The sequence below is a fragment of the Gallinula chloropus genome, assembly GCF_964237585.1.
Source record: "Gallinula chloropus genome assembly, chromosome: 4".
Classification (NCBI taxonomy): Eukaryota; Metazoa; Chordata; class Aves; order Gruiformes; family Rallidae; genus Gallinula; species Gallinula chloropus.
The window spans coordinates 36256516-36323769 of NC_140088.1; the positions used below are offsets into that span (position 1 = coordinate 36256516).

The 67254-nt window shown below is 44.3% G+C and overlaps 2 protein-coding genes across 3 annotated transcripts; one reads left to right on the plus strand and one right to left on the minus strand.

The window, feature by feature from the left end:
• Positions 1-6888: 6888 nt before the first annotated feature.
• LOC311191053 (astacin-like metalloendopeptidase) lies at positions 6889-22182 on the minus strand (the record flags this gene model as incomplete). Its single annotated transcript, XM_084263149.1, has 14 exons — positions 6889-7237; positions 7443-7515; positions 13584-13809; positions 14217-14332; positions 15258-15385; positions 15762-15846; positions 15970-16148; positions 16778-16895; positions 17498-17632; positions 18008-18079; positions 18995-19019; positions 19699-19715; positions 21868-21892; positions 22114-22182. 14 exons carry the CDS (start codon positions 22180-22182, stop codon positions 6889-6891), a joined length of 1617 nt encoding a protein of 538 aa, XP_084119275.1.
• Positions 22183-40726: 18544 nt separating this feature from the next.
• Positions 40727-55648, plus strand: SYT13 (synaptotagmin 13; the record flags this gene model as incomplete). Of its 2 annotated transcripts, none has more annotated exons than XM_084263110.1 (6): positions 40727-40909; positions 45947-46169; positions 48055-48195; positions 49780-50093; positions 54885-55014; positions 55344-55648. In XM_084263110.1, 6 exons carry the CDS (start codon positions 40727-40729, stop codon positions 55646-55648), a joined length of 1296 nt encoding a protein of 431 aa, XP_084119236.1. The 2 variants fall into 2 exon arrangements, with proteins under 2 accessions (XP_084119236.1, XP_084119237.1); XM_084263111.1 differs by having other exon boundaries at positions 48061-48195.
• Between the last annotated feature and the right edge of the window lie 11606 nt (positions 55649-67254).

Consider the following 67254-nt stretch of genomic DNA (forward strand, 5'->3'; position numbering starts at 1 on the left):
TTAATAAGGTTCCCCCTTAGTCTTCTTTTCTCCAGGCTGAACAGCCCCAGTTCACTCAGTCTTTCCTCATAGGGGAGATGCTCCAGACCTTAATCATCTTTGTAGCCCTTCTCCGGACTCTTTCCTGGAGATCCCTGTCCTTTTTATACCAGGGAGCCCAGAACTGGACACAATACTCCAGGTGGGGCCTGACCAGGGCAGAGTAGAGGGGAAGGATCACCTCCTTCGACCTGGTGGCCACACTCCTCCTGATGCACCCCAGGATCCCATTGGCTCTCTTAGCCACCAGGGCACACTGCTGGCTCATGGCCAACCTGTCATCTACCAGGACCCCCAGGTTCTTCGCCACAGAGCTCTTCTCCAGCAGATCTCCCCCAGCCTGTACTGATTCAAGCAATTATTCCTTCCCAGGTGCAAGACTTTACACTTGCTTTTGTTGAACCTCATTTGGATTCTCCCTGCCCAGCTTTCCAGCCTGTCCTGGTCTCGCTGGATGGCAGTGCAGTGATCCTGTGTGTCAGCCACTCCTCCCAGCTTTGTATCATCGGGTACTTGCTGAGGGTGGATGCTATTCCCTCATCAAGGTCGTCAATGAAGATATTAAACAGGACTGGACCCAACACCGAGCCCTAGGAAACACTACTAGTCACAGGTCTCCAGTCAGACTCTGCTGATCATCAAGTCCAACCATTCCCATCCTATGATAAACCATATCCCTAAGTACCTCATCTACCCTTTTTTTAAACACATCCAGGGAAGGTGACTCAACCCCCTCCCTGGGCAGCCTGTTCCAGGCCCTGACAACTCTTTCAGTAATTTTTTTTTTTCTAATATCTAATCTGACCCTGCCCTGGCACAGCTTCTTGCCATTTCCCCTTGTCCTATCTCCTGTTACTCAGCTGAAGAGACCATTGCCCACCTCTCTACAACCTCCCTTCAGGTAGTTGTAGGTGATGATAAGGTCTCCCCTCAGCCTCCTCTTCTCCGGACTAAACACCCCCTTCACTGACTTTGTGATTCAGTCAACATGCCAATATTCTGCTTTCCAATATGCCAATATTTCTGCTACTTTTTTGAATTTTCTCCCATAAATTGGCTCTTATGTGAGAAAATTCTCATAGGCTAGGCTTTTGGACTAGGAGGAAGGGAAAACATTTCTTCAGTTTTACCCAAGTTGAGTTTGAAATAGCTGCTCTTCCTCCCACAACTGATCCTCTCCAGACACTGTGGAATCCTTGCAGATGAACTGCTTCTCCCTCTGCAAAAGGAAGAGGTGAATCTCATCAGCAAAAGGCTGGCATATTCCTACATGTCCAGGAGAAGAATACACAATTTCTGTACTCACAGAGAGAAATTACTCCTGCAGTGATGGAATGAATAAATAAGCCAATCTGAAGAAGGGAAATCACACATTTGTGTGGTGAGGAAAAAAGCTTGGCAACATGCCCTGCTCTCCTGTAGATATGTGAGATTCATAAACAGCTCTTTCATCAAAATGACATAATCCTCCCGAATGACAAGAAGAGACAGCTAATATGTCAATTGAGAATGTCAGAGGAAGAAGAGATTTTGATCAAGGATAAAAACATGCATTTAACTACTCTACAACAGTGCTGATTATACTCTCTGACACTTTGACTGCCAAAATTTCCGATGTCAAGTAATCAATAACTCCAAATCATATTATACAGGAAGAAAATCCATTTTCAGTTCCTGGTCACTATCCTGTGTCCTGAGATGTTTTAGCCCTTCCTCAGCTCCCAAACTCTTTTTACCTCCCTAGTATGTTTTCACTACATGTTCCATTTAAAGTACAACCATCAGGTTCTTTCCCTCTTTCAACATGCTGCTCCCTCCCTTACACCCACAGAATTGCAAAATGGTTGAGGTTGGAAGGAACCTCTAGGGATCATCTGGTCCAATCCCCCTGCTCAAGCAAGGTCACCTACAGCTGGTCTCCCAGCACCAAGTCCAGACAGTTTTTTAACACATCCAAGGATAATGACTCCACAATGCTTTGAGCAACCTGTGCCAGCAGTCAGTCATCCTCATAGAAGATGAGTTATTGAGTAAGGCCTGAGTAACCACAAATTCTTTCTTCTGCCTTCTCTAGTGATTCTTTCACCACTGCTACGACAACTTCAAGACACTCCTTATATCAGATTCCCACACTAAAGAGGTGGGTTTCTGAATTGCACAGCAGCAGACTGAACTAGCAATGCTGGTCAGCAATGAGGAACTGAATCACCTAGGAAGCCACACCTTCAGTAGAAACCTTCCCTGGTATTCTGTATTACCCACCAAGCAAAAACATGTTTTCAAGCACTAGCAACCTGTAGATTTAACTGAAGCTTATTTTTAAAATATGAAAAAATATTTTTTTAGGTAATACAGCTTCTGCCCATGGTGAATATTTACAGAATCTGATTTGCCCTCATGCAGCTACCTTTGACTTGATTATCTGAAAGCACTTTACGAACAGCTACTTATGCCACTGCACCTTGTAATGAAGGAAATGTAGAATTTACAGCCAGGGAACAAAAAGGCACAGTCAGGCTAGAGACAAATGCCTAAATATCACAACTTGAATTTGCATTTATTGTAGTAAGTAAACTGTAACTGATTTTAAAGGAACCAGAAGACAATCTAGGTCTTTAAAAAAAGTATCTCTATTAAACCTTATAAATACATATGTTCTTAATTTTAAGCAATGCATTCCTAGGCTGAAGAGAAGTTGACTGTCATCTTTAGAAAGTATATGGGAAAAAATCTTACATCTTTGGGAACCTTTCATCAAAGTATCCCAAAGGACTTCACTTGATAAAGAGATTTCACAAGAATGAAGATATCTGTACTGTACTGTGACAAATCCTTCCTAGCCTGTAGGAACTTTTCAAAATAGTCTAGAACATGAAATAAGAATAGGACTGTACTCAAGTGCTGAAACTTCTGGGAAAATCTAGGTCAGCAAAATGCACTTACTAGAGCTGAGTAAGCAATGGGAAAAACATCCACTAATATTCATTAGATTTAAAAAAAAAAAAACAAAAAAACCAACCACAAACCCAAGCCTTACTTTAACTTACAAAAATAAATTTAAAGGTGAAATATTAAATAGTTCCAAAATATATGTTTGAATGTGATTATTCACATTTTATATTCTAAATGGGAAATGTGTGGGTAAGCTGCAGAAGTCACAATTACAATGTAGAAACTGTACTACTTAGGAACTGAATTAATGCTATAATTTAAATCATGAATATCCACAACAAACTGTTCATAAAATATTCACACATATAAATATTCACATCAAATAAATTTACAAGCTCAGGCATTAAAGTTATGTGAGAATTTTCTGAGCATTTTGTGAACACAAAGAAAGAAAATAATGTACTGAATAAATTATGCATTAGGAACTACCTCCCATTTTGTGATTACTGACTAGATTAGCAAAAGTAACAAAAAGTTTCATGGAATTGTGTATCAACAGCTTGTATAACTGTACAATTGATTTAAACAGAAATGTGCAGACTTTAAAATTGCTGTACCTTTCAAGTATCTCTTATTTTTACACAGTTGACTAGGATCTGTTTCCAGCACATGTGGACAACCCCATCCTAAATACTATTCTAGGGGGAGGAGAGTTGTATATTCTGCAAGGAAGGGGCTGGTTTTTCTGTTTCAAAAACCACTTGAACACTGTTATCACTATTGAAATAGATTTTCTCACAGGATAGTTGGAGTAAGGTTCTTTATTGTGTGAAATCTAGGCGTAGGGCACTCTAACAGACATCGACAGAAACAGAACCAGGTACGAACTTCAGACCTAAGCAAACTAAAAATAAATTTAGTTGTGCAAAGATATTTACTGGTAGCTATATTTTAACATGCAGAGTATATTATAGAAAATTTTGGAGCAATACTGATGAGTTTAAACAGCTTGTTACCACTCTTTCCTTTACATGATATTTTATAAACATTTCCCCTCACACCAAACAACGCTATGCACCCATTACCCAAGGGTATTACCAAGGTACCAACGTGGTGTTATTGTGCACATACACAACACACACATATGTTAGAAAGAAACATTACCAACAGTGAACTGCTGGTAATGAACTGGAGTGTTCCCCATCTGTGTATTGCTTAGCTACAGAAAACAACTCCAGATATCTGTTTAAATTCGCACATATGTTGGCTAAAAGTAATGTCTTAATCTGGAATTAAGTCAAAAAGGAGCACAATTCTTATTATACCAAACACAGTATTGCATCTGTCAAAATATCTTGCCAACTACTGTGAAAAGCAGCAGGATTAAAAACAGATCAAATTTTAAGAGCTACTTCGTTTGGGGGTTGGATGTATCGATGATTTTACTGATGGAGGAAACTAGAAATAGGTTTCATGCAGAAAGCAGTATTTTAAGCCCTCTTGCACATCTGCATTCCTACAAACAGCTATTTGAGTTCTAAGAGCTTAAAAGGATTATATTTGGAAGTTTAAATATAACCATGGGACCCATTATTTCTCACTCATTTCTCTCATTATTTGCACTTTTTGAGCACTGAGTTTATTTCTGATTCTAATAATATAACTCAAGCCTAGCCTGTAACACCTTACATGAATCAAGTCTTGGGGTCTCATACAGCTTTGCACGTTCACATAAACAGCTTCTCCTTTTACTCATTGCATTCAAAACTCAGTGTTGAATGTGGATTTCCACAAGCCAAGTCCAGTAGTGTTCCAGCTTCAGCTGAGATAGAGCTAATTTTCTTCACAGTAGCTAGTATGAGGCTGTGTTTAGGATCTGTGCTGAAAACAGTGTTGATAAAATAGACATGATGTTGTTACATAGAGATATTTTTGTTATTGCTGAGCAGTGCTTACACAGAGTCACGGCTTTTTCTGCTGCTCACACTGTCCTGCCAGCAGGATGGCTGGGGGTGCACAAGAAGCTGGGAGAGGACACAGCCAGGACAGCTGACCCCACCTGGCCAAAGGGATATTTCATACCATATTACACCATGCTCAGTATATAAAACTGGGGGAAGAGAAAGGAAGGGGGAAGCAGCATTTGGAGCAATGGCATTTGTCTTCCCAAGTAACTGTTACATGTGATGGAGCCCTGCTTTTCCTGGAGATCTCCAAACACCTGCCTGACAATAGGAAGCACCACGAAGCTTCTCACTCACTCCTTTTCTCCCAAAGGGATGGGGAGGACAATGGGAAAAAAAATGCCAAACTTGTGGGTTGAGATTAAGACAATCTAATGGGACAACAAACGAAGATAATAACCACCACAATAATAATACCACAAGTGATGCACAAATGCAATTGCTCGCCATATGTAAAAGGACAATAAAACAATTTGATGCCCGGTCTGTTTCTGAGCAGCAAATCCATCTCCCAGATAGCTTCCCTGGCTGTATCTGAAACATGAAGTTTTATAGTAGTGAATATCCCTTTGACCAGCCTGGGTCAGTGTCCTGGCTGTGCTTTCCCAGCTTTTTGTGCACCAGGCAGGGTGTGAGAAGCTGAGAAGTCCTTGATTTAGTGTAGACACTGCAACTACCTGGCAACAACTAAAAACATCAGTGTGTTGAGCTGCTAGGAAGAAACTTGACCCTATCTCAGTTGAATCCAGGACAAAGGAGCAATTTACAAATGTGATAAATCACAGCTAAATATGTTAGGAAATCTCATGAGCAGCATTTGACAAGTGGATCTGTACAAGCTAGGGAAGGCAAAGTATAAGACAGTGATGAACCAATGCACTTTGGAAGATGAGGGCTTTGAGACAGTCTCACACTATTTTCTGCTAGAACATTATTTCTGAATTTCCATAAGGTGATCGTGCATCTTCCTAAAATGCATCAGATTCCTAACTCCTTTTGGCTAAACTCAATATAGAAGCTTCTCCAAGATTGCCATATACAGGAACAATTCAGTATATTGCAAATGGAAGCTTAAAAGTCAACAGGAAGTAATTACAAGCATGAATTTCCCTCTGTGCATTTTCTCTCCCATTATTTTCCTTTTGATTTAAATAGATTATGTACAGGCATGTGTAACTGTACAGAAAAAAATAACAATTGTTTGTAGCAATAACAAACAATAAACATGGGAGCGAAAACCAGCCTTAAGCATCATCCCAGATTCTACAGCCTCAAGTAAACACACTTAGCAGTTAAACGTGAAAGAGTGCAGTTAGAACTCACGGGCACACACTTGTTGGCAGTATCTTCATCCTGTATAACCTTGGGCAAGACAGATGCCCAAGTGGAAAACCACAAGATTTTCCAGTAGCGGAGTTGGACATTTCCTGCAAGACAGGAGGTGCAGTGTTTCTATGGCACTACCCAGGATAGGCATCTCGGGGCTAGGATTTCCAAAATGGCTTTAAAACTTCTAACTTGATACTGCTTTTGTTCCTACCTCTTTGACTATGAAAACACAGGTTACAACTGACATGCTTGGAGAGCAGCAGTACGCATTAGGCAACCCAGCTGAGAGGGGCTTTGCAACCGGTCAATAGCCTTTGCCTTTGCAACTTTCACTCAAATATGTTTTGGTTTTTTTTTTTAATTCATCGCTTTACCTTGAAACTTCGACGCCACAAACTTGCAAGGGCCCCCCCTCGCCCGCCCTCCTGCCCCCGCGGCGGCCACCCCCGCCTCCTGCCGACATGGCGCCGGGAGATCCTTTAACGGACCGCGGGCAGCAGGGGTCGAGGCACGGGAAGAGGCAGCCGGGTCAGCGGCGGTTCCGCCTGCCTGCTCCCGGGGTTCGGCCCGCGGTTCGGGTGCGTGTGAGGGGCGCTGCCTGAGGTGGGCGGCGGCACTGCCTGTGAAGCCGTGGCGGGAGCGCAGGGCCTCGGCGTGTGAGGGACTAACCGCGGGACAGCGACAGCTGAACCCCGTCTGCGCTGTCTGGGCTGGGAGGCCGGAGCGCGGGGCGCTTTTCTGGGGCGGGTGGTGTTTGCTCCCTGCGGTGTCGCCGGCGGACATCCGTGGGAAGGAGAGCTGAGGCGAAGTTTGGAGCAATGGGCACGGGAGATGTGAAGAAGGAAGGAAAAGGTGAGCGTGAAACCGGCCGGAAGATACGGGAGGAGAAAGCAGCTGCTGGGCACTTTGCCGCAGGACGCTCGGTGAGAAAAGCAGGCGGCGGCAGCGGGAAGTGCTGCTCGTGAGGAACAGAAACCCGCGGAGGGACAAGTAGCATCCAGCGCTCCGCCAGGCTGGGTAGACGTGGGAAAAGGTGATGGTGAGAATTCTTAGATCCACCCTAAAACCCAGCTAAGTGGGGGATGGCTTTTTGCATGAGTGGCTGTCCAGCATGGAATTCTTGTTTGCTTACCGACTGGCATGCCTGTAGATGGTCAGTTTTTACTTCGGTCTTTTTAGGCAAATAGCTAGCTATTTATATACAGTGTTACTTTATACAGTTCTATTAAGGTGACATCTTGAATAGATGCCTTAGCCCACATTCCTCCTATCATCATATCCTTGTGCCCCTCTAAAAAGACAGAACAATGATTCCAGGTTTTTTCCACTGGTCTGCTAGCATCCAGGTATCCACATTTTCGAGTTAATAAAAAAGAATAAACACCTCTCCAGAACAATCTCTTCTCTGCACAATGACTGTTTCATATTCACAGCTTTTTGAGAACCCATTTGAAGAAAAATGGTTCTTTTAATTGTCATCAGGCATTTCATTGCAATTGCCTTTTCAGTTTTGGACCACAATTAAGATGCTGCATAGTTACAGTACCTGGACTAAATAGTAAATGTAATATACAATAAATATAGTGGAATTAGGTCAGTATCTTTTAAATGTATGATTTTCCACATGCTTACTCCAGGAGTTTATGAATACAGATGAAGTTTACCCTAATATAATACTTCTCTGCTATAACGCATGGATTGCTTGAGGATTAAAGCATTCACTGGCCACAGTTGCCAATGTTTCCAGATGCTAAGCACACAGGCAAAGCTTCCTTACCACATGAGAATTCAGGAACAATAGTCAAAAATTGTGACTAATTTGTGATCTGCAATATGTTATGCCAAACTAAAGGGGTTTGCCTCATGTGATCAAAGCTGAAGAGAATAGGAATAAAATGTTTGGGATTTCTTTAGCTATAAACAAAGAAAATATGATAAAATGGGAGGGGGAAGCTATTCTTTTTATATCTGTTTTTCCCATTAGTGCCAAATAAAAATGTTTTATTTTAAGTTCAGTTGTCTCTCTCTCTTGTGTCCGTCACTTCTTAAAAAGACAGGTACTCATTAAAGATACAGAGTCCCATTGTTGTTTAATGAACTTCTGAATGTGCTGTAACTATTTTCCTAGACTCTTCTAGTAGAGGATGATACCATTTGCTTTAAGGCTAGAACGAGATACAGAGTAGTTGCTTGGAATGACTGTGTGCTCTAGAACTGGAGGAGGAAGGTTGTGCTTGTTTGCACATTCTTTTTTCTTTTGAGCATTGAAAGTAGTGTAACAGACTAAAAGTTACCACCTTTCTATAATGCAAGGGGGAAAAAATTACCTTCCCTATAAAATAATAATGTCAAAGTTATTGGTAAAAAAAAATTCCTTCTCAACACATGAAGCCTGTGTGACAATGGAAGAAGTTCCTATCCATGACCAAGCTAAAATCCTTTCAGGTGTATCACCAGCACATGCATCAAATTGGACAATAACCTTGAATAAAAATGTAGGACTGATTTTCATTTTTGCTATGAAATCTGAATTGTTCCAGTTGTATATTCAGTGGTCCATAGCAGAGCTATTTACAGAACTCCTTCATCCCTTGGGCAGTTAGGTAGATTTAGTGTTTGTCCTTCTCTAGTTCAGTGAGGGCTAAAAGGATTATTGAAGGGTTAGCAGAGAGCTACAACACAAAACTTCTTTTTAATAGAAGTATCGATGCTAAGATATAGGGCCTTGCACTACATTTCAGTACAGCAGTATCTCCCCCTTCAAGCACAATGTCTGAACACAAGTGGCCGCTGGTTAAAGACTGACTTTCCACAAGGTAACACTTTCCACAGAAACTAGTCGCCTGGGGAGGGAGGGGAGAAGCTTAACCTTACAATCATTTAGTGAATGGACAGTAAAATTGCAAGTTGTGCAGCTGATGCTTCTCTGCTGCTGTTGCAGATAGGGCTTGGCCCACCCGTCGCTAGGGAGGGGCAAGGGAAATCTGCCTCTCTGTTTTGGGGAGTCCTACCTGTGCTCAAGGCCTGATCTCAGCACAGCTCTGTGTCCTGGGGCCAGCCTGTCAAGGGGACACAGAGCTGAAATAAGCATGGGAATTACAGCCAGGTGCCTTCCCATAGAAGAGAAGTATTCAAACAACCTGTTTGCCATGGCTGGAAGGGTAGGTCTGTTTTCCTGCTGGGGTGACAGGAAAAATGAATGGTTCGTTTAGTAGCTGCAAACTTGCTGGCGTATGAGTGCAGGATCTGCCACTGACAAGCTGCCTCTGCTGTTGCCTGAATGGAATATAGAGCCTGTCATGTCATAAACAGTGCATTCCTCCATGATCCTTCTGGGTGCAGTGTCATGGGAATGGTGTCCCTTGTTATCAATACAGGCTGTTCTTGTAACCCTTGTTCTGCTGCTTCTCCCAGTGCTTTCTCACACATGTATATTTCCTGCCAATCTTCATATTTCTGTTAAGAATCTCTCCACAAGGACTGGCCTGGCTAGATTGCTATGGATGCAGTTTGGGGGAAGAGCTGGTGTCCCAAAAAAGATGTTCTGCCGCATCCCTGGGAGGCTTTGTATATGTGAAGGTTTCCATATGGCCAAAGTGGGTTTGATCGAGCACCAGAAGCAGAAATCACAGCTTCTCTCCTCTGTGGCAGCACCCCAAAAATGGAAACCTGCAGGGAAACCTCTCAGTATGCCTGGTGCTCTGTCCTGCTGAAATAGCTTCCAGACTAGGACTGCTTGAGGGAGATGCCTATTACTGTCCCAGAAGAGACTGAGTACACTCATGGATATGGGTCTAGGACAATCCCAGCTGTGATTTATGATGCTGCTTTCCCTGCTTCATGAAGTACTCCCTTGTCCAGCAGGCTGGGTGGGATCAGTGACTGTCCTGTGCTGCTCCTAACATCCTGAGCTGAAGCTATCTGTGGAGAATTGCCCTGGGGCAAGTGAAGGGTCACATACCCAGGGTGAACCTTGGCTCAGTCTTTGTGACTAGCTGTACCCCTGCTCTGTGCAACAGGGATCAGACCACCCCACATGCAGCTGGGCTCTGCTGGCTGCTTCTTGGCAAGGAAGTAGCTCCTCTTCCAGTGGAATTAGAAGGGGGAACAGCAGGGTCTTATCATCTACTGGGTTTCTTTTTTCTTAACACAGATTACTTTAATTTCCCATTAAAAGAAAACTTCTGATTATTTTAGCAATACACAGATGATCACGGCTTTATTAAATTCTCAGTCATTGCCAACAGTATTTCAGAGCTCTTTTCCAGAAAGCTCATCTACTGAAACCATTATCCCTCCTTCAAGTGTAAGAACTGAAATCACCTGAAACTGCCTTTTCATTGCTCTGTGGAACACCTTAATCCCACTTGAAATTCCTCTCAAAAAATAAATATCTAGAACATTGGTGCTCACCAATCCACCTACAAGCTTTTGGGTTTGTAGTGTTATTTCCTCCATTTTATTATGTAGGGGCTCAGAAATCACAACTGTCAAATATTTTTCCCTGTAACTGCATTTTTAACAATATCTCAGAAGGGCAACTCCTTTTGTGATAACCCCACTTGACTGCTGTGAGTAACTAGAACAACAGATCAGAAGTTGAACCCATATTGCAGTGTCTGAAGAACTGAAGAAATGTCTCTTCTAAAGCAGACTCAAAATCACTATGCTCAGAGACATTTGCACAGCCACTGTGCATACAGAGGGAATCTTCAACTGAATTAAAGTTTCTCTATCATCAAGTTAAGTTAGCATCAAGACCGATTCTTCTTCAAATAGTGTAAGTACAGACAGAGCTTTGAGCAAATTCTTGCAAATTGTCTTTTTGGGGCCTCCTTGAGCAAAAGTAAAGAAATTAATAATTTGTCACATAAATTTTACTCTGAGATTCAAATTTATTTCCCACTGCTCTTTTCTAGAAATTCATTTCTATGAGAAAAACTCCAAGGTTCCTAGTGCTACAGAGTAAGAGCAGGAAAAGTACCTGCTTTTTCAGACTTAAATATCCAAGTATTAAATACCCAGGTTAGTCATATGTTTAACTATCTGTCTATGCGGCTAGAGTTAAATAGTAGCTTATTTTGTTCTTAGATCTGTCACAGGCTTGTCTTGGTCAGGAGGATGCAATTTTAAAAGTGTGATTGCAGGCAAAGGCTATGAAATGATCTCTTCTAGAGCTCTGCTGTTCTTAACACCTCTCTGTCCTCCGTATGAGACCAGAAGAGGAGAGTTTAGTTACTTGCCTTGCAAAAAAAAGTTCTTCCCTAAAGAACTGAAGATGTCCATGATCTCTGGCAGCATTATCTACTCCACCTCTTGTCCTGTGATTGACTGAATGTATCTGTAAACTAAAAATCGTTTGCAGATAAACAAGCACCTATAGCTGTCCCATGCCTACCAGAACTGTACAAGGAAAACTGGAATAGGAGGTACCAGTCCTTCACTGGCAGCAGTTTTGCCTTGCCCATCTTTATTGCAATTTAAGGATATAGGAGGATTGTTAAAGGAGATGTATTTTTTGGAAGCCTGAATGTTAGGTTGGGAAAAGAGACTGGATCTAACAGCTTTTCCTGCTCAAGACTATAACATTAATTTGTAAAGTTTGTAACTGGCCTCTTCAGCTAACTAATTAAACGTATGATGGTGTCCACCAGGGCAGGTTTAGAGTGGACATTTGAAATAATTTTTTTACTGAAAGAGTAGTCAGGGCCTGGAACAGGCTGCCCAGGGAGGGGGTTGAGTCGCCTTCCCTGGGTGTGTTCAAAAAAAGGGTTGATGAGGTACTTACGGATATGGTTTAGCATAGGATGGGAATGGTTGGACTTGATGATCTTCAAAGGTTGGAATAGGAGGTGCCAGTCCTTCACTGGCAGCAGTTTTGCCTTGCCCATCTTTCTTGCAATTTAAGGATATAGCAGGATTGTTAAGGAAGATGTATTTTTTGGAAGCCTGAATGTTAGGTTGGGAAAAGAGACTGTATTCCTATCTTCCAACCTTGTGATTCTGTGATTCTGTCAGCGGTATACTGTAGAGATACATCTATGGATAAATGAAGGGAGCTAAGAAGTAAGACCACATTGACAGTGTGTATGGGAGGGACTACAGGAAAATACAAATGGAAACCTTTTTTTTTTTAAATGAAGCTTTTTATTCAATTGTTAAATAGAAAGAGGTAATAACTTAACTGTGCAGACAAAAGGGGGAGCACACCAGATGTATAGAATTCATACATTTATATGGCTTGGGGAATAAACTTTCTCAGGAAGATGAAAACTTCGATTCTTAATAGAATTAAATTTCTTACTGATCCAAGCCAGGATAGGAGTAAAGTAGGAAACACCTAATTTCAATATTCACAGACTAGGTTCTTCTTCATTAAGTCACTTGTGGATGCTAGTTTTTCTCTGGTTCCTCACTGTAAGTGAAATGAGAGAATGTTTAGCTTTCGGAGCTCTCTGAAAAGAGATGAAATGTATCAAATCACATTTTATCTGACAGCTAGGATTGTTTTATAGTTGTTGACACATCGAAGCAGTGTGGGGAGTTCTCTTATTCTTCCTTCCTTCCTTAGCTACCATGGGCAGAAACAGATACTACAGAGAGGCAATGCAAAATTTGTTTTGTTGTGGGTGTATAGTTATGTTCCTGCATTCCAGTAGATTAATGCAAACTCTGTGTGCTTGTTCTTATCCCATGGTAAATAAAGGTCATATGACAGAGCTGAGCATTCTTTCAGACTAAGGCAAGCTGCACTACTGTAAAGTTGCTGTAGGCTACGGATACCCACACAGGCATTTATTTATTCCAATCTCTAATTCCAACCTAATTGTATAGTTGTGGCCTTAGTTCATATTTAAATGGGACAGAAAAAGACATATTTTAGGTGGATAGATTCCTAGGATCCTGACCATGGAAATACTGCCTGTTGCTCCTTGCCATGGGGCTGGGTGACCTGGCTCACCATAGATCCTTTTTGCCCTCTAAACTAAGTGATTAGAAACTGTGCCTTTTTCAGAGGAGCAATATATGTAAATATGGCTTTATGATTTATTCTCTTTCCACTGTGCTACTAACACTAGCAGTAACATTAAACTGATGTCACCCGTAATGGCACATGCTTTGGAACAGCATATATCAGAGAGGCAAGACAAACAGTGGAGCACCTGGCTAACATCACTTGTCCTGAGCTCAGCCCCATCTGCCTGAATGAAAAAATGCTATTGTTATATCAAAAACAAGGTAGGAAGTGACGGCTCCTGTAGAGAGCATTTCCTCAAACAACACTTTTCCTCTGTGAAAAGGAAAGTTGATTTGACACAGATTGTTTTTCTTTGACATTCTCCTTGTTCTCAGACCTACCAGAAGTAAAGGCGGCTTGGAAACCAGAAGCTGTATCAGCACCATCTGTGACAAACTCTACAAGCATAAGATTACTGGAAGAAACTATGTCGCTGGGTATCTTTGATCCACAGGTCTTATTCATTAGAACTGCAGAAGACTTGCTGGATCCATCATAAACTTTAACATAATCACTCTGACAGCCTTTGGTTTTCTGCAGCTCAAAGGCTTGAAAGTGCAGGGAAATCTGGAAAAGAAGAGAAAACCAACCTTTAATATGTGACTTCTCTCAAGGAGTGTCCTTTAAAACAGACCAAATCCAAGCTGTAGCCAAGCCTGAACTGGAACTGCTCACCACACCTTGCCTCTCATCCCCTGAAGTTACAGGGCTCAGATCTAATGGGCCCGCCACTGAATGCTGCCATGCTCACACTGCTTTGTCTTGATTTTGCAAACCTGAAGTCCAGCATATGGAGATTTTTCAAAATTGCAACTCTGCAGTTGTCTTTGCCCATATCTGGCTTAAGGACTCGAAGTAAAGACTAGTCTGAAATCTCTCTCGTGGCAGAGATCTTGTCTGGCTACTGGTATGCAGATGAAGCACAAAATGCTTACCACAGCCATATTCCAAAACCAGCATGAACCTGTGGTTACCTTTCTGGATCGGGTTCGGATGAGCCAGACACAGTTGGTGTTATCTGAGTAATTTCTTGGGTAGTTGGCAGATCTCACTGACCCTGATGCTGCATCAAGAATAGTGCTGCAGCGACCTGAGAAAGAAATGAAGTTTGCTTCAGCACCAGGCTTGCAGAAACTTCCACTCATTTACCATTACAATCTCTTCAGAAAGGACTGATCTTGATTAAAATAAAGAATCGCCTTGTCCTAATTTTCACATGATACATAAGTATCTGCTTCAAAATGGAAAGTAAAGTAGTGCTTGGAAGAAGTACTAGCTTTTATTGATTAGCTGCATAGTTTAACAAGGGATCACTTTCTGCACCTCTATAGTGAGAGGTTTCAATTCACTGCAGTTGGTAACACCATTTTTGATTGAGACAGAGAAGTCAAATGATGTTAAAAGACTCAAGCACAAATATGATGTCTCTGCAATGCCTAAATTCTAAGCTTAGGAGGAGGGCTTGGGCTTTCTTCCGTGCTAATAATAATTTATTCATCGTGGTTTTTTCCTTTGACCAAAATTTCTCTGATTTTATGGGAGGTTAAAATTAAAGAGTTAACATCACATTCAAACTTAGAATGATATTTGAGAGGCATCATGAAACTCTTCCAGTTCAGAGGATCTTAGAACTGGTTTGGTTTGACTCAGGTCTTAGATACAAACTGCAATGAGGAACAGAGATGCCTAGTCCTTTGTGGGGTTTATATTTGTCTCCTGAGCTCTAAGAAACTGAATTACTCCAGTGCAGCATGCAATGTGGTATGCCAGTTGCACAGCAGCCGCTTATGCCAATAATGAAAGTGCTTGATTTAATTTGGAAGCAGAAAAATCACTAATCACAATGTGTCTCCAGCTTCACCTTCGTGTTCTCTCCCAGAGTAACCCCAATGGGTACCATGAATTTCAGACAGTACTCTCACAGTATTTGACAAGAAACTGCTGCCTCTGCAGTGTGCCCAAACATGTCTGAAGGATCTGAGTAGGAGATTTGGGGATGGCTTTGAGATACTTACTGCAATTGTAAAGTTTGTTGATTTTGGCCACATCCAAGTTGCTCAGTCCCTGCCTCTGTCCAATATGTACTGATCCATCAGGAATTGGCACGATTGTTGCTTTCCCAGTGGTATTAGTGAATGTGTATCTGCAACAATTAATGAAAAATCATTAAGTACAATTCCTTATTTCAGGATTTAATAGCATGCTGTGGAAGTAGAACAAGAATTGTACACAGGTTGTTGTGACTAACAGTGCTGTTCAAATGAGTTTAATTGAGATGTCTAGCAGTAAGCAGACTCAATTTCAAGATTCCCTCCTTGCTCCCAAGTTCAGCTGTGAATGGCTTCTCCATGGAATGCTAAAGGATAGTGAATTAATTTTTGTGGCTTCTCTGAACTGAGTCACAGTGTTTTTCTCAGAAGGGGAAATTGAGAAACTGGTAGTTAGGAGAGAGATATTACAGAAACAATTCTAACATAAGATTAGGGTTCCAACAAAAGCAATGCCTTGCTGCTACTTACGGGCCATAGTGCATTACTGAGGAATAGTCATATGGAAGACCCAGGTTATTGGAGTTCTCAAATTTCCTGAAGTCTGGTCTGTCAGCTGTAATATAAGATATTGTACTTAGAGTATGCTTCCTATGTACTGCCTTCAGAGAAGGAAGAGCTGGGAACAGTAGGATGTATTTGCACCATTTTCTGCTTTGTGGAGTTCAGAGGTACTTACCTGGACTGATGTACTCCCACATGATCTTTACATGTTTGTCCCTGTCACTTCGAGAATGTTCATGCAAAAAGCCCAGAGCATGGTCCAGTTCATGTTGAATTATTCCTTTCCACATGCAGCCTCCTTTCATCACAGAGACAGTCTGTCCACCTCCTACTTTCCCATAGTTGGACCAGCAGCTGAGAGAAGAATTGAACACCAAGAGAAGACTTATGGGCAAAGGGACAATACAGAGAACTTTGTTTCACATTCCTCTTGTGGAAGTGGAAGGAATCTTTCCTGTCCACTGAGATCAAGTCCACAGGAGGGCAAAACTGACCAAACAACAAAAAGTATGATCATTGCTGAAGCTTTCTGGAAGACCTTCATTAACACTGAGGCTCCTGCTCTCTGACTTTCTGTACACAATGACTTGCACTTCCTAGAGATGACTTTTTTTCTTTCCATAATACTGAACACTGTATCAGAGCTGGAGCTAAGGTGAACAGCGCTTTGAAGCTAATGCATGTTGAACAGTTCTCTTGTAGGCTCTAATTCTGACCTTGACAGCCAACTGTGTGATTCAGATAATGCTGTGTTACCATGATCTGCATCACTTTGGTGTCTTCAGTGACTACCTGATGAAACTGCTGAGTCCTTGCACTACAAAGGTATCCAAGAAGGATATCACAGGACCTTGGCACTGTGATAAAACAAAGTTTCTTCTCTAAATCTATTCCTCTTTCCTCTCTAAAGTCACACAGAATGAGTGTAGTGAAGAATTGAAAAACAATATAGAAATAACTAATTAATTTATCATTCAACTCACCCATCGGCAGATTTAATGTTGAGGTAGTCACGTTCTGTCTTGCGCTTCACAAAATTAATACAAGTCAGTGTTTCAAATTCTGCCATGGCATCATGAATCCCCTTTATGTGGTTCTCCTCTGGAGAAGAAAGGTTTAATTTCAGGCGGTCACACAAGGACAATGACAGGTGCCATTAAAATCTCGCATGTACTCAAAACCAGGGTAAATGGACAGAAACATTCATCATTCTTCAGCTCTTTATTGCTTTTTGCTCAGTAATTAATTTGAATTGAGATATTAATAGCCTGACACAAGATCTTTTTATACTGATATTTGTCCAAATAAAGGTGGGAACCTTTATTTTTCCCTCAACTACTTGTAAATTCTAGTGGTGATTATTGATGTATCTTCTGATTGGACAGTTGGAGACTGCTATGGGAAGCTATTTTGCTATTGAAACCACACTGCAATTGATGTGAACCTTACAAAGGCAGGTATTCTAGCAAGTACCATTAGAGGGAATGATCATTCCCATCTTCAAGAGACCAGACCCAAATAATACGGATGCACATGTCTCAAGGAAACTTGATCTCTTTTCTTTTTCCTTTTCAAGGTCTTTGTAATTTACAGTTCGCGTGCTTGCAGAATTGATTTAATTAACTGTGGCCACTAGAAGTAGGTTTCTAGCTAAAGCTTGTTGGATAAAGTACATTTTTAAAAAAATCAAAATTTACACCCACCATAAGCAGGATCCAAGACATAGGGAACACGAACAATCCCATCGCTGGACTGGGGCCAGTTGCAATGGCGACAGTTGATGGCACTGCGAGTCCTTTGTGGAACAATGTCACCTTCTTGCAAGAACTGAGAGCTGCCTGTGGTGAGAAAGAAAGGGTGGAAATACCTGAACCATAGATTGCTGAACACTTGCTAAACACCCTTGGAAAAGTGTCCCTCCTTACTCATCTTCCTTTGCTGTTTTTCCCTAAGCGTCTGCTCCTGACTAACACAAGAAATGGACTGTTGGGCTCTGTGGACATTATCAGCTTCCCTACCTTTCCTGCTGTTAGATAGGGTTGAGGTGAGACAGGGAATGACTGAAAGCAGTTTTAATTGTGATAGGAATGCTGTGCTTTGGTACTATTTCATCATCCATCATGTGACACTGACTGGCATCAAATATTTGCCCAGGAAGAGTGCAAAAAGTAACAAAAAGAGATCTATTGTAAGCAGGACTTTGCTGGCATTACCTTTGTTGACTTCCAGAATTCTGTTAAAAATAAGTTCATCCTCGGAGTCTGTCTCTGTAGGTGCAGTAGATTCTGTGCAAAAATAGAAGAGTATCACTTTCTCATTCCCAGGGAGAATACAAATCCTGATTTTTAACCTAATGAATTTGTAGGAGCTCACTTAGATCAGGTCCTGATCACAGTAATGCATGTAAAACTTACAGAGCCTATTTAGGAACTGGCATGTTGGTCAGTCATTTAGATATAAGCTCAGTGACACAATCTTCTGATCCTCACAGCTGTGGTTATTTTAGCATTGAGGCGGGAGAGCTGTTCACTTTCAGTATTTCCCCCTCTCTCCTTTTTTTTCCCCTTGCCATCACATTTTATGTTCTGGATCTTTGGTTCTTGTAAATCTGTATTGTCCTGCTCAAGTGACCAGCTGGCTGCACAGCTCCCTTTGTGCACTCAGACAGCACAGTTGTCCTTCTGCATTCACAGCTCACACTAAACCCCCAACATAAGACACCAGGAGCAAACAAGGATGGAAAGAAGTCCTGCTGCCTGCTGAAAACCCCTTGAAACCCATGAAATTAGAAAAGCATTCCTATCCCAATGATCACATTGATGTCCCCAGCTAAGCCCAACATCAGGGACTCCAAGGGCTTACAAGTAGAATCATCCGAATCTAAGCATTATTAATCTTGGCACTAATAAAAAGCACAAACTCACAGCCTCCATGCTTCCTGTAACTTTTGGACATGACTTTAATGGGGACATTATCTAAGCAGAGCTATATTTAGCAGAAGTAACAGCTGAGGTTTTTAGGAAGGCCAAACAACTGGCCAAAACCAAGAGGCACTGCTTTACATGAAGTAAGTGCATTCGCTTAAATTCTCTTCCTTAAGATTAATTTGTGTTAAGCATGTGTTATTTTCTGGAGTAACTGGTAAGTTAACAATCAGTATAGCCTATCAGCTACTTACATTTAGAGGGATTAATACATACCGTATATATCCTCTTGTGTAGTAACCTGCAAGAATGATACAGTAGTATTAGCTCACAGTTTATATAATATAACAGGCTGCCATTGAAAGTATCTTTCACCAGTGCAGTCTTGACCTTTTATATACTGTGCCATGTGTAGAGAACTACCATGGTGTGCTAAATATTCTTCTCTAATATCTTGGCAAATATGGGTATCATAAAGGGAAACAGCACAGGAGACTCAGGAAATGCAGTTTGAAGTGTGGAGTAAGTTTTAGATCTTCCAGATTTATGTATGTCCCTGGAGAGGAAGGTTGATGAAATCACCAGTGAAGTCCTCCCAGTATCACCTCGCAAGGCAGTGGTGAAAGGCCATGGTATGCACTGCTTCTAGGGAATTTTGGGGTTGATACCCAGCTGTGGGGGTCATGTCTGTAGCAAAACAGATTGTTGTGCTTTCCTTGCCTTGTATAAATAAAAAGTGAGTTTGAGTTTCCTCTCTGACTCCAGAGAAGGCAAAAGTTTCCTGGCATGTAGGCTGTGTGTAGGACTAATTGCAGAGCCATACATGGAATAGGGATGGAAACTGCTCACTCTGTTAGTGTTAACCTGACAAGACTTTCCCACACAGATGGAAGTATGGGTGGAGCACATGAGCCTTGACCTCACTTTTCCACAATGCTGAACCTCAAAGTGATCAAAGGAGTTGATTTAGCTGTCCTTACCTCAGTAGGTTCTGTTGCTGTAAAACAATAAGGAAGAAAAAGACAAGAAAAAAGGGCAAATTAGATTCTGAATGCAATTTCACAGCATTAGACAAACAGCTATGAAAATTCCTAGTAGATCATGCTGAGGGACAAAATCCTGGTCATTTACCATCTAAGAACCAGCAAAGTATTTTATCAGCCTCAGTGTAGAAAATGACAAAGAAAACAAGGGACAAAAATATGTTTTGTCCCTAGATTTCTCTGCAGCAGGTACAGGCTGAGCAGCTCAACAATCCTCTCTTGTTTCATGGTGTCAAAGAGTAAAGTTATAAAATAGAATGAAGACTATAATTTAGCATGGGGCAAATAACCTCAGCTACAGCATGTAACAGACAGCAGCTTGGAACCTGAGTCCTAGGGTGTCCTTCTGGTATGGCATCTTTTGGTTTCTATCAAACGTCAGTTTCTAGATACAACTGTAGAAGCGAAAATCTGATCCGATATACAAATCTCTGAGCAGAAACTTCAATGACCATAAAAGTTTGGAAATTGCAGGGGCCTCCAGAGGTCATCCTGTTTGTCTGCTTTCCCTAAGGCAGAAGCAGTTTTATCTGTTATTCCTGACCACAGTTTGCTTGACCTGTTCTTAAGTATGATGGATATGCCACAAGCCTTTCTGGCAATCACTTCCAGTTTGCCAATAAGTGTGCTCTTTCTTGTCAATATATAAAGCCATTATTTTTTTCCCTATCCAACACTGACACAGAGAACACTTATGCAAATTGTGCTTATTTCTAAGCCTGTCTGTGTGCCTTCTCTTTTTTACCATGCTTTTTCAACAGAAGATGTGCCAAGCTCTGCCACGCTTTGCAGCACCTTTACTTTTGCACAGTGGCTACTGCCCAAATGTACTGAGGGGAATTCCTCCTATTCAGAATTTATCTAGAACCTGCAACAGAATTGCTTTTATTGAGCCAAAAATACTTCAGCCTGTCTTCCCAGACTGTTACTTCAGTTACATGGCAAAGCCCACTGTAATAGTGGTGGTTTATTATAGAAAAGTGCAATTGGTTCCCACCAGCTGCATCAGAGAGATCCATGGCACCTAAGATTCTGCAAGGACAGTTTAGAGATGGGCTGACTGGATTCCGAATTCATGTGCTCAGGAGTCACTAGATTGAGTAATCAAAGTCAGTGGAAATTAGGCTCCAGATTCCTAAGCACACAAAGTCTACAACCCCTTTTTAAAACCCAGATGAGTCATCACAGAAGGCATTTGCCATATCCTTGATCAAATGAGCATCTGGTGTGATACAGCTTTCAAAATGATACAGTTCACGTTTTCCCTGCACTGTAAATACTGAAAGATGTCTCAAAAGGCACAAAAACAACCCAGTAACGATGGCAAATTACAACTGATTGTGTGCTTTTGTCCCAGTAACCCTGCAACTTTGAGTCCCAGCAACCGACTGTTCTGAACTTGAGCAAATGTGTCCTTTGGCTGTCTCCAGATATACTGAGCAGCAATTTTATGAACCCTTGTGCTTTCATGTCATAAATGACAGCTCAAAAGAAGAAATGGCCAGTTTTTATTGGCCATTCAGTTGCTCTGATTATATCAAGCAAATTTTTCTCTCACAACACATCACCCCAAACCTGGCAGTTTCTTGCTGTACTTAAAGTCTACTTGCAGATTTATGTGCATTGGCCTTCTCTGGAGATCTGCAACCACTTCCATATATTTTGTGAGTTGACAAAAGCTGTTCAGATAAACCTGTACTATTTAGTTTTTATCCCAGCATAAAGCAAAGCTTTCTCTGTTACCTGACATGCCTTTCTCTTACTGCAGCACCAAGGTGGGCTAGGAGGCAAAGGAGCAGGAGTCTTTAACAACACTGAACTTAGTGGAAAGTTACCATAATGTCTTATTAAAATGTTATTTTCACGTCTGTGAAAGCACATCTAAATTAGCCTAACAAACCACACTGCAAAAGTATGTGCAAAGCACATCTGTGTGAGAACACATCTGCATTCAGCCCAATGACAAATTAGGTCTTATTTGAAAGGCCTGAGAGTCGGTGCTTTCACATGATCTAAAGCCAAGTCACTCCTGCACCAACAAAGTGTGTGTGATACACAGTCAAGAGTTAACAGTTGTCTTTAAAATGCAGTAGAAATCCTACTTACTTGTTGTGGTGTTCTCATAGTTCTCCTGCAAAACCAATAGGTAAAAGACATTATTCTTCCACAGCTTATAATGCAGCAACAACAGCATCAAAATCAGGCCAAAGGGAGGAACTAATTATTAAATTTGCTCTATAAAATATTATATCACTAATATTTTTCTTGCAGAAAATCGGTTCTCCACAGCTTCACTCCAGGAAGATTAGGTGAAGTAGAAGACAGAGCACAGTTGCATGGAACTGCTCTCACCTGAATAGGGAAGCCCAGAGTAGCGTGAAGGAAAAATGCAGAGAAGACGAAGAACATCTTCAGATCCATTCTCCAGGCCTGACAGACCACCAGTGAGTGTCCTTATCTCTGCCCCTTCAGGAGGGCTGCCGCTAGATATACCAGTGGAGCCTGCTCTGCCAGGGCTGAAAAAAACCTGCACCAGCCAATGGGGATCCTAGGAGGAAGCAAATTTCTTTTGCAGCCTCAACAGCCAGTTTAGCCTCTGGGCATCTCCCAGTGCTGTGCTATTGCTGTCACTGTGATCTATAGCATCCCTTGTCTTCATACAGTCGCTCAAGACAGTCTCTAGAGCGCTGCCATGCACTGCCTCTGTGTCTTGGAGGATCTTTCCTTAAGCATTCAGTGTGACTGATACCACCTAAGAAGCTATTGCACCTGGATAACTTTCCAGAGTGCTGTCTTGTTGGGATGTCAGATGGTAGGTGACCTTTTTCTTTATGTCATGGAAAGCACAGAAGGCCACGATGGTGTTGTGTTGCTTTGGAACATACAACTCACTGCTGTGCATTGAGGTCATGCTTGTGTCTTCCCTGAGAAGATATCTGTCATATTCTCAGATTATGCCTCTATAAGTAGAATTTTTGTTTCCTCCTCTCTGCTTCCTGATGTTTCATAACATCAGGAACGTTTCCTGCACTCCACAATTTTTGGCAGCTTGACAGTTATAGATGCCTTCATGAGCTTTGTGACCAGCAGAGAGGGGAAAAAAGGCATCAGCAGCATAAGCAAAACTTATTTTAGGAATGATTAACAGATCTGCTGCCTGCTGGAGTACACTTGTCCAGAAGTGGATTTAGGAAGCAGTGAGCCGACCTAGCAAGAAATGCTTGTAGGAGGTAAACCAGCAACCACTGAGCCTCTTGGCACAACCTCTTCTCACAGCAAAGCTCTGCTTGGTGAACCATTTGCTGAAGGTGCTGTAGCTGGGGAATTGTCTGGTCTCTGATACACTCTCGTTTTGTGTCAGAGTACTTTTTCCATGCACGGAGAAGGAAACAATTGTAGAAAGTACAGATTCTCACTCTAGACCATGCCAGTGCTCAGGTACCCTCAGAATAAGTTTTAAACCCACTCACACTGTTATTCCTTCTTTCTGTGTGAAATATGATGTTCAGGAAGTTTTCCATGTTGCCTGCAAATCAAACCAGTCAAGAAGACTAGGAGTTACATGGAAATGTAGTCTGAATTGCGTTGCTGGACATTGCTCTTCATTTTAAGTGGAGAAAAGTTCACAGTCACACACTGCTGACTATTTTAGGAGTTAGGAAAGTCTGGACTGACAAAATCCAGGGATAAGCTTCCATTACCCCCACAGGGAGGCAGCATAGAGGAATACTACTTTTCCTTTTCTCTCTCTGCACTACGGCTGAAGTCAGGTATGTCCTAGGCACCAGAGAGTAAAAAGCAGGGCAGCACACAATCCTTGTGACCGTGAAAGAACAAAGATCAAGCAGACATTGCCAGCATGCTAATCCTGCTGACAAAGGCAGCTTGTGTGTCCCCTGCACCAATAAGTGTTTACACTAATTAGTGCTGAGTGCCTTTCCTCATATTCAGGTTTCATAGGGACGAAAATCTTCCTTGTCCTGAAGCAAAGTTGTGCATCTCAGGTCTGCAGCCCTAGAAGGATTCTCCAAGTTTTTCACTCAATACAAGAGCAAAACAAATGTCCATGATGTCAGATACCTTGGTATTCCAAGACCGTACAAAAAAAAAAGAGGCTGCAGAGTGGGGCAGTGCTTCCATTAGACTTTAGGGGGAAAAAAGGAAAGGTCAGACTGCTTTCAGGAGACACTAGTCCAGGAAGAAAAGGAGAGATCAAAGATAGTGAGGGAATAAAGCAAAGTCAAAAAGCAATTTACAAAGGTTGATAACCTTAACATCTTTGTGGCATGTCACTGGGAAAATAATAGAGCCTCCTGAGTGGGAGGACAAGTTCCTAACTTGTTCTCAGGAAAGAGTGAAGGACCTGGGCTGGGCAAAAGGATGCTGCACATTTTACGCTGATCTGCTGACAAACTAAGCAGTTCATCAGACAGACTGCTGCATGCCACCTTTTCCATATGCTGATGCCAGTGGTCATAGAATCATAGAATTGGTTAGGTTGGGAAAGGTCTTTAAGATCTTTGAATCCAATTGTGAACCTATCACTGCCAATTCTACCACTAAACCATGTCCCTAAGCATCACATCTACACCCCAGGGATGGTGACCCAACCGCTTTCCCTGGGCGTTCTGTTTCAATGCTTGACAACCCTTTCTGTGAATAATTTTTTCTGAACATCCAGTCTAAACCTCCCTTTGTACAACTTGAGGCAATTTCCTCTTGTCCTATCACTTGTTATTTGGGAGAAGAGACTGAATCACCTGGCTACAAGGTCTCCTCTCAGCCTCCTTTTCTCCAGGCACCTCATAAGACCCAGACCCTTCACCAGCTTTGTTGCTCTTCTTTAGATGCGCTTGAGCACCTCAGTGTCTTTCTTGTAGATGACAGGAGAGGTTGCTGTTACAATCAAGAATGTGGCTGTAAATGTTACAGCTGGCAAAATACACACAACAACAGAGTGAGGGGGGTGGTACTGACACTCATGCCTGCTCCTCATCCTGAAGACTTTATAAGCTTTGGTTTGTGCCTGATGTGTAGCTTCAATATTTGGTGGTTTTCCTAAGTGTGGTATTCAAGGGGAAGGAATTGTCAGCAGTCCTGTTTTCACTAATCAAAGCATTACCTAATCTTTTCAGGTAAAAATAGGACACGGTTTTACCAGATGCATTAAAGCTGGCACCTCTTCCAGGAAAAGCATCACAGAAATTGTCTTGAACCTTTAGGAAGCAAACTAGGGCTTAGCAAACAGAAGCTTTCTTTACAAGTATAGAAGAAAAACAAGTGGGAAATTTTGCCAGATGAGTTCTACTGTCTGTTCGGTACCATCTGTGGGCAGTAGGTACCACACAGCCTGTACACAGATGTGAACAGCGATTGGCAGGTGTCCAACAAACAACAACAAAATGCCAGGAATTATTTGAGCAGTGTCACAGTCTGGAAGAAGTCTGTCAGCAAAAAGAGCACTCACTGCTCCTGAAAAGGCAACTACAAAACTTGGGTTTGTGCCTGAGGACATATGTTGATTTGCAGAGACCTGTATGCGTAACCAAGGAAAGGCTTTACAAGACACTTGAATGAAAAAAAGTGTATCTTCTCTTCTATTGCATATGGGAGTTCACTGTGAGGTATACATAGCCAGAATCACAACGACAGATGGACAGAAGTTACCACACTTCTGTAGACATCTCTCAGATCTCGCTTGGTTGCGTGTCATTTAGCCATATGTGTTATACAATTACTACTCTCTTCAGAGTGTTTCATTGTAAGCAGCTCCCAAGACAGGAGGTAAACTATTGAGACCTGGTTACAGAAAAGAAATTAAGCCTCTATTATAGCTAACTATTAACCTCTTTAACTACTAGCTACTAATTGCTGCGTAGTAAAATGCAGGAAAAATAACTGTGGGAAAAGAGAAGATTTATGTTACCTTTACAGTCTGAAGTAAGTGACAAGTCTGAATGAGGAATATGTTCTTTTAGGCAGAACTGCTCAATATCATTTTTCAAGAATGTCTGCTTTGTGGGGCATTTTGGTGTTTTGGCTTATTTTTATTTGGAAGAGGAATTCTGGTTTCAGCCCAGATCTGAGTTCATTCAGTCTGAACTCCAGTCCTCTGGCCAGAAGTCTGCTCCCATGCAGAGCTGCTTCCACCTCTGTGCTTTTAAATCTCCCTCTCACAAATTCCAGGTGTCCTAATACTATTGTCACACAGAGTTTGCTTTGTTTTCTGTGGTCTCTTTATTATCAGATGCTTTTCAGGTATAAATCAGTCCCCAAACAAGTTTGTTGGTTTGTTTTTTTTCTAGCCTTTAGTCTTTCTTATAATTCAGCTCTTCTTGGTTCTAGTATCATGTTTTAATTTCTTCCAAACTGCCCATACTTTTTTGGTAATGCAGTGATGAGGAGTAGATAGTTTCAGTTGAGTTCATGTCAGTCAGTACTGTACTTTGCTGGTTGAGACTATTTTTCAAGTGCTGGCAGTTTCTGAGGATTTCAGCATAGGTAACCAGCATAGTCACTGTATAGAAGACTGACATGTGTCATGGAAGACAACTCTAGGTAAGGCACAGAGCAGTTAGAAGCTGTTTTCCCACACCTGAAAACATACTTGTTGAACTCATCCTTCATATTCCTCTCCACACTTCTTTTTTGGATCCTACCTCCTAGTGAAGACCTGGAGTCATTCAATGTGATTCCTATCCCACTTTCTGTTGTGCTTCCAGTTTCTGAGGGTTTCTTGAGGGATCCTCCTGTCCTTGCTAACACCATCTGTAGCAATAAATCTGAATGGTCTGCAGATTCCTTAGTAGTCCACTTACACATCCTCCATGTTATTAATGACTAGCTCAGCTGTATTCCTAGCCCTGACAGTGTTTCTGTGAGAGGACTCAAACCTAAATGATGAACATGGGCTTGCTATTCATTTGTCACTTTTCTATTCAAAGAGCCAAACCTGAAAACTTTTATCTTCAGTCTGAAGAGGATTTTATCTCCTCAGAAGAGGATAAATGAAAGGGGGGTTTTGTCATGATTTGTTCTCTACAAAAGAAAAATCGCAGCTAGGAAAAAAAAACCCAAAACAAAAACCCACCTTAGGAAGGAAACAGATTTGAAAAGCCAAAACATTATAACTTGTATAATAAATGTTGAAACAAAATTGATTTTCCTTTCAAAATGAGATTTCAAGGCCAAATTTACTGAACTGTAATTTGCAATTAAACTAACTTTTGTTAAACTAACATATGATCCAATGATTATTTGAGCTGAGGGAGTGGAATGGAGATGATGAAACTGGAACTTTAATTTGGACAGCTCTAGTAATGAACTTCTGATTGTCTTGAAAAAAACCCAACAAATTCCTTTCTTTTATCAGGAGAAGCCATCTGATTTGTCTGCTGCCCTTAGGTGAAGAATGGACGGATCAAAGGTTTTACATGATGTTTCCAACCTGCAGAACAATGTTATGCTGATTGCAAAGGAATCCATGGGGTGATGGGGCAAGGTGCGAGCTGTTGGAGCGGTGCCTGGGGTTATCTCTGGTCCCTCTGCCCTCTGAAGGGAGACATGCCATCACCCTGGGCTGCCCCGGCTGCACACGTATCACACTGGGGGAGGTCTCCTGTCTGCATCTCTGTGTGACAGGTTGTGCAATGCCAGCTAGCTCTTCTGCTATGGGTAGCAGCTTCTGGTCACATTAACCATGCCATGAACGTTAATTTTGGGAACACTTGTTTGGCGGTTTAACTAAGGGAATCAAAGCATTGTCTCACTGTTGTCTTCTCAGATGAGTGCATGGGAGCTGACTGCATGGGCCGTAGGTGAAAAGCACCACATCCCTGCCTTTACACAGATCTCTGCCTGATAAAAGAGTCCAGTGGTAATCCTAGCCATTGTCTCTCACCCTGGAACAAATATGCTCCCATAGGCTATCGTCCCCATCTGCTAGCCGCACTGCACTTTGCTTTTTTCCCTTGTACCTCATCAGAAAGGCTGTCTGTCCTGCCTATCTCAGTACCTTTGCTTGTTATTCACTTACTGGCTTCCCAGCTGTCCTCTCTGTGGGACTTTTGAATACTTCAGAGGGAGTCTTAAGAAGACTGTGTCTGACTGTGTCTTTCTGAATGCAAGTTCGCTGCGCAATGTGAATTACACCCAGCTGCCAGGTTAGCATATGGCTTTGCTTCCTCTAGTTTGTAGCTACTCTCATGCCTCCTGGGCAGGTGAGTTTGGACACCTTCCCCTGCTACTTCTGACTTTATCTGGATGTACAGAGAAGTACTTTAGGAAAAGTTGAGGCATAGCTCTTGCAGCCCCTGTTATGAGAGCTGCTATCCAGGCAGTGTTTAGTCACTAAACACTAAACAAGCCAGCAAGTTTGTTTTGCTCCTTGTCTGTTGTGAGCAAGTTGGCAAATCCTGATGGATCTCCAACAGCCAAACTGAGCAGTACAGTCTGGCTTGAGGATTAGAGGGACTGGAACATCAGGGCCTGACACCCCATTGTGTCAGACAGAGGTGCTGCCACAGAGCAGGGGATGACAGGGAGAGTGTCTGGGCTATTGTGTTTGCTGCAGGGGAGGCTGAGGAAGAAGAGCTGCAGTGGGTAGAGGAAGAAGGGTCAGAGGCCAAAGGCTTTCCTTCTCTGCACTGGCAGAGCATCTCTGGGGCAGTTTGCAGAGAGCAGCCTCAGCCTGGGCTAACCACTCCTGTCACTTCTTGTTGCTGTGGTTTTGCTTTTACAGATAAATAATACACATCTTAAAATCTACAACTACAACTCAAGATTTAACCGTGTCATCTGTCACAGGAAAACATCATCTTTCAGTTTCTGAGGGCTGCCTGTTCCTCAAGGAGCAGAAGATTGCCTCTTTCGCTGTGCCACGCTAGGGCTTCTGCTATCAGCACGTACAAATGTGCCATAAATTGTTATGGATTCACCCTTCCAGCGCTCCCATCTGGAAAGGAAATAAGATTTTTTTTCCCCATTTCACAGCAGGAGGAGATGAATGTGTCCACACATATATGCACTCCTCTCCCCATCCCACTGCTGATTTGCTCCAGGTCACCCAGGAATTGCAGGATTTTCTACTACAGGGCCTGGAAGAACCCTGACGGGATGACAGGTCGGTGCCTTCATCATTCCCTTGGGGAAAAGGGGATCCAACAAGGAGCGGAGGATGGCTGCTACCCAAACCGTGACCGATCTATCCGCGATGCTTCCCAGGGGAGCTGTGGCCACATTAACCTTGGCTTACATCTGTGATTACATTAAAGAAAAAGCTTCCAAGGGGACCTCTCTTCACTCATCTGCAGTGCCTCTTCCATTAGTTATTGAACACATTAAAGGGACATTGATGCATTACCTACGATTACCGTTTCCCAAGCACTTACCAGTCCTCTCTCTGTTGCTCGATGAACACACCCCTCTCCTTAGAGAACTTGTAGTTGAAATGTATTAGACAGGCTGCCTTGAGATCTTATGCTGGAGAGAAAAGCCTAGCTATGTTTTCATATTTCCTTTATTTCAGATTTATGGAATTGATTGATAGAAGCACACATGGCAAAGCTTCAACCTGAGGTTTTGAAAGTCTAGCTTTCTGGCTTCGGATCCTTCTTTGCTGTAGTTTCAGTTCTCCTCAGTGGACTCAGCTTTGTCTGTCAGTTCTCAGGCTCGTACACAGGAAAACCATGTATTTGTACGGCGAGATTTGTATTGCAGCTCTGGTTTCTTACAGGAGTGCTTCTGTTGTGGATTGGCAAAAGATACAGTGTGATTTCAGCAACAAATCAAGGTCATGGCACTCTGAGAAAGCTTGTACTTAGAGGTCTGCTCCCATCCTTTACATATGTATCTGCCTTCTATCTCTGTATGAGGAATGTCATAAACAGGATCTGTAAGGATATGTGTATTCCTCCTTTAAATAAGTACATTCTTTTTGTAGGAAAGCGAAGAAGTGGGTGATGTGGAATATTCACGGTGGTTGGTTCCTGCAAAGGACAGAAGGGTGGAGTACTTATCGCCTCCTTTATTTTGGTAATCTTCTCTGATCTTTCTGATCTAGAAAAGAGAAGCCCATGTGCTACTCATATTGGACAATCATGAAAAGGAGAAAAGAATGCAGAGTTTGTCTCTCCAAGAATTTATGAGGGCTCTGTGACCTGCCACTAGATTCATTATGACTCTACCCCAGACCATTGTAATTCTGGTATCTTGAGGTCTGATGAAGAAACAGTCTGATAAAGAAACAAGCACTAAGGTGCTGGTTTACTTGATGACATAAGTTAAATATTAAAATGCAAATAGAAAACAATAATTTGTATGTATCAAATGATAAAATCAACCTTTTTACCCAATTAAGCAGGAAATCTTTGTCATTTTATGCCTAATCAGCAATTAACTGGACAGCAGTCTTGATCTACCAGTCCTCACAGGAGGAGGATCACATGCATCTCCACTGATGGGTGTACTTGATTAAAGCACTCACAGATTGAAACTAATGGGGATGTTCTTTGCTGTCAGTGAAGGCAGTTGGCCCAAATTATGAACTGTTATGAGACAATGATATCTTTTCCACACTCCAGTGCATGGTTACTATAACAGATGGTTTGACTGCTATCCCAGGGTGATTTAGAGCAGCCTTTCATGACACAGTATTTCATTTAAATTCCTCACACTGCTGCTTACATGTACCTCTTTGCTATCAGCCACTTGCTAGGGGTAACAAACCAAGCCTAGGAAAAGGGAAGCAGTGGTGTTTCTCCAGAGCGATAGGCACTGTCACACTTTAAGTGCTTTTCACCTCGGATCATTCCCCCCAGGCAACTCTCTTGTCCTACCCCATGTTCCTACTGGTGGTCAAGGGGCTCCTTCACATCTACCAAAGTCGTCTTCTGCCCTATCACAGAATCACGGAATCACTAGGTTGGAACAGACCTTTGAGATCATGGAGTCCATCCATACCTGTCCTCTACTAAACCACACCCCTGAGCACCTCTCACCTACCCGTCCTTTAAGTCAGCGACTCAACCCCCTCCCTGGGCAGCCTGTTCCAATGCCTGACAACCCTTTCGGTGAAGAACTTAAGGACTTGATCTAGAGGTGGACAAGGCAGGGTTAGGCTGTGGTTGGACTCAATGATCTAAAGGGTCTCTTCCAACCCAGCTGATTCTATGATTCTATAACCCAGAAGGCACTGTGTATTGTGCTGTGGCTGGAACACCATACCAAGGTGTCTGCATTGGACTGTCTGCATTGTTGTTTTAAATAAATAGCCTCTGAACCTAATCATAGCGTGGTTTCTGTATCCCATAATTTCTGTGTCCTCATCTGTGCTGAGCTAGCCAGGCTGGGAAGAAAAGTTGCAGGCAGCCGTCTCTGCTACACACCTTGCCGTGCAACTGTTGATGGTTACACAACTGTTCCTGTTCTAGAGACAGGAGACGACCTTTCCCTCCTACTGTCTGATACCATGCGTGTCTCAACTTTGAACTGAAAATTTGACACAAGATTCATGTATTTTGCCACAATTTGGGTGAAATGCAAAATTCAAACTTTGTTGGAACAAGAAGGTTTTCTCTCATAAATCATAGCTTTGGGTAATTTAATCTTAATCACATATTCTTGACTGCTAGTGCCATAAAACATCTTCAGTGGAATTGGTACTTCCAAGCAGGTGCAGACAGCAAGAAGAGTCTGGCACTGACCAAGAAGATGTAAACTGCTGCTGATGTGATGTATATACCTTCCTGGGGATATCCAGGATGTACAGACTTGAGTGATGGGGGGCTTTTGATATGTAACTAGTGGTATGACAGATATTGGATGGTGAAGACAGTGAATAGGAAAATATTGAGTTTTAATATGACTGTGTTAGACTTCAGCTTATATGAAGTCTTTCAGGAGAAGACATCAGTGTCAACCTGAGCTTTCACACTGAAGAAGACAGATCAGTAAGATACTGGTATGGGCTCTATAAACTACTATGAAATATGACAGTAGGAATGGGTCAGGAAAAGATTGGGTGGAGGTAAAGCATAGAGGAAGAAGAATTATCCTCTCAAAGGATAATGGATTATTATATGATGAGGGCAAAAGAAGAAGACTTAGAAAAGAATAAATATAAGAAGTAAGAGAAGAAAGGGAAAGGAAAGGTTTATGAAAGTAGAGTTTGAAAAGTCGCAAATGTGTCCAGGAGAAAAGGAAAGAGCAAGCTGGCCACTGTAAGCACAGCAATGGAGCAGAGACTGCAAAAACTGAAGTGGAAACAGCCAAGTCAAATAAGGGAATTTGCAGTAAAGCCTTTACTCGTCGCCATAACTGTGCCAGATTTCCCTCTTCTTTACCCAGGGAAGAGGCTCTGACCCACTTTGCAGTTTTGCAGCAGGAAGACAATTCACTCAGGAGTTTTGTGAGGGACTGGGGAACAGCTGAGGACACAGGGAGTCAAGTCAGGGAGTCCACTGGGGAGAGGACTGTCCTCTCTGAAAAGAACATACATGGGAAGCCACCTTTCCCATTGGGATGCAACTTTTTCAGCCTTATGGTCCAGGAAGGTTCTGTCGTGACTACTTTGGAGGTTGAAAGTTGTATATAAAGCAAGTACAGGCCTCTGGGCAATCACAGGCAATGCCCCCATGGTTTCCACCACAGAAATGCCTACATCCTGAAGGCAGTGGCTATCTCAAGATCGTTTAGATTAAGCCTGACTGCAAAGCTGTCAATAACGGGTGGTGCTGGCTGGAGTGTGAAGTGAGAAAGACCTGTTGCTGTATTTCACTCTGGACAACATTGATTCTATGTGGCAATTACCTGTCAAATTTGACCAGGACAAGGTCAGATCTCACTACGATCTCAGTCTGAAAAGCTAAAAATAGCATATATTTCTGCAAACAGCAATCCCAATTCCCAGCCTCAACTATTTCAAAGGAAGGATGGGGGTCAGGTGGGTCACAGCAGTGGAGCAGTAAGGCTATCATAAGCATGGACCTGTGCCACTCTTCACACTTAACCCATTGTCAGTAAACTCACTGGAAGGCATCTATCCTGACAGGTGGAAACTTTCCTGAAGAGGCTGGTTTTGTAGAGGGTGTTTGTAACAACTCTTTGTCTCCTGACTGGAATGTTTGGGTGCAAAATTGTATGCACCAACTCTTCTCTGTCAGAGTGCCAGCTGAAATTTGTATAAAACCTGTGTATTGAAAATATTTCAAAGCCAGGCGAAATCTTGTGAGTCACAAGCAATCGTGAGAGGGGAACATGGACAGAGATGTAACTTCTCAGCTCCAGAACTAGAAGCTGTGAGTATCTCTTATCTGTAACAACTTCCTCCACTCTTTTCTCTGTCTCTGCTAAAGAGCAGGATCCAGCAACGTTATCTTAGGAAAAACTGTTGATGTGGTGTTCTTGATATTAACAAAGTGCAAAAATCAGTGCAAAAGGGGATTCACCATTTGGCACTAAGAATTACCCCTGCTGAGGGACTTACAGCTTCTGGTTATGGGGGCACATAGCAAAAGACCCCAACAACCGCAGTGAGTGACTAGACAAAGCAGATTGGCTTGCTGTCTGCTCACAGGAAACATGGAAAGAAAGAGTGAGAGGCCAACAGCTGCTGTCAAAGTGCTGCTTTACATGAGTCAGTGACTCAAAATAACGTTTCCAAAAAAGAAGCTGATTCTTAGTGTTTTACCCAAAAGATGTGGGAAACCAAATGTCTAGAGGATGTGATGTCTGCTAGAATAGCCACCCAGGATCTGACCACAGGCCTCCCATGTCCTCTATCTGACAGGGACCAAAAGTGGCTGCCTAGAAAAATCCACCTAAGAACAGGGCAAACATCTGATATTTCCCCTTTCTTTGTTTCGAACTTGGATCCTGTCAGCGTCCCCAGTACACTCAGGATTTCAGAAACCTCTTTTTTTCCTCTCCTTGAAGTATCCCTTTTCCAGGCTGAGGAGTTGCAGCTGGCTCGTTCATTCCTTGTGCAGAAGCTGTTCCACACCACTGGCCATCCTTTCTAATCCATCCATGGACTATTTTTTCAGATAGGCAACAACCTTTTTTCTTTAGACTGGGGAGGCAAGAACTGCACCTAAGGTTTAAGGAAAGGCAATCTGCTCCCAAAGCAGAATTAACTCACACAAAAGGAGATGCTGCTTTGGCCATTATGTTATCAGTTTGCTTCTTGCACCACAGTCAAAACCACAGCAGCCTTTTTATATGTCTCCCCTTTCTTTCTCTGAAAGTTTCTTCTCTGGTGCAGGTGGTTGAACTTGATGATCTTCAAAGGTCTTTTCCAACCTTGTGATTCTGTGATTCTGTGGTGTCTGTGCTGTGAGAGGCAGTGGGATGAGGAATGCAGTCAGGTGGAGCAACACAGCCCCCAAGCCTTGCTGCAAATCCAGAAGGACTACTTGCCTCCTTGGGCATTCTCCCACAACGTTACCTCCTAAAGACCTGCTGTAGGTTTGGGGTTTTTTTTTCCCAGTATGCTTAATACTTACCACACATGTTCTGGCATGGCTCCCATGGACTTTTGCTGCAGATGTGAGCACTCAGCTCTTGGGTTAATCAGACCACAAGGTTCCCAGTTGGTTGTGCAGAAAGTGAGAAAGAAACATGCAATTACTCTGCATTCAGGTTCAGGTTAGATGTTAGGAAAAAAGTTCTTCACTGAAAGAGTTGTCAGGGCCTGAAACCGGCTGCCCAGGGAGGGGGTTGAGTCACACATCCCCGGATGTGTTTAAAAGATGGGTAGATGAGGTACTTAGGGATCTGGTTTAGCATTAGGACAGGATGATCTTAAAGGTCTTTTCCAACCTTGTGATTCTGTGATTCTATCCTTCCAGCTGCTTCAACCATAAGGTCAGCCAGAAATCTGGAATCTTGCTTTTCTTTATCTACTCTTCCTTCGAGAGGGGCACACACAAAACCCAGCTGCTTTTCAAATATAAACACAATTCATTCCCCTAAAGAGTGCGTCTTACCAGAAAACTATTCAGAGCCCATTTGGAAACAAAACAGTGTGCCATCCTATACTTTTAAGAACTAAAATCTGACATGGAAGTGGATAGAAATAAGGCTTTATAGGCAACCATGATCATTGAGCTTCCTGGCTTCGCAGTCTTAACAAAGCTAGAGGCACCATTTCAGCTGTGAGACCCCAATGCTTCTGCAAAGCATCCTTTGCAGCACTGGCATCGTGTAAAGCTGAAACTCTTGGCAGGTTAAACACTCCGACGAGAAGCTGTAGGAAGAGCCTCGTTACCTCTAGGAGGCAGCATCTTATTGCAAATAACCAACGTGCAATCCGGCGTCTGGCACTCTGGAGGGTTGCGAGGCTTCTCCCATCTCCTGTGAGTATTTAAAATAAATAAGCAAATAAATAGCAGTAAGAACTAAAGATGCGCTTGCTGCGGAGCTGTGACCGGTGCAGAGATGAGCTCTGCTTCTCCAGCCAGCAAGAGCCAGCTGTCAGGCGAAACGGAAACAGGTGCAAATGCACCGTTTTCCTGGGGTTTCAACAGCCAGTCAGCAGAGCTGGGTGGAAAAGGGGGATATCTGGCCTTGTTCGGCCTCTCTCAGCAAGATGCCCTCCCCCATTCAGGAATTTGCTCATTTGTTTAACTTCACCTGCTGATTGGGAACTAACTTAACCTTGCGCTTGCTGCACAACTCTCTCCTTTCAGTTGCATTTGCAGCGATCTGTTTTCCTTTCACCCAGGCCTGTCCTGAGCTGGACCTGGAGTTTTCTTTCTGAACCTCCATTCCTGGAGTGCTAAGACCTCACACCGAAGCAGTTGACCTGCTGCTGAAGCACAGACATGGTTTATCTGCTGGGCTTTGCAGTGTGATGTGACTTCTGAAAGCACAGCTGCCTTTCTCTTTGCCTGTGGCCCTTTGGTGCTCTCAGAGGAACTGTGATCGTTTTAAAAAAACTGCCTTGCACATTAAAACTCTTTTAACACCCCAAGCGAGCCTTCTGTGAACACAAAACACTGCAGCAGTGGTGTCATTAGCGGTTAAACATCAGTTTAACCTGTAACTGAATGAAAATAATTCATGTAAAAGCCAGCAGCACAACACTAGTCTTGATTTCAAAACCATCCAAGGTGGAGAACCCACCACAATACCTCGGAAATCACTCCCACTGACACCATGCCCCTTGTTGGAAATCTGCGACTCTACTCTGAGTTTGTCTGGCATCAGCTTCTGGTCATTAGCTCCTGGCAATGCCCTGTTTGACAGAGGAGGACCTCTATTATCAAAGATTTATTCCCCTGGCTGGATAGTTTGGAATTTAGACTGAGTCACCCGCCACCTTTTCATGGATAAACCAGACTGACCTCCTTGAATCCCACTCCAGTCCACAGCCTTCCAGCCCTTTATTCATTCACATGACTCTTTCCTGAGCTGCCCATAATTTGCCCTGTTGGTGCTCTGCCCAGACTATCCAAATCTTCTGAATCCCACAGATCTTGGTCTCAGAAGAATATAGTGTCCTAGCACAGAATAATTTACCATGAGCCCTTCACCGTACCCATGCAACCAGCTATATACCCTTTTGCATGCTAAATCCAAACCATCATTCTGAGGGCAGCACAGTGGCAAAAGGCTACACATGCCACTGGCCAGTACTGTAAGCCTGGAGATTTCAGGACCTCTGTATCCATTAACACCAGCTGAAGCACCACAGGCTGAAGCTCATTTTCTTGAGGTTGATCATTGTATATCTCCCTTTTAGAAAATGATTCTTTGCCTTTCTCTTAATTACTTACAGTAACAGTGACAGTGATGGAGGAACCACACCCACATTCCACTCACAAATCTTTTTTTTTGGGGGGGGGGGGATATAAATACGTAGAGACAACCCCTTTGTCTTAATAGCATTGCAAAAGGTTATTTCAGTGGTCTGTTATACTTTACTATCTGGTGGAGGAATACTTCATGCAGAAGACAACAAAATCCCATTCTTAAAGCATTTACAATCTGAGGCAGCAGCACATAGAACCATAAGGAGGTGGTTGTAGCCATTGTAAGCACAAGCCTTTTACCTTTTGTTTTCTTGTTACAGAAACGCATGACAGCCACATGTGGTCCTCTGTCACTAACTGGCTATTTCAGTGACCAAAGCTGGGTGCTGGGTGATCTACCAAGCTATTTTAGACCATTTTAGTCCCATTTCTGTAGCACAGCATCTCAGAATCTCATTCATAACAAGTTAAAACAAGTGAAAACATGAGCTTACACCTTCGAGCTAAATCTGACTGCTACAAGGATTTCCCGGCAAAAAAAACCCTTCTCTTTCCCATTTCCGCCCGTTAACTCACACCTCTGCCTGGTGAAATGCCTCAGTGAGAACCAGAGTATCTCTGACAAATCGCAGAGCCTGACGGGGCAGGCTGGGTCAGGGAAGTAGTCTGCAACCACCCTCCATTCAGGTCTTTGTCAGCTTTTTCTTGGGACAGTGAGAGATTACAGGGCTTCTGATGCAAGAATAAAAGTTGCAAATCCCTGACCTGTTTACTCAGGTGGTTGGCAATTGCATTGAAAAGCTTTTTTTTCTTGCTAGGGCATGAACTACATCCAGGCAATACAAAAGCTCTTATGATTCTCCACATGATCTGCACTACCACTTCTTCCTCCATTCAGAGAGAGCCTTCTTCATAATGGCAATGGACAGAAACGCCCAGTGTATCGGTGGAAAGGCTCATGGCAGGAACAAAGGCTCTATAAGCACCAAAGGATGCCCAGGGCCTTATACTGTGTCATCACAGAATGTTCATGTCTGAGGTATCAGGAGCTGAAAACCATGTATATGTTTTTCTCCTTCTTATACATGTCTTGTATCAGAATCTGGAGAAAATATGTGGACAGAGTGACTATAAAAATACATTGTCAGGCCTGAACCTGCCCATAAAAACAGAATGCTTGCAAAAAATCTTTCTGGCTCTGCAAGTCTCTTTCCAGTGGCAGATGTGACAGATAAAAATGATACCTGATGCTGGACAATATCAGTGTGAATGGTCAGACAAAGTCACGGAATCACAGAATCACAGAACGTTAGGGGTTGGAAGGGACCACAAAAGATCATCTAGTCCAGACCCCCTGCCAGAGCAGGATCACCCAGACTACATCCCACAGGAACACATCCAGGAGGGTTTGAATATCTTCAGAAAAGGAGACTCTACAGCCTCTCTGGTCAGTCTGTTCCAGTGCTCCATCACCCTAAAAAGTCATTAGCCTGGCGTTATTTTAGCCTACTGCTTTAAGGAAAAAGAAGCAATTTTATTTTTGGGTGTTAAGCAAGTGTAAAGCTGATTTTGAAATACATTTATGGTCCCTTTTTTTTTTTTAGAACAGGATGTGTTAAAAATAAGCAACCATGATAGATAGATGCAGTGTCTGTGTGTGCCAAAGCTACAGTTAAATTATGTATCTGTACCACTTACACGCATCAGTGCACACAAAGAATTCTGCAGCCTTTGGCCTGTCACTTGTAGAAGCTCACATATTGCTAATATTCGATGTTTAGCAAGAGCTGGTTTGTTTTCCTAGCAGTAGCAGCGAAAGGTTGCTGTCTGGCTATTATTACAAAAATATGCTACCTGGTGATAATTCTGTACATCTTACATTTCGCAGCATATACAAATTCTGGCAAGGAAGACTTAATCTTCATATATGAGCTGCTAGAAAAACATCTTGGAGAGAGATAAATTAAATTATCGTCTTGCAGAGAGATTTTGATGTTGCCTTCCTTCCACAGCCTGGTTGTTGTAAACAGCCTTTATATAATTCTCAGAACAGCTTGCAAAAAACACATGAAGATTACTTCTCATGCATGGACTGAAAACCTTCTCTCCTCCAAATCTCTGTCAATGTATTCTACCCTTAGCAGCAGTGGCTTCCTTTTCACATGGTTTCCAAATCTCTGGGGCCTCTGATCTAGCTGTGTTAAATTTCATTAGCACCTTGAGGAAGAGCCCATCCTGTGGAGAAAACAAAAGACATATAAACTGTAGGTCCACCCTTTTTGTCCTCTTTCAGACTCTCCTCTCTTCTACTTGTCTTGAGTGGTGGTGCAAGCCTGTAACAACGTGATATATTCTTTGGATTCACGGTAAGACCTTGAGGCCCTATGAAGTAGTTGTTAAGTCAGCAAATGGTTACAGAGAAATGGCAGAGAAAGTTCAGACTGGCATGAGTTCCGAGGCTGCTCAAAGCTTTGGAAGCTCCTGAGACATGAAGAGCAAGAAGCAAAGGGAGCGTTTAGTCCAATTTCACAGTCCCCTCTAAGTGATGTTCTTCCCACTGCTGAGCACAGCAAGAGATGTGTCAGTGGCCCAGCCTGGTGTGGCCACTTCTATGTTCTTCATGGGCAGGACATGTTCTTTATTGACAAGCCTGGTAAGGTGAGGAGAAGGCAAGGTGATGGAATGTACACTGCATCTGTGAGGATGCTGCAGTGTTAAAGAGGAATCTTTAGCAATTAAAGGAAGTCATGTGTATGAGGGAAGCTTCATGCCAGGGAGGTGAACATGTCATCTATAATGGAACAAAAGCTGAGTGAGTCGTCAAGAGTAAGATGTGAAACACAAACACACACACACAAAAAAAAAAAAATCAAGAAAAATCCTCAGCAAAAAAAGCTGCAGAAAGATCAAAGCCCCTGAATTTTGTATAATTTGTGTACACTGTTCATTTTTTTCCTGATCCATAGGCATCAAATCAAAGAAACTCACAGTAGAACTGGGTGCGTTTTATCCAGAGCCTTATGAGGGATATTTTTCTTCTTGCTTACTAGTTCTACTCTGCCCCAGATATACAGTCACCCAGAATTATAACAATTTTCTGGCCATTAGGTACTCCTTGTGAAGTACCTGGAAAAGCGTTGTGTGTGTCACGAGAAACACATCGAAAGATGGCATTTATTCTCCTCTTCCCCGAGCTGGGCAGCCTGAGAAACAAGGCAAAAATAAATGAGTCAGAGAAAGTTAACCACTCCATCAAGAGAAAACAGAGACGGACATGTCGCCCTTCAGGTCTATTCATGTCAGTTCTTCCACCGTGTGCTCAGCAGCCCACCACCTGACACCGGTGTAGTAAGCAGCATGACTAATACCCAGCATATGTTGTTTGCTCTCTCATCCTCTCCAGAGGAAGCAGCGTGTGTGCCAGTGTGTCTCGTTTCACAGGATCTTCTGCTGGGTTTTTAAATAGAAGTGCTGCTCCGCTATGATGCTGCAGACAGCAGGTCCAAAAGGTTCAGACCCCGCGCTCCAAGGGGAAGCTGGTGGGGTGTGGGGCAGTGCTCGGTTCTCACATGCATTTGTTTGCCGGCCTCTGAACCACGAGAAAGTTTTGCCTGACTTACACACAGGCTTTACTCAGGCTACAGTGCTGCCAAACAGTGCGCTCAGACCAGGACTTCTCAGGCCAGGACATTCTGGCAATTGCTGCCTTTGCCTCAAGACAGAAAAATTCGCCCTCTCCAGCAAATTCACAAGCTAGCCCTCAGAAATATATTGCTAGGGAGCTAATCAAACATTTGGATGCACTTTCTGTGAGTTAGCTAGCAAGGCCCAGCCCCTTCTGCTGACGTCTTTCCTCTCTATCACACATCAGACTTTTCCCAGTGGAGCTGGAGAACGGGCTTCAATGAAAACTGCCTGTTTGCAGCTCTATGGAGATTGCAGGCACCACAATCACTATTTCCTCTACCTGACCTGGAGCAGGAACTCCATCACCAGGATAGAAAGGTAGCCTTGTTGCCTAGCAAAGGTGGGATGATTTATCTCTGTCTCTAGATTGGTCCCTTTTCTTTGCTGCACAAGAGAATTGTTTTCAGACTTCCAAGGAGAATGAAGCCAGGCTAGAAATCGGAGTGGATGTGCAAGAGCTGCTCTCCCAGGGAGGAGAAGGAGTCGCGGGGTTTCTGCGCTTTTTGTTCCTGTGCAGGGCAAGGACAATGGTTTTATCTGCCCCAGTTATAGCCCTGGGGGCTACCTTAGGGACTGCTACTAGCATCCTTGCCCTCTGCGGTCTCACCTGCTTCTGCAAATGCAAGCAACCTGGGAAAGGACTCTCGGAAAAGGACCAAGATGAGGACACAGAAAATACTAAGCCCAGTGTGCTTCAGCCAGTCCAGCAAGTAAGACACAGTCTCTAATTTACTCTGTGATTTGTCTTTAAATGTAGAGGGTGAGAATGCAACTTCTCTGTTAGGCTTCTCAGTGTGTGATTTATGCTGTCTATTTATCTGCTTGCTGTGTTCAGGGTGTAGCAACATGTTAATGAGAGGAGGTCTGAGGGGAAAACAGAGATGGGCTGGGTGACCCACAGAATTACCAGAGCAGGAGACAGCTGCCACATTACCAGAATGAAAGCTGCTAATGGCAAAAAATAGGGAAGGAAGATTGGAAATGCTGTTTAGCTGTTAAGGTAGATCATAAGGGAAATAATTTCCTGAGAAGACTGGACTTTACCAGGTGGCATGCAGCATTATAAAGGCGAGATGACTCCTGCTGGGATCTCCTATAAGCAGCTATTTCTCTAACTCTATTCACAGGATCTTATGGTTCCTGCAGGATAGTTCCCTGTCAACAGCTGGTTTCTTGTGAAAACCATCTCTCCTCCTCCCTCTGCCCCTCTAACTGAGGGGATTAATTGTGTGTGAAGTTAAAAAAAGGCATTGAAATGATAATAAAAAGCAAGGGAGAATCTAGAGTGTGATGACAACAATCTCACCACACTGTGAATTGCTTCTTCACTTACTATAAGAGCAATGCAGCGTGTGGCATCCCTGCGAGGTCTTTCTTTTTCTTAGAAATCACAAATTCTGATTCACTCCTGAGCCCCTTGCAAGAGAGAGCAAGGGGAATTACAGGACCCCCCCTATAATGGGAAGCTCCCCTTCAAAGGGAGATGTTTGCCTGATTTCCTTGGTTGCTTCTGGTCTTTAGCGTGAGCTGTAGCACTGGTCAGTCTCTGAGACGATAACCTGTTGGCTGTTGCTCTTGATATTTGATTGTGCCGACATCCTCTTTATTTTCATTCAACTGAACGTTATACAGTAGCAGACAACTGCAAAGGCCAGAGCTCTATTGTTTAACAGTCTTTGTTTGCCTTTTCATTATCTGAGCTGCCTATTATTTTTGTATTCTTCGAGTGTAGCAGGAGTCCTAATTGAACTTCTTTGTAATGTTTGTAATTACATATTCAGAGTCTCTCTGGCTATCTCTGTTAGGCTCTTGGAAAAAAAAAAAACAAAACTGGCATCCTCATGTTCCTGTTGCAGCTTGTTCTGAGGAAAGATGACCAAATCTACTAATTGTGTTGCAAGATCTGGTGTGGATACACAGAATCACATTGCCAGAGCTTCTGGTTGCTGGGGGGTTGGGGTGATGGCTCCACTGACCAGCATGGAACAACATCTGCACTGAGCCAAGGACTTCACAAGAGACTGAGCTGCTAATTCTGAGTGATTATCCATGACCTCGGTGAATACCTCCCAGTATCTGTTTGCATTTTCCTGGGATGAATTTCACCTGCTATTCTGCTTGATGGTTTTGTCATGTCCTTTCCAGGCACCTTCCTTGTCTTTTCTAACCCATGCAGAGAAATTGCCAGCTCCTGTAAGTAAGGATGTACAATAATGCTGAGATTTTCCAAGTTTAATGTTAAAATGAATGAGAAATGTGGGACTTTGACAGTCATATCACTTTACACAGCTATTTTTTTTTTCAGCTGTTGTTTGGAACAACACTACCCACAGATAACTTTACCACCAGTCTCTTTCCACAAAAGACTTTCCGTTGTCATCTTCTAGCTCAAAATCTCTCTGATCTTTACTCCATCCTTGGACAGGACATTTTTCTTTTATATAGTAAACATCTTGGGAAAGTATTAATCCATCCTGGAGTCTGTCCTCTGGGGTGTCATCCTGCTTGCATGACTGAAATAAGCACTAAGTCACCATGAAGTGAAATCAAGCCTCCAGTATCCAGCAACCATTAAGTTGTAGTCCTCACTGTAGTTCTACGTCCATCAAGTCTTGCCATAACTTAGTCCAGGGCATCAAATTATTCAACCCGCCCTCAGTGTATCACCATTACCTTAGTGACTGGATTCTTTTAGCATTGTAGACCTCCTAATTAGAAGTATTATTTCTGACATCACTGATTTTGGTTTGTGTGCGTTTTGGGGTTTTTTTTCTTAAAGAAATCTGTCCAAATTATAGCAGCTGAATGAACATTCTGTCACAGAAAGTGCAAAATGTTCTTAGTTTGCATATTCCATATGTTTAACGATTCTTTCCAATTAAAATAGTTTTCTTGCCAGGAACATGCATTCTCCTGTGCTGTCACTGATTCCAGAGCAGTCTATATACCTTGAAGGAATGAATCTCAAATTGAGTTCTGAGCTTGTGAAGCTTTATCATCCATGTCTGTGTTTATAAACTGTCCTGTCGGGACTTCTTCCTGACTACATTAGTACACTGTATGTCCTAGTCAGTGCTTGACATACTTAATTATTGAGGCCTGTCAGGGCCACCGATTCTGATAAACAGAGATGACAAAAGAAAGATGAAGCAAGGCTGCATTTTATTCACTTGGCATGTCTCCCGTGACATTGATGCTTGTATTTGCTACAGACAGAGGCTCCCCATGGACATGCCCTGCATACATGAGGAGGAAGAGTTCGAACACAAAGATACATCTAGAGAACAATAAAAAACCAGCTCTAAATTTTCAAAGCCTCATCAAAGTGGGCAGCATGAAGATTACTAAGTGCATCCAGCAAGGGCAACCATCTGGTACATCGTCTGAGGGACTCTGGGCAGGGTCAGCAGCAGGCTCCTTGCTACTCTTGGCTTCTTTGCTTTCACACATTTTATGCAGAACTACCTGAAGTCTTCTACTCATCCCTTTATTTAAGATACTGCTGGTGATTTGCAAAGGGAACTTGCATAGGGCACTGCTGCATAACTAGATTAGCAGACAGCACTTGGGAACAGAGCTGGCAGCAAAAATAATAAACAGAGGCAGATGCGGTTGGAAGAGGGGGTGGGCTAGTCCCACTGTGCTTGCATATGTCTCTCATCTCTAATTCTCCAGAGCAGACAATCAAGAGGAATATTTAGACCCACTGGAGCTCTTAGTTGCTGCATGCTGACTGATTTCCTTAGTAAATGTCTGGCTTTTAGCAAGTGGAGGAAAAGACTGTACTAAGTATACCTCACATTTGTATGGCATTTTTCATCCCAAAGGATCCCAAAGTGCTTTGTGTGCTAGCAGCACACAGCAGTGCAGGCACACAGCTCTGGTGTGATGGTCAGGGACTGGTTGGGCAGCAGCCTTACACCACAGCGGGCTCTGTATGTGTGTTAGAAGTAATGCCTTTGCAGAACAAAGGCGACCTGATTTTTCAAGCTGTTGTCTGGTGATTCCTAAGGTAGTTTGCTTGGTTGGTCTGTTTTAATTTTAGAAGAATGAAAAACTGCATTTAAGGCTTGGATAAGGAAATTGAAATTTCCTATGGGGAAACTCACATATCTAAAAGAGGGATTACACTCTCAAACCCACACCATGTGACTTACATAATGTCTAAACTCAGCTGAATGTAGGAGAGGACTGCACACAGGAACGTCTGTCTGTCTCAACCCACTCCTCTTTCAAAGCCCTTAAAATTAGGCAAGGCAAAATGCTATGTAACGTAGTGGGCTTTGTAAACACTGGTGCAATGGCTGCCTTGAGAAGATGGAGTCGCTGACCTACTTAGTTCTACCACTGCCAAGTGCATGTAACCATAGTGCTCTGATCTGAGCACAGAGTATGACTGAAGAGCTGAGGTCCAAGGCTGCTCTCTTTCTTCGGCTGTATTTCTTGAGGAATAGGTATGATCCCTCAGGACATGAGAACTGGGACCAAAAAGTCCCAACACAGACAAGTGCTTCAGGGCATCTTCTACATTCATTATTAATAGGAAACAATGAGACTAATGAAAAACTTTAATTACAATTATGAACATTTTCTGGCTCCCCCTCGATCTAAACTTAACACAGAAGAGGTTGGCAGGCATCGAGGTTGGAGAGAATCCCACTGCACAATAATCAACCAAAATGGCAGTTTTACTTCTGCTCTTTGTCTCTCGTGTTTTGGAAACATTAATAAAAACTGTTGTCGAGGGTCAGGATCATTTGCTAGTCAGCTTTTGTTCTTTCCCATTGATGAATCCAAATATAAATGAATCAGGAATTATTTCACTCAGGAGCAGACAGGATTCTTTCTTGGAACATAAGGAATTATGTTATATCCCTTATTTATAAGGAACTAAAATATTGTTCATTGTTTTGGGAGAACAGTAATGCCTTTGGGATTACTTTTGGTTGGACTGCCTGAGTATTACACCATCTTTCAGGTTCTTCTGCTCATTCCACATTCACGTTTCAGCAGGGAATTGAAATGTCAAGAAGAAACTCAGACATAATTCCAAATTTCAATCCCCATATAATAAAGGGGAAATGTAAGTCTGAGGGTCAGGTGGAGTTCTGGTCCACAGAGCCAAGAGGTAGTCCAAGAAGCTGAGATGATCAGTGAATCAGTTACTCTTTGATAAGCCATTGCAGGGCTCATTTCTTCAACCTATTCTCCTTTGTCTTATTACACCATGGTTGTACTTGTTCCAAGTGACCGTAGGATCCATGCCTTTGGCTTTCAAATGCTTACTACGTACTCACATAAAACATTTGGAAATCTGTGGGTGACTATAGCCTCTTGATCTTGGGTTTGACTACAAACACCAGGGTAAAAACCAGTATAATCATAGCAAAATTAACTTCATGGCTGATTTCTATGCTAAGAGGAAATCCAGACTTATGAGAGAAGGATTAACTGGTACGGGAAGAGAGGAATAATCAAACAATAAGAACAGACATTTTTCTCGCTGCAACCAAACATCTGCAGAGGAGTAAATCTGAAAAGACATACATGGAGTGGAAGGGTGTAGGCTTTGGCGAGAAAATCTCCGGTTATACAGGGAGTGGTTTCTACAACCCAAGAAAAAATGACAAGAAACAATGACCAGAGGCACTGTCTTTTCTCCCTTTGTCTTAGCTCATTTAACACTGAGAGAATTGAAAGAATTAGTCTAATTAGTGCAAAGTAATAAACAAGGTTTTAATTTTCAGTTCAACGTTAAGAAAACTGCAGAGCCAGTGCAGCCTCGAGCACTCCTGAAGTTTCCCAACATTTATGGCCCCAAACCAGTAGTAACTTCACCTGAAATTGTTAACTACACGCAGTACTCCCTGAAGACAACAGAAGAACCAGCTACTGGAAAACATACTGGTTTGGATGAGAACAGGATGAAGATACAAGTCAATGAAGAGCTGTTTGTTCTCCCTCAAAACGGTAGGAGCATTTGGTCTTCAGACTAGCAATTGTTTTCTGTGTGTAGAGCTGTACTACTGAGCATGATGTGATTGCAGAAATAACTCTGAAAATGAAGACACGAGGCACTTTTCGCTCTCTTATCACAAGCATTTTAAATGAGTTCTGTCTCCCACTCATGTGTTTAATAGAAAGTAGCCATGGACATCAGGACATTCAGATAACAAATCTGTAGTTGTGTCTGGTTGCAATTTCTTTATACCTAAACATCTTTTGTGTTGAAGAATGGCTTCTCTGGAAGCAAGCATTGGCTTGCTGGAAGCAGGCATTTTGTAGAAAAACATGTATTTAGTGTAGTTTTACTGAGACCAGTTGCCAGACTGTGGGTGAAATACCTGTCCAAAACTAGGCTGAGTATCTTCTCCAGGACCAATGCTAACTGTCCAGCTGCTGTCCTTGTCAGGGACATGGGCAGTGGGGGTTCAAGCTTCTACTTTATCTTCTCTGCTGCTTTTTAATCCACCTATTTGGTGGGGTGGTCCTGTCTTCTTGTAATGTGCAGTGAAACCAAAGGCTGACACGTCAGGCATTTTTGCCAAACAGAATTCTTGTTTTTCAGCCAGCCCAAAGGGTAACATGCCAAATCCTGGAACATAAGATTCCTGGAGCCCGAGAGAAAATGCAATATTAATTATATACATCTGGCAGCATGTCTGGGTTGCTTCCATACTGATTTTTACCTTCACAGCTGTCTTTTAACAGGATAATCGACTCTTATGGTTACCACATTAATAAAACCTTCCTGAGTATTTACCAGAGACACAATGCCATCTGTCATAATTTTTTTTTTTTAAGAGAACTCTTTTTGGGTTTTTTAAATTGCTTAAGATTATATTTTTGTTCTTCTGGGAGGACAATAGATACACTCACCCCTCCACCCTGAGGCTTGTGAGTATGGAAAAGAAAGCACCATGGGAATTAGCTGCACTGGAGGAAGAGACTGTCTAAGCCACAGCCTTAGGTGTCACAGGGAAGATTATAGGGTGGAGAGGCTGAAGGATGATGGCTGTATGTAGGCTAAAGATTTAAAGAAGTGTGTTGGTGTAAGAGCCTCTCTGCGCTGCTGATAGCACAAGCAAGTTTGCTTCCTGCTGTGCCTGATTTCATGGCTCAAGTGTTGCTGAAATAAGGCAAGAATTGCTGCGTTCTCCTTTTGGTGCCACATTGAATTGGTCTGCACTGTAGCTGAGAATTTTAGGACGAAATGTGCTGCTGTCACTATTGTTTTCTGTGTGAATTGGAATTGACCTTGTGTATGAGAGCTTTTAATGACAAAGCACTGTGGCTTCCCTTTTAGTGTTGCAATTTGTTTTATTTCAGTATGAAATATGTACTTGGTTCCAAAATCATACATGGAGAAATTTTCTCCCAGATTCCCAGGCTCATTATCTTCAACCTGGTCAAGCGCTATGGAAATAGATGCCTTCTGTATGACAAATTTAAAAACATTTAGAGAGGTGAGAACTAATGCAGAGTTTCATGGCAGCTCAAAAGCAAACTCAAGTTCTCATTCCAAAGAAGACAAGATGTAATTCATCAATTCAAGTTAAAAACAATTTATAACGATATGAGTGTAGTTTAGGCACATTGGCCTAGGCACAAGATGAAAAGCAAGTGTGTGATGGTAGAGAGCAGAACCCTTGTCTAAGTACCGTAGAAAGAGCTGAAACTGTGAGAAAAGCAGAGTAGAAAAGCGACGTGGAGATGGATGAAGAAGGAACATGAATGATATTCCTGCGTACAAGGCACAGGAATAGTAAGACACTTAGAAAAGTGGACTCAAGACAGGGTGGGTTTGTTCTCCTTGGAAAGTGAGAAGACCTGTTTGCTAAAGGGCTTATTTCAGTTCCAGGTGTAGTAAAGGACGTGTGTGTCACAGAGCACCTGAACCCCGAGAGGGCAGGCAGCTGTAACCAGGCCCCTGAGCTGCGCTACTCCCTTGCGTATGACCAACAAAAAGCCGAGCTGCGTGTGACTCTTCTGGAAGGTAAGGGGCAGAGATCTGCCACTGGTGGTTCTCAGTCTGGAGGGTACAAGACACCCATTGATTTTACAGAGAGTTTCTTTCCTACCTTAAAATCAACATATGTCCCCAGGACCACTGGATCTTTTACTGTTTGTGGGCTTGCAGAATAGAAATACCTGGTGATGTCACAGCTGAAGTGAGTGTGCTGGGCATGGCTTGGGAACAACTGTTTGCACAGCTCACAGTCGAAGTGAGAAAGCAGGATGGGCTCCTCCAGTCTCAGTCATGGTACAAAGGAACCTCTTCTGTTTATTCTTTATTCCTTGGGGGCAGGGAAGGGTGTTGCTATCTCCTTCCTCTCTGTAATGGTCATTCTTCAAGTTGACCAACTCCCTACTGCCTCTTCCTTAAGTCAAACTGAAGGTTGAGCTGGAGATACCAGACTCAGCTTGCAGGCTACTGAAGAAGGTCCCTCTGCTGTGCCTGGCCAGGCAGCCAAGCTCTAGCACTCTGAAGTGGGATCTGACAACCGTAACAGCTTCTCCACTCAAGCTGGAGCATCATCAGTTCCTCTGGGAAAGTAAAATAAGCTGACTAAATAATTCATGCACAGTGCAGATCTCTGTGGAAACCTAATCAAATCACACCCTCTGAAGCGAGAACTGAAAGGGTGCTAAGTGGCAGCTGCTGCTGTGGGTCTCCTGCCAGAAGCAAGCCCACAGCTTCCCCCCCAGCCCCCGGGTGGACACCCATGCCTGTGGGCTGCCACCCTGAGTCTCCTGCACACAGACTCCTCCCTGGGAACCTCACTGGGAAGGGTACGGCTCTGCTCCCTAGCTCTGTTCCCCCAAGAAGACCGCTGTGAACCCTGGGACCTGTAAGCTTGGGACCAGCTGTCCTTGAGCTAGCTACAGGACTTTAGTTTTGCCCACAAAGCCATACTGTTTCATGAAACCTCAGAGGAAGGAGTGCTCCTCTTGTTGTGGAGGGGGGAAGTCAATTTTATTGATGCAGTTGAATCTGGAATGCCATTCTCAATCTAGACTTTCCAACAAAAAAGGGATAAAAAATTAGGGATGAATGTCTCTTGACACAAAATTTTTGGTTGTTGCATGGCTTCTGAAATTCTGGACAAGCCAAACATAATAACCCACACTGTCTCACAGGGGTGGACATGTGCCAAGAGAAAGGTCTCTCCCACCTCTGAGGTTTGTGAGTGACCATCCTGCTTCTAAACCCTTTGTATAAAGTCATCTTTGTGTGCCAAGGTCAAAGTAATTGAGAGCAGCCCATCCCCACGCAGTGCTGTGGCTCCTCAAATTGCTGCTCTGTATCTTTCAACAGGGCATGTTTCCTTGTTGCTGTTGCTCCCCAGAACACTAATGGAATCCTTCTGCAGTGGGAGAAGGACAAGGACATTGTGCAGCACGAGGAAAACACCACAGCATGGAGTCATAGCTTAGTCTACCCCATGCAAGCAGGAACAGGGGTCAATGTCTGTGCAGCTGTTTTCTTTTATGGCTTTCATGAAATAAGCAATTTAGCCACAGATGTGTCAGGGCTGTCTTTCATGAGAGGTCCTTACAATCAGTCTTTTTTGTCCAGCTATGCACGGCAGAATGAGTGGGGAACAAGACGCAGGCTGCCATTGCTACATACTGGGCACACTGGCGAGCAAGTCTGGTATTGCTGAAGCCCAGACAGAGCTGAAGAAGAAGGTGCTTCACACCCTCTGGGAGGAGGTCCTGCGATTCCCATTAGCAGAGGAGGAGATTCCAGAAGGGACACTGACTCTCACCCTGAGAAACTGCGACAAGTTCTCCAGACACAGCATTGTGGGGGAACTCAAACTGAACCTTGCTAAGGTGGAGGAGTCCTTCGGGATGGCCCAGTGGGAAAGACTAAAGACCCCAGAGAAGGTATGGGCTCCGTGTGTCTCAGTATTCCGGAAACTCTAATGATTGTTTGGACAAGAGAAGCCCTCTTTCAGGATGGCTTTGTGTCAGTGGCTGGCTTTGTTTGTTTGGAGCCAGGTTTAGAGGGGTGATATGTGACTGAAACATCAGCACTGCTCTGTGTTGGTCCATAGTTAACCATTTCAGAAAGCAGTCAAAGACCCATCAACCCAGACCCACCAACCCAGCCCTTTCATCTACAGCTCCCAGCAGTTTAAGATGTGTCAAAACTCCCTCTTCTCCTCCCTCAGTTACGTGACAATCTGACACTGATACCTGTAATTCAAAGCCTATGTTCAGAAAAAGTGGTGTGAGTTTCCATGAATTACTGATGCTGGACAGTAGTGGCAAGAGCCAAAATACCAGAGTACTTCCTGTGGAAAGAGGGGGGCAGAAGAACTCTACAGACCTAAGCATGAGATACTTTCTTGGGAATTAGTGTTTGACTGAAGACCACTTATCCTTACTGGGATCAATCCAGCAGTGCTATTCATTCTGGGAGATGTCTAAATATTTCTCATTGCATTGTGTTGGTTTTCTTAAACGTCAAAGCCTCCCTTTCCTTCATTATCCACACCTTCCCACTGCACAGACAGAGAAAATGGAGGAGGCAAGGGTTCCAACAGCACTTGAAGAAGGTACAGGGGATGTTTCATGTGCTCTAACTCTTTGCAAATTCCCCCAGGAGCCTTTTCCCTGCCATGACAATTCTTCCAGCAGCAGCAACACACTTAACGAGGCAGCAGGGTGCTGCTATCGTTGCAACTAGTACATTGCTACAAACAGGCACCTGTTGTACTCTGGCATGGTACAGGGTGAACACCACAAAGCACCACCAGCACTGTCATTAAACATGCTGAAATAAATAATTATTGCCTGTCACCATCAGGGGTGAGAGCTCTCTGCTGGGTTGGCCACAGACAGACAGTACAGAGTTAGCATTTCTGATTTCCAATAATGCTAATTTGTCTGATCGCCACTTGAATGCTAATAGTGCTGGCCACTCTGAAAAAGCGCTGGCAGAGAGGCAGCAGAGTCGTAGAATCACAGAATCACAGACTGGGCTGGGTTGGAAGGGACCCCAAGGATCATAGAGTTCCAATCCCCTGCCTCAGGCAGGGCCACCAACCTCTAGGCCTGGATCTCCCCTACAAGGATAGGCTGAGTAAGCTGGGACTCTTCAGCCTTGAGAAGAGAAGACTAAGGGGGGACCTAATTAAAGTTTATAATTATCTGAAGCAGGGGATGCAGGGGGAATCAGCCAGCCCCTTTTCAGTGGTCTGTGGGGATAGGACAAGGGGCAATGGCTGCAAGTTGGAGCACAGGAAGTTCTGCACCAACATGCGGAAGAACTTTTTCACAGTGAGGGTGACAGAGCCCTGGGACAGGCTGCCCAGGGAGGTGGTGGAGTCTCCATCTCTGGAGATACTCAAGACCCGTCTGGATGCCTATCTGAGTGATATGTCCTAGGGAGCTGCTTTGGCAGGGGGGTTGGACCCGATGATTTCTTGAGGTCTCTTCCAACCCCTACAATTCTATGATTCTATGATTCTATGATCTACACAACGTTGCCCAGGGCCCCATCCAACCTGGCCTTGAACACCTCCAAGGACGGGGCATTCACCACCTCTCTGGGCAGCCCATTCCAGCACCTCACCACTGTAACACACGTGTGGTCTGAATCAGTTTGATAAAACTCGAACACAAGACTGAGAACTTGCCTGATAGCTGTAAATTGAGATGAGTTCTCAGTCTGCTTCTGTAAAAGGAGATGTCCAAAACAAATTATTCCAGTATAGTGATTTAAATTCCTTCATCCTTCCCCTCTCCCCCACCTAATTTTTCAGCCTACTGTCATATCTGCTTTTTAGGCAATACCCAAAGAACAGCCTGTTCACAGCAGTGGCCAGATGTCACTCAAGTACACCCGATGGAGTCCTGATACTGGGTGCTCTGCCTTAGGCTGTCTTCACAGCTATGCCTAGAAACAGGACAGCACTCATTTCTTCTCCAGGCTGACAGCACAAGGTTAACACTAGCAGCACTGCTGAACAGTGCCCCAGTTTGGGCTGAGGATGTGCAGTGAAAGCTGAATTTGCGTCATCTGGGACCTGAGAGAGCCAACCATTGCACAGATAGCTTATATACAGATCCTGAATCATTCATCGAGAACCAGAGCAGGAGAGAGCGAGGGAAAGCTGATCAAAAAAGAGGAGCTATTTTTGACAGCATCCATCCAGGAACAAAGTTACTGGGGTTTGTTTTAAGTCTGGCATTGCTTTGAAAAGCCACGAGCTCCAGAAATTTCATTCCTGCCTTCCCAGCAATTCTCCCGCACACCAGGCAGGGAGCTCAGAGGAGAGTTTACAGCTAACCAGGTAATGTAATTAGTATTCAGGAATTCATGGGCTGCCCTGAGCAATGCTGAGCGTAGATACCGCAGACTGATACCCTTATCTTGTCTTCCTTCCCTCCCAGTGCTTTGCTAATGACAGTGATGATAGCTGCTCCTCGCATAGCACCTTCCCTTTTGTGATTTCAGGTTCCCTGCACACGTAAACCATTGATGACCCCTTGATGCTTTTAATCCTTATTGCAGGGAAAGGAAGACCGAAGTTCTGGTGGGAATTTGCAAGGTTGCAGCACAAAATGCAGGTTATGGGTTTAATAGGGAAAAGGGGAAAAAAGAAAACAAACAAACAACCCCCCAAAACCAACCAACCAAACAAACAAACAAAAAAACCAAACAAACAAAAAAACCCAACCAAAACCCAAAAAACAGAAGGAGGGGTAAGGAAAAGTACCTCCAGCTTGGTCTCTTCATGCAAAACTCCAGCAGAGAGACCAACCACTGTAGGTTTTGGTTTCATGTAGATACAGGCTGGTCAAAAATGGATCAGATTATTAGGAGCTAGAAAGGCAGGAGATATGGCATGTGTGCACACAGTGCGTGTGCCTGCGTGCCTTCCTGCACGTTTACAGGGCCCTGCCACCCCCTCCCGCCTAATCTCCGCTAATCTGTGCCTGGAGCTACGGGAACCAAATTCTAGCCAAGAGCTGTAGAGTGGGACCCGGTGAGATGTGGGGTGGGGAGATAAATAAATAAAAGCAGTTTGTGACTTGCCTAATCTGTGGTTTTGAATTGAGCTGGTATTTGTATTCGCCTCTGCAAACACCTATTCTTTTGTCTCGGACATACAGCCATTGGAAACCACCTGTTTGGGTTTATGTGTAGGGTGTTTTCAAGATCCGCTTAGAGTTAGGGCATGATTCTGTAAGTGAAATGCATACGAGCCCTTAGTAGCTACCTAAGTGCATGAATAAAACCCCCAGATTTACTTGGGCTGATTGGGGATTGAATTTCAGGCCGCCTTGCTAATGGCCTCCCACCTGATTTGTGCAGGACAAATAAGTCATTCAAACCAGAGAGCAGTGACAGCCATGTTTTCTGGAGAGTCAATCAGCTCACGCAGAGCACACAGCTCCTTGCCTGTTGTGAAAACTTAATTTGAAATATTTATGGCTCACTTAGAGAGTGCAGAGCACAGGAATGGCCCGGTGAAGGGCTGTCTGTCCTAGAGCGTTTAGATCACGCTAAGGAATCCAAAGGGAGTCTATTGAATTGACATTTGTTTTCTGGACTCTTCTGGGTCATTAACCTCACACTAAACCAGATTTCTGTCACAAGCTCCTACTCACTGGGAGAATTACTGCTCCCCTTTTGCCCCTCACTGCAGGTTGGCAGCTCTGCACACCCCAGCATGGGCTTTCTCTCCTTCCTTGCCTGCTCCTGTGGAGGAAACAGCGCTGCTCTCCCAGGGGAGAGCAATGGGTAGCAGTGTCTTGTCCCACAGTTTCCCCCTCCGGAGGTGCTTGTCCAGTGCAGGTGGGCAACAAGGGGAGAGGGGTGAGGAGGCTAAGAGGTCAGTCACTGGTGGGAAGAAAGGAAAAGGGGAAAAGGAGGGAAGAAGGAAAGGGGGAAAAGGAAGGAAGAAGGAAAGGGGGAAAGGAAAAAACACGTGTGTGTCCCTGAAGTGAGCACCTGATGGTTCAGAGCCTTTGCCCTGGAGGAAATCCCACAGGGGCAGTGGGGAGAGCTGCTTGCAGGCCTGGGGAAGGAAGAATGACACTGGGCTGAGCTCATGGAAGATTTTGGGTTGGCTGGGTTTTTTTTCCCATACCAAGTCATGGTGCCAAAGAAAGTTCAACTTCAGCTCCAGGGTCTGCCTGTGTGGCACAGACCCAGGCCTTGTTCACCCTTTCCAAGGGAGCCCTACACTCCTGCCAGGCAGCATGGACTGGGGTTTGTCTCTGGTCACAGTCTCCTCACAAAATGGTCAGCTGAAATGAGGAAAGAATTACGAAAAGCATCACTGGAAGTGGGGGGCATAAACAAAAGATGGCTAGATAATCTCTCAAAAAAGAGACCATCTGACTACTGGCACGTAGTTCAATCCCAAACCCTCTTCTTCTGACTAAGTATTGCACTAGAAGGAGGTGTTGGGAAGCCATTTCTTTCCAGTGACAAAAGCAAGCATAGACTCACGTGATCGGGGTGTTACGAGTTGGGGAGCGTTCTCAGGCATCTTTGCCAGGTTAATTCTCATCGAGTGTAACTGGAAAGATCTCCTGTACAAAGACAGGGAGACAACCTGGTTGGTCCACGACCAGCCACCCATCACTTTCTACCAGTTTTCCTAATGATACAGCCAAGATTGTACAAAAAATTAACCCTTTCTGTGTCTCCATTTCCAGGAGCCGTCTACAGGCCATGGGGAGGTTCTGCTCTCTATCAGCTACCTGCCAGCAGCTAATCGCCTGCTGGTAGTGATTATTAAGGCTAAAAATCTCCATTCCAAGCAGCTGAAAGATCTACTTGGCAATGGTGAGTAAAATAGCAAGAAAACAGAGCCTTTTGTTTCCTCTATTATGTAAATCCAGAAAGAAAGTGGGAAGTGGAGTCTCTTGTTTCCACTATTATGTAAATCAAGCAAGAAAGTGGGAAGTGTCATGTTTCTCAGGGGAAAAAAAAACATGTTAGAATGGTTAGAAATCCAAAAAGACTTGAATATTTCTAAAAAGTGAAAATCAAATCCCCCAAGGTCGATGTTCCTTATGTTCTCCCTCTCAGTCTGACACCACAAGTTACAATTCTCTTGCATTCATTTTGTTGCCTGCTCATTAAAACGGTGTCTCTCTCCACTTCCTATCCAGATGTTTCTGTCAAGGTGACACTGAGGCATCAGTCCTTGAAGCTGAAGAAGAAGCAGACCAAACGTGCAAAACACAAGATTAATCCTGTGTGGAATGAGATGATCATGTTTGAGGTGCCTCATGAGCTCCTGCGTGCCTCCAGTGTGGAGCTGGAAATGCTGAGCCAGGATGGTGCTGGGCAGAGCCACGTGCTTGGCAAGTGCAGCCTGGGCTTGCATGTCACAGGCATGGAGAAGAACCACTGGGAAGAGATGCTGAAGAACCCCAGGAGACAGATAGCCATGTGGCACCAGCTCCACATGTAGGATCATCATGATTACTGCCAACCAGATTTCCACCAGGCCTCAGAGCTGGAGGTAATAAGCTGTATTTCGACCTTCCACCTTCCCCTCCACAAAGCTGCTCGATACAGCATTCCTTTTACACCACTTTCTCTGATTTTCCTGCCTCATCCTAGCCCACAGAACTGTCTGGAAAACATATTTAAAGGACGATCTCTCACCTAACCAAGTGGTTCTCCCAAACAAGGGATTTGGCTGCCTGGATGATTCGAATTAATTTTATTAGCCTGCCCACCGTGGTTTCTATGAAGTCCCTGTTTCTGTAGAGCAGAGGGAAGCAAAGGTATCACGGAGATGGAAGCCATTCCTTGGCACCCGGCACTGTCACCCAACTCCCTTGACGAGTCCTGGCTCCATCATCACAAACACATGGCAGATATTTTACCAGACACTGTTTGTCATAATACTTTACAAGACTGTGAGAAATGAAGATCAGAAAATGAACTTTCACTGCAGACCCGAAGTATAGGTATAAAAAAGAGAGTGGAACCAACCTGCGGTAGATGGGTGACTAGAAAAAGATACAGAACTAAGGGAGAGAACAGAGGGTGAAGAAAGAGCAATACAGTCAACACGATCACCCTGTGTGCCCTTTGAAGCAAACGCTGCCAGACAAAAAGTCAAACACCTTCCTTCACTTTTGTTTCCTAGAGTGTTTGATACCTTGCATTTAGGATTAATGAAAACTGCTAGGAATAGGAATGCTTCAGGATCCTTTACCAGAATACCTGTGTCTTCTATCTTTCTGCAGTGTCATCCAGGACAAAAAGTCATTGTGGATGTTACCTCCAAAATCTTGGACCTAATCTTTCTGCTTAGTGCCATCTTTTCTGTTTGGGTTTTTCTGAGCTAGAAAGTTTCAAGTGTTCTAATTATATTCCAGGCAACATCTATGACTAGACAAAAGAAGTGGGATCATTTCATACCTTAGCAGTTGATTGATGATTTCGGGTTGACAGTTAACTATCCCACTCAAATCCTCATACCAGCATTACTAGAAGACAACCCTTAAGGACTGCCATGTCTTTCATCACTTCCAGACAGAAGGAATTCACTGACCAGACAGACTCTCCAGGGCTTGTTTTCTTGTGTGCACTTTCAAAACTTGATGTGGCTTAAATGTTACTGTCTTTTTTTTGGTGTCTAGTTGGACTGAAAATCTGGTGTTGGCAGTGATGTTGCTATGACCCCATAAGCACATTGCTTGTCCTACCACTTTATTTCAAGTAGTAGACACAGCTTTAAGGGACTTGCATAGCAACGGCGCATCCAAAAATCTAAAACCAGAAACATACAGTTTGTAGCACAGAAAAAACTCAGATAACTTAATTTTTGTGGGGTCAACTTGATCCTCTGTTTAATTCAAAATATTAAGCCAGGCTTAATCTAGTATCCACCCCATTTTAATGCCTTAGTCAAACAAGTCTAGCAGACTGTCAAGTGAAAGCTGCCATCCTGTTGGCAAAGGGAAACCACAGGAACCAGTACCTGAAAACTGGCTGAAGCGCCAGGCACAGAGGTCCATGAACAGGGGAATGAAGTTCAGCTGGAAGCCAGTCACTAGTGGTGACTGGGGCTGGTAGTGGGACAGACACTGCTGAACATCTTCATAAAAGACCTGGACAGTGGTCAGAGTGTGCCCTCAGTAAGTTTGCAGATGACACAAGACTGGGAGTAGTGTTTGATGCACCATGTGGTCGTGCTGCTGTTCAGACAGATGAAGTTCAACAAGGAGAAACACAAAGTCCTGCACCTGGGGAGGAACAACCCCAGGCACCATTGCATGCCTGGGGGCTGCCCACCTAAGGAGAAGCTTTCCAGAAAAGGACATGGGGTTCCTGGTGGACATCAAGTTAAACATGAACCAGCAATTTGCCCTCACAGCAAAGGTGGCCAACCGTGTCTTGGGCTGCATTACAAAAAGCACTGCCAGTAGGTCAAAGGGGATGACCTTTCCTCTCTACTCAGTACTGGTGAGGGCACATCTAGAGTGCTGTGTCTAGTTCTGGGGTCCTCAGTGCAAGAAAGGTATGGACTTACTGGAAAGATTGCAGAAAATGGCCATGAGGGACTGGAGCATCTTCTCTAGGAGGATGAGTTCAGCCTGGTCAAGAGAAGGGTCTGGTGGGGAACTTATCAATATGTATAAACACTTGATCTGCGAAAGGAGAAAATATGATGGAGCCAAACTCATCCCAGTGGTGTCCAGTGACAGGACAAGAGGCACATACTGCAATACAGGAAATTCCAGTTGAACACATGAAAAACAAAGAATTTTTTTCTTTTTTTTTCCTGTGAGGATGGCCAAGCACTTGAACAAGTTGCCAGAGAGGTTGTTGGGAGTCTATCCTTGCAGCCACTCTCATATCTGATCATAAACCTGCTCTAGTTTACCCTGCTTTGAGCAGGGCTGGGTTTGGACCAGACAATCTGCTGAGGCCCTTTCCATCCTTGGCAATGCTGTGATTCTGTGAAGGTACTGACAAGGTTGATGCACGCAGCAAACTCTGTTATCTTTACACTGCTATTTCCTTTATAGGTGGTGTAGCCAGGAGTTACAGGACCATTTTGAAGATGATGATAAAACCTGCTTTGGCCAAACAAACAAGCAAGCTAAGTGTGCTAGTGAGACTTACACCCGGCCGTTTAATCTCTGATGCTGCTCCACTGGCTAAAGGGGATTTAAGCAAAAAGAAATTTGACTTCTTGTTTTGCTCTGTGAGTTTTTGTTTATGAACCAGGAGAGGGAGGATACTGTGGAAAACAAAAGCAGACACAGGGTTTTAGTTGCTAGTGCTTTCTCAATAGTTGTGTTCACGGTTTGCCCATATGTATTCCTATAGACTTGGAATAATGACTTCCATGTAAGTGTGAAATCCATTGACGTTGGCCTACCTTACATACAGGTCCCTGACAGCGCCACAATTCTTTCTTTTTGAATAATGATAAGGAAGAGGGATAACTTCATGGTACGGTGCTATTTGGCTGGCACCGGAATGCCTGAAGGGCCAAATATTTGCCTTGCTGCCAAGAGATTTCTCTAGTTCTGCCTCCTGCTTATTTTAATGAGCTTTTTATAACATGTTGGTGATGGATTGTAAACAGCGTTATCTGCCTCTGCCCCTGGTGATTTTGGCACGCCCTGTAATCAGCCAGCGACCCTGTAGCATCTAAAGGAATAGCACCCTGCAATCTGATTTTGCTGTGGCAAAATGATGTCCTCTTCCACAGCAGAAAAAGACGTGCATGCACACTGCTTACCCCCAAATCTGCTTTAGGAGCAGAGAGGTGCCATCAGCGTCAAGGCAGGGGTGCAGCTCCCTCCTTTGCTGCAGTGGGATTTAAATGGGGAAGAGAGAAAGGGTGAAAATGCATGCACATCTTTCCCGGCTGGATCATTTTTGTAGCCTGGGAAGAATGTTTCCTGCATTCAGGGAGGCCGAACAAAGCCTGCCTGTTTATTTAACGAGGCAACCATCGGCTGCGCTGGGGCTGAAAGCAAATGCAGTTAAGGGTGCTGCCTGTGGGGAGCAGGAGGAATGCTGCGTACGTGTGGTACTGGAGGGACAGGGAGGCTCAGCCCGGGCCCTTTTGAACTCTGTTAATTATTGAAGCTGTTTGTCATCGCATTCCAGCTCCTGCCCAGGCCCTTATCCCCCTAAACCACCTGCATCACCTGTTTAGCAATACTCGTATGCCCCTGAGCCCCCAGCACCCCAAGGGCCGGAGGTGCAGACAAATCTGGGGAATTGTTGTGGTCGATGACAACATCATGAATATAAATGCAAAGCATTTGGAAATGCTCAGTGCCGTCATATCCAGCGGCTCCAGCAACGGGAGCTGTGAAAGCATCACTTCAGAGCAAAGGTGGCCAGAGGACAGAGCCAGCCTACCCCACAGCTTTCACCTCCCAAAGCTGCAAATACAGGAGCATCAGCAAGCACCACAAACAGGCATTAAATTAAAGGGTGCTGGTTATAAACTGCATCATAAGAGAAGAAGTAAAAAAACCCAAACCAAACAAAACACAACAATCAATATTCCTGAGATGCATGTGTGATCAAAAAATAGCTATTAAGTTCCCCAGTAGCTACTCAGTGGCTGCACTGATTATTTTTCCTACTACAACCTTTTTACATGACAAAGCTGGAAGCAAAGAGACCATAGGGAGGAAAGAAAAAAAAGGGGTGTGTTTGAGCAGTCTGCCTGGTGAGGATGAACGATCCTTTTCACAAAGGGCTAGAAAGTTGCAGGTTTAAGGACAGGGATTCCAGTTCTTCATCCAGCAACAGAAACCAAACAATATGAGTAAAACAGAAAGAGAAATGCAGCCCCAGATTGCATCCAGCATTGCCTGGGAGAAGTGGTATCCTGCTGTGGCCTCTGAACAGAGGGGACTGAGAGGCCAGAGGAAATAATTTGTGACTACATTACGGAGTTACTTGGTTAAAATATATGGGTTGGAGCCATACGTTGCTTTGCCTCGACCTGCCCTCAGAGCTCCATCTACCCAGAGAAATTACCTAGTTTGATTTTAGGCAGTTTGCCCTACATTAGAAGAGATTAAAAAAGGACAGACTGTCGATACTTACTAGAATATCTCTGGGATGTTTCAGATTCATTACTACCCTCATCCCCCTTCCCTACTTGTAGGGGTGACTGATTGCAGCTGGTCTCCTGTAAGGATAATGCTTTTTCAGTGCAGTTTCCCCTTCACGTCTTTACCCAGACATCCTTGCGTGGTGACAGGAACCATGTTTGCTTTGCAAAGAGTTTAATACAGCAGAAATTAATGGAAAATTCCCTTCAACAGGGCTGGAAAAGTTTTCGGGCTCAACTATTCTCCCAGGCATTACTGTGCTCTCAACACCTTGTACTCTGCATTTTGCTAGCATCTGTCCTCAATATTATCTGGCAGTAGTGTCCAAAGGCACCAAATATTTCACTCTGGAATGGAGGAGGTTGCAACTTGGGGGTCTATAAATACAGCCAAAGGTTTGCCGAAGTTTTCCCGATGTCTAAGACAAGTTGAGATGTCTAGTAAGATGTCTAGTAAGAACTGGGAGTTAAGGTGGCTTGGACCACCCTTCTTGCACTCTTACAAAGTTTCATTGAATTGAAGGGCAGAACTTTGGCGGCTTTTTTTATGTGTTTCAGAATTTCACTAAGCCTCAAAATGTATGTGCTGAAAGACAAGCATGATGAGTTAATGCTAATACTCCACACTTTATATTGTATCTTCTGTTGGTGATAATCAAATTGCACAAGGATAGTTGCAAAGTGAAAATAGTGCTTCGTGGCCTTCCAGCATGAGAAGGTTTTTCTGCTTCCTCGGTCCTTTAGTGTCCCGGTGTGTTTATTGTGCAGCGCCAGGTATTGTTTGTCAAGTCTGTATTGTTCACACAGTCCAAAGCACAAAATCAGAGCATGAGGCTCCAGCACAACATGTAAATCACCACAAGTAAATAATTCCTAACTGTATCCAGAGTGTGTCCGCGCTGTTTACTCTAGGGTACGTCCCCTCTGCTTGCTGCTCCTGTCAGGAGTGCAAAGTACTGGGGGTGAGTCAACAGAAGGCCCTCTGAAGGGTGTCATCAGAGGATGGGGGTACGATGTGAAGGGGAACAGTCAGCCATGGAGTGCTGTCCTGTCCAAGCATAGGAAATCTATTGGCTTTTTCGGCAAGGTGGCAGCTAAAAAAGGCTGGGAAGATTTTCCTGCAGCAGCGAGAAGGTTCGGGAACAGGATCTGGGAAATAGGTTCCTCCCAGCTACTGGCTCTATCTCTGAAACAAAGCTAAGAAGAAACTTTGGATTCGGTCTTTTTGCCAATCTCACTACTTTGAAGGTGGTGCTGATGATTTACAATCACACATCCGTAAGGACGAATACCTACTTAGGTGACCTAATACCGTCACTGGAATTAGCTGATTGCTAACAAGACAGAGAGATCAAAAACTGCACATAAAAGTAAGAGAAAACAGATTTGGGTGGGTGGGGGTTGGGGGTGGTGCAGGAGTGGGAAGTATTTACTTCATTGACAGTTTGGGGGCACTCTCACCCATCCCAGTCAGTGTTAAAGCACAAGGCGGAACAACAAAGCGAATCCACTGGAGCCCCAGGCTTCTGCTGGTTTAGTTGAGGGTTGCCACCAGCCTGTCAGCGAGACTGATGCTACAGAAGCATTTGCCATAGAGGTGGAGGGAAAGGAGCTGGATTTTCACTGCACAGGGAGTGGAATGTGGCTGCTGGGTTTGCCAGGAACAGTCCTTCTGCCGAGGGCATAAGCACGGGGTTACTTGGTAATTCCCAGCCCAGTGTATTGAAAAGCGCAAATAGCTGCCGCAGAACCATCCTTCTCTTACCCCTGCTGTTCGCTGTCACTTTGGATTTATTAGAAGTTCTCCCCCACTCGCCTAGTATTTAAAAATTAAAATGGGGCTGGTCTGTAATCCTCTGTCTACTGGGAGAGTGGGCACCTAATCTGGCAGTTGTGTCACAGCCATCACCACTGCTAGCTCTGGAGGTTTGGAGCCAGTTCTCCTGCTTCCCTGAACTCTCAGTGACCGCTGAACATGGAATAAACCCAGTGAGGAAGGGGCTCCATCATGCCCATGAGGAGACAGCTCAGACCTGAAGCCTACCTACTTCCCACTTTTCCAGGACAGCTCTCACGAGCATCATGAGGTGCAGCAGTGGCCCAGAGCGCAGCTCTGCAAACCCCATCCCTGCCCCATTCACAGCTCCCTGTCCCAGCCCCAGCACATCTGCTTGGCTTTCCCACCTCTGTGCGCCTCTGGAGGCACCACCAGTCTCCCCAGAAACAGAGAGGCTGACAGTGGCATAGACAGCATACCTATTTTTCCCCTCAGATCAAAACAACTTCAAATGGTGGACTTCAGAGAGCTGAGAAGCCTAGCTAGCACATACACTGTTCCACAGGAGCCTTTGATTATCCTTCAGATATTTTTAGAGCCCCTTGTAAATGAGCTGTAGCTCTGCTCCTCTGGCAACAGCTTTGCGAGAAGCAGCCTCTGGTCCCCTGTGCCGACTGCTCTGTGCCACTGGAGAGCTGAACTGGGCTTTCTGATTTAAACATGTTTGGGGGTGGCACCCACTGAAACCCACTGATGTGCTTGGCTGCCCTTCTGCTTCAGAAGAGGTGGGTAGGAAGATAGCCCTCAAGAAGTGCCCCAAATCCCCCCTCTATTACACCTGCAAGCCCTCAGTATTGTAGGCACCACAGTCATCCTGTTTCCGTGAAGAAACACCACATTGTTTTTTTTTCTTTCTAAATCAAGAGTTAAGTTAAGTCATCTCTGTGGAGCATGTCCATGACACCAGCAGACCTGGGGAAGGGCGTGCCAGACTTCAGTGCTGTGACAACCATCATGGAGGATTTTTTTTTCCATTTCCTTTCCACTCACACTGACACGAGAATCACTGGTCCTGAAAACAGATGGCACCTTTAGCCCCAGATTGGATAAATTTGTGCAAGCTTCCTTTCCTGACACTGGTTTGGATTGTGTGCTTTGCTTGAAGGGATCTTGCTTTTAAGCCCCTGGTTTGAAGTTATCAGCAAGGAGGCTGAGCACTGCCAACAGTGGTGGTCAAGTGTCCGCAGCACAAACCCACTCCTGGGAAATTAATTAGACGTTGGCAGTGCATGTCACACGCTGCTCCTACGCTTTACACACGGTTGAGCTGCTGAAAGTGAAGCACTGTCCTGCTTTGTGTGCTGCTGCTGAGTGACTAGCGAAGGCAGACATCTGGAGATGCACCCACTGCTGGCTGTTGAGTGCCCAGCAAACCCAGTGCCCTTTGAGTTGGAACTAAGCCCTGACAACTGCTGGGGTTTTTCTGGGCTTGCTTACTGCTCAGAGCCAAAGTGATTTTAAAGAACTACAGTGACAGCTGCCAGAAAGCAGCAAATCGTTTGTAACACTTGGACTGCTCGGTGACTTCTAAGAAGCCACTGAAAGCGACCTTCCCTAGTGGGTCACTGATTTTCACTTCTGAGTCTGGAAATTGCCTCTTGCTTCCAGCCCCTGTGGCTGAGGACCTTGGTTAAACTTGGGGGTTCTCTTTGAAACCAAAGTGTCTGCACAGCCCATCACCTGTGGGGACTGACACATCCCCATGCACCCTCCCCCTGAGGCCCAGAGCCCTCTAAGCCCAAACCACCCTCAAGGCCAGAATTTCCACCGAAATTTCTTTTCCTTTGGGAGGACCAGCAAGCTGCATAGCACTGACACTTTGCAGCCTCAACAGCCACCAGTGGGACATAGCTGGGCGTCAGGTTGGAAGTCCAAGACCAAGCATCCATATGCCAGTGGAGCCTTAAGGGAAGATCAAAATCCTTTTTATATCATATGCCTTTACACCATACCCGTTGCATCAAACGTTTGCAAGAGGGCTAAACTTGTTGTCCACTTCATGTAACCCTGGCTTATCTGCTCATATCCATTCCCAGTTATCCGTACCCAGGATCAGTTGGAAAACTGAGATGCATCCAGACCCAGTACACTGAAGTGCCAGTCCTGTTTGTGGGACCTTTCACCTCTACATGCCGGAGCTCAGTTATACTACCACTACGAGGTGCCACATACAGGATCCATACAGTTGGCTGCACAGCTTCTTCCTGTGTTTTCTGGTTCCCCCCACTGGCACACAGACACATCTACAGCTGAGTGAGCCACTGTTGGAGATGGAAGGGATCTTTTTTTCTGCCTGTCTCTCTCCATCTGTAGTTGACACCCTGTAGCAGGGTTGGCCCAAACCTTTGAAACATCCTCCCTGATTGCACCGCTGTGCAAACCTGAACTGCAGCAAAGGAAGGACGACCCATGGTGCCTGCTGCGCCTTTGCTGTGGGGTGTATATCCAGCAGCAGCCAGGCTGAGGCCAAGGGAGCAATGGCTTCAGCTTTCATAGAACCATAGAATGGTCTGGGTTGGAAGGGACCCCAAGGATCACAGAACTCCACCCCCTTGCCACAGCTTTCATGGCCATTTGGTCAGAAAACACAACTCAGTGCTTATCCACGGGCACCCATGCTGGTTTCAGACATTGGCTCCCTTGCCCTCCCCAATTTCACAGGTGCAAGAACACCTACGTGCATTCATTTCATTGAACCAATTTAAAAGTCACAACTTTATAGTTAATCCACTGTGGAATCGACCTCAACCAAAACTTTCATGTCAGAGAAGAATCCAAAGTTAAACCAGCCCTTTCTTTTAAGGGCAGGAAAAGCCCAGTTTCCCCTAGCTTTGGAGTGCGTATTTGCTCAGGAACAGATTCTCTGCCCTTCAAGCCAAACCAGGCACATGTGGAAGGTTTTGTCCATGTGCATTGCAAGCACAGCCCACCACAGCGAAGCCAATGATACTGATGCTGTACCCAGCTAGAAAGGGAGCAGAGAGTCTGTAAGGGCACCCACTCTGCACGTCCTCCTGACCGTGGCTCGTGCTGACATACCTGTGCCCATGCTGACCTGGGAGCTCCTGCTCTGCTCCCCCGCAGCCACGGCACAGCGCGGATATAACCCAGCCCGTGGTGAAAAGATGCATCTCCATCCCAGGACACACTGGATCTGCTCACCAAGGTGAGGAGGTGGAGGGACTGCAGTTACACCCAGCATGTGAGGGAGCGAGTAACCCAGAAGGGAGAGCTACCAGCAACTCAAGGGGTGCAACCGACCCTTCTGGATACATCAGCACTGGACCCGCTCTTGACAGATGCATGCTGGGGAACAGGGAGCACGCCAGCTTAGTCCCCTGTGCTCTGAGGAAATACCAATAACCTCAGAGAACAATGTAAAGAGAATTAGCAACCCGAGTCGATAAATTTAAATGTTTTTTATTAACAATCATTTTACATTACAAGGATAATATGACAAAAGGAAGGTTCTCGTGTACATACTATAATATATCAACATAGCTCTATTCGTATCCAGTGTCCTAGGTCCTTTCACACAGGTACTATAAAGCATAGTCTGTAAAGTAATAACATTTTAATGTTCTCCAAAAAGAGTGATATTAACATATTAATACATATGTAGTAATAGACATCTAGATATTTTTCTCTCATTTCATATGTGTGTGTGGGGTGGGGTGGGTAGGTGAGTGGGTGAGAGAGATCGCTTGAAACAGTTCAGCAGGGCTGTGCTTGGATGTGGATGTGGAGAGGTATGAGACGAAACCTCCTGTTTTCTGGAAGTAGAAATGCATTTTTACCAACAGTCAGGTGAGTCTATGAGGATGCCATGACTGGCATAAAACTCCGTAGCCCTCCTATAGCATTCAGGACATTACAGCATATGAGACATGGTTTCCCCACGGAGCCCAGCGAGCTTATTCGACATGAGGTGCAGTGCATGGGAGCCCCTCGCCGGGCAGCAGCACCACCAGCACGGGTGGGCAGGCGGTGAGGCCATGGGCTGAGCCTACACGAGTGTCAGTGGCATCTGAAAGAGGGGGCTGGGAGCAAGGAAACCATCTCTGAGGTTTGTGAGGAACATGTGCCAGGGAGCTCCCCACCGGTGCTGCGCGGCTGAGGGGTCTGCAGCAGAGGGGGGAGCCACCGGCCAGTGGGTTGCGGCTGAGGTGGATTACCAGTTGTGTGGAGGAGAGAGGCCTGGGAGAGGGTGCTGAGGTGTGTGACAGGGCTTGGGGGGAGCTTGCACAGCATCTGCTCACACAATACCAGTGTAACGAGTCAATCGGCCTTCAGAATTAAAGCTCACTCTCCTCTTGAACAAAGCCAACAATTAAACAGTGAGGAGTGCAGTGATTGCCAGGTTCGGTATGGAGCTGTGAAGCCAAACCTCCATGCCTCCCCTTTGCCCCCTGTGGGGAAGCAGCATGGTGACCCATCACCCACTGCCAGCTCAGCCGGAGGCACCTCTCGTCCTCCCAGGTCCCAGACAAGGGCTTCACCCTGCAGTGGGGTCAGTGTCCTATGAGTGGCTGTGTGAAGGGAGGGATGGAGGGATGAGGCAGCTGTCCATCATGCAGGCATTGGCAGACACTGGGGGAAGGCTGATCCATTGCATGGAAATGCCTGTTGCGTGAAAACAGGCGTCTCTTTGCACAGGCAGGGGAAGCAGCACCCCTTCAGTGTGGCAAGGTTGGTCAGCATGCTGTGTATTGGGGTCCAAAGGCGTACACATGCCACTGACCACGTCTTCCACACAATCATGTCATTCCCTTTCCTCCAGAAAAACCACCTGGGCCCTTGCCCAGGCAGGCTGCTCAACAGCCAAGCAGCAGCTGCGAGACCTGAGGGAGCAGAGCGGAGCGGCCCCTGAAGCAGGGCAGCGGCCAGCCTGGCCCGACAGAGCTGCACGTGCCTCCCCACTGGGGTCTGCACACTCCTGTCCTTAGCGCTCTGAACCTGCGGTCCCTTCTCATTCGTGCTGCTCCAGCTCTGTACGCCATCCCTGCTGTATCCGACTGCACGGCAGTGACCCTCCAGCCACTCAACGACACCTTTGCTCTCCTGCTGCCTTTACTCCAGCCCCACAGCTGTCGCTTGGCCCATGCCCACAAGCAAACCCAAGCTCTGGCTGGGT